General features: G+C 38.5%; 2 protein-coding genes across 10 annotated transcripts; both read left to right on the forward strand.

Moving 5' to 3' along the window:
- The first annotated feature begins 30,392 nt into the window (after positions 1-30,392).
- On the forward strand, positions 30,393-39,199 carry LOC104218500 (uncharacterized). Of its 9 annotated transcripts, none has more exons than XR_011401633.1 (6): positions 30,393-30,509; positions 36,449-36,613; positions 36,770-37,049; positions 37,171-37,258; positions 37,488-38,445; positions 38,590-39,199. XR_011401633.1 is itself a non-coding variant. In XM_009769005.2 (6 exons), exons 2-5 carry the CDS (start codon positions 36,593-36,595, stop codon positions 37,511-37,513), a joined length of 453 nt encoding a protein of 150 aa, XP_009767307.1. In that variant the 5' UTR covers positions 30,393-30,509; positions 36,449-36,592; the 3' UTR covers positions 37,514-37,518; positions 38,201-39,199. The 9 variants fall into 9 exon arrangements, 5 of the variants coding, with proteins under 5 accessions (XP_009767307.1, XP_009767309.1, XP_009767306.1 ...); XR_709011.2 differs by having other exon boundaries at positions 37,488-38,306; XR_709012.2 differs by having other exon boundaries at positions 38,201-38,306.
- On the forward strand, positions 30,519-35,574 carry LOC104218499 (uncharacterized). The gene is made up of 2 exons (XM_009769001.2): positions 30,519-31,944; positions 32,052-35,574. The coding sequence occupies exons 1-2, from the start codon at positions 31,674-31,676 to the stop codon at positions 33,047-33,049; spliced, it is 1,269 nt and encodes a 422-aa protein (XP_009767303.1). The 5' UTR covers positions 30,519-31,673; the 3' UTR covers positions 33,050-35,574.
- Positions 39,200-72,089: the final 32,890 nt, after the last annotated feature.

Here is a 72,089-nt window from a genome sequence, read left to right on the forward strand (position 1 = left end):
CTTAACCTCATAAGATATGAACTTCTTGCTAAGATAGTAGATGGCTTGCTCTTTCCGGCTAGTGATGTCATGGTGACCCAACACACAACCAAATGAATTATCCAAGACTGTCAAATAAAGAATCAAAGGTCTTTCGGGTTCCGGTGGGACCAACACAGGTGGATTCGACAAATACTCCTTGATCTTATCGAAGGCTTCCTGGCATTTGTCGGTCCATTTGACCGCAGCATCCTTTTTTAACAACTTAAAGATGGTCTCACAAGTTGTCGTGAGCTGAGCAATAAACCTGCTGATGTAGTTCAGCCTCCCTAGCAGACTCATCACCTTGGTCTTGTTCTTTGGCAGTGGCAATTCCTGGATAGCCTTGATCTTTGACTGATCAAATTCAATACCCCGCCGACTAACTATGAACCCTAACAATTTCCCTGATGGAACACCAAACACACACTTTGCGGGGTTGAGTTTGAGATTGTACCTGCAGAGCCTCTGCAAAAACTTTCTCAAATCCCTGACGTGGTCAGACTGCTTCCTGGACTTTATTATCACATCATCCACGTAAACCTCGATCTCCTTGTGTATCATGTCATGGAATATGGTTGTCATTGCCCTCATGTAAGTTGCCCCAGCGTTTTTCAAACCAAAAGGCATGACCCTGTAGTAGTATGTCCCCCATGGCGTGATGAATGTCATCTTTTCTGCATCTTCCTCATCCATTAAAATCTGATGATAGCCCGCATAGCAATCCACAAAAGACCCAATCTCATGCTTGGCACAATTATCGATCAAAATGTGGATATTCGGCAGTGGAAAGTTGTCTTTTGGACTTGCCTTGTTGAGATCACGGTAATCAACACACACTCTGGTCTTACCATCCTTCTTTGGCACAGGCACAACATTGTCTAACCACGTGGGATACCGCGTAACCCGAATGACCTTTACATCAAATTGCTTTGTTACCTCTTCTTTAATCATCAGACTCATGTCAGTTTTGAACTTTCTCAACTTCTGCTTAACGGGAGGAAATGTTGGATCAATTGGCAATTTATGGACCACCAAATCGGTACTTAATCCTGGCATGTCATCATACGACCATGCAAAAATATCTTTATACTCAAACAATGCTTTAATTATTTCTTCCCTGATTTGTGGTTTAAGATGGACACTTATATTAGTTTCTCTGACATTATCCGGGTCCCCTAGATTGATTGCTTCCATTTCATTTAGATTAGGTTTGGGTTTTTCTTCAAAATGACTTAGTTCCTTACTAATCTCTTCAAAGGCCTTGTCCTCATCATATTCTGATTCATCATCACACTCTATTTCCTGGATTACTATTTCCAAATTAAATTGACTTTTAAGACTGGGCCGAAGATTCCTCATGTATGTCATGTCATTGAAATCAGCATAAAAAGAACTGTACAGAGAAAAAAAGAAAAACAAAAATAAAACTATCAGGAATGATGAAAAAGGAAAATTGCATTTCACTGAAAATAAAGGATAACAGGGTTTGTACATCAACAAGCGGAAAATAAAAGTCTGGGTCACAACCCTGGAATGGCCTAAATAGAAAGGAAACAAAACAAACTACCAAGACTCCTTCCGAGGAGGGAGAGGAAAAGCCTTCCAATTGTTAAGCTTTACGTTCTGCCCGGCGAACTGCACGTCCGCTTTGCTAGAACCTTCTCCAACTTCCACCATGTTCATATCATCAAACAACCTCTGGAATCTTTCAATTTACTCCTCATCAATGTCAACCACAAAACTTGGAACTGTCGTCACTGGGCATTTCCTGGAATCGGGCTTGACAAAAGACCGAGAGAGACGCGGAACAGGCTTTAGAAGTGCCTACGCCTTCTGTTTCAACTTTTTAGATCTTCTCACATATGCCGTTGTAGGTTTGAATCCAAGACCGAACACACCCAAATTCTTAGGGAGGGACACTAGTTGTATGATACCCTGCAGAGATGCACCCAGACCTTTATTGGGCACAAAGTCATTTTTCAGCATTTCAAAGGCCACCATGACTGATGTGGAGGTTATCTTTGGGGTTGGAACAAATTTCCCTTCTGGAACCTTCTCCACCAGCACTGTTTCAAAAACTTGATAGACCCAAGGCCCTTTGTCATCTTTAACCTCAATGAACGGGACAGAGGCATCACTGTGAGCACACAAGTTATCTTCACCATGCACGACGATCTCCTGTCTATCCCATTCGAACTTGACCATCTGGTGTAGAGTGGATGGGACTGCTTTGGTGACATGAATCCAAGGTCGACCCAACAGCAAATTGTAAGAGACGGCTACATCCAGCACCTGAAACTCCATGGTGAATTCTACCAGTCCTATTGTCAACTCAAGTACTATATCACCAACTGAATCTTTCCCTCCACCGTCAAATCCCCGAAAGCAGATGTTGTTCTTGTGAATCCTCTCATCATCCACTTTCAACTTGTTCAGAGTAGAGAGAGGGCAGATGTTTGCACTGGAACCATTGTCAACTAATACCCTGGTAACCACAGAATCTTCACATTTTACCATAAGATAGAGGGTTCTGTTGTGTTCAGTACCTTCCATGGGCAACTCATCATCAGAGAAGGTGACTCTGTTCACCTCAAATACTTTGTTGGCGATCTTCTCCAGATGGTTCACTGAAATTTTGTCGGGAACGTGAGCCTCGTTCAGAATTTTCATCAGGGCCCAACGATGCTCATAGGAGTGGATTAACAATGACAACAATGAAATCTGAGCATGCGTCTTTCTCAACTGCTCCACGATGGAATAATTTTGTACCTTCATTTTTCTCAGAAACTCTTCCGCCTCTTCTTTAGTCACTACTTTCTTCACTAGAACTGGGTTATCTCTGGATGTCTTAGCTTTTCTTAACTCTTCCAGGGCAAAGCATCTCCCCGAACGAGTTAATCCTTGGGCCTCATTGACTTTTTCTTTCACTTCTTTTCCCTTATAGGTCACTATCACCCATTCATAGTTCCATGGGATGGCTTTGGTACTGATTACCGGCAACTGAGTTACAGGCTTGATGATGACAGGATCCGTACGGGCACCCTTTACAATTATAATAGGCTTGTTTGCCACTCCTGGAACAACTACTTTCGACTTTTCTTTCTTCGTCGCGACATCACTTGGGGGTCCTTCCTTGACTACCATATATGGTTTACCATTTGCCTTGCTCAACTTGTTCACTGATCCGTCAACTGTTGGTTTTTTAACTGGCTTGACCTCACTGGACCAAATCATCATGACGGTCTATGAAGGCTTCATGGGCTCCCCTCCTTTATGTACTATCTCAATCATGTTTGTTTTCTAATGGGTTGGTAATGGATTTTGGTTGATGTTGGGTGCCTCTAGAGTTTGGAATTCAATCTGGTTTGTGTCAATGAGCTCTTGGATGGTATTTTTCAAGTGACAGCACTTCTCCGTATCATGTCCTAGAGTACCAGAACAATATTCACAGCTCACAGAGTAATCAAGATTCTTTGGAGGAGGGTTTGGCAATTTCGACTCAATTGGCCTCAGCATAACCAACTTCCTCAATCTGTGGAACAAACTGGTATAAGACTCCCCCAATAGGGTGAAGGTTTTCTTCCGCTGCAACCTCTCATTTTTGAATGCTGGATTGGGTCGAAAACCCAGACCGGCAGGGTTTCGGTAGGCTCGTGGGGGTGGGTAAGAATTTTGTGGAGCTGGGTAGGTATTTTGTGGAGCTGGGGATGTCATTATGCGTAGGCCGGAGCTTGAGTATATGTTTGGGCGTGGTGGACAAAAATATGACGGTCTGGTAATGGGAAGTAGTGTTGGGGTGGATTATACGGGGTTGGGTTTTGGTTCGGTGATGGGGTCGAGGCTGGGTATATTGGTGTGACAGGCCCCTGGGTCCAAACCATGATCCTGAATCAATTGTTGCCACCTCTTCCTTCTTCTTCTTTCCAATCACTCCCCCAATACCATTCTAAATGGCTTGGGTAGTTTCCTTGGTAGCCGAGTAACTCATGATTTTGCTTGACTTAAGCCCTTCTTCCACCATCCCACCCATATTCACTACCTCGTTGAAAGACTTGCCTATGACCGATATCAAATGGCCAAAATAGGTAGGCTCCAGAGCCTGCAGAAAGTACTCCACCATTTCGCTCTCCTCCATCGGGGGGTTAACTCTTGCCGCCCGTTCTCTCCAGCAAAAACCATATTCTCTGAAACTTTCACTAGGCTTCTTTTCAATCTTAGTCAAAGATAAACGGCCTGGAACAATCTCAATGTTGTACTGGAAATGATGAGTGAATGCTTGGTCTAAATCATCCCAGGTATACCATCTGTTGTGATCCTGACGAGTGTACCACTCCAATGCCGAACCACTCAAACTCTGGCTAAAGTATGCCATCAGTAGCTCGTCTTTCCCACCGGCTCCTCTCATTTTACTACAGAATAACCTCAAGTGGGCCACCGGGTCTCTATGCCCGTCATACAAATCAAACTTAGGCATCTTGAATCCCACCGGCAGTTGAACACCGGGAAATAGACACAAATCCTGGTAGGCTACGCTCACCTGGCCTCCCAATCCCTGCATGTTTCTGAATGACTACTCCAGGCTTCTAACCTTCCTGAACATCTCCTCCTGTTCTAGGTTTTTAGGTTGTTTCTTAGTCTCAACAGGGAGGTCGAAATGAAGAGTGTAGGAGTAAGGTTTCGGGGCCTTGAAATTAGGCTGTGGGGGATATTATTGGTTTATCTTGGATCGGGAATAAAGGCTCACTAGAGGATCGGTGGAGTGTAATGGGTGGGGGTGCCACGAAAACAGGGGTGGCTGATGGAGGAGGGTATGGAACTGGTTTGGGTGGTTGAGCTTGTGGTGTTTGGGAAGTGGTGCCCTAGTAGTGATGGTAAATGGGGAAGCCTGGAGATGAATCAACAATGGGAGGTTCTTGGAATTGAGCCAGCGGCGGGACGAAAGCAGGGTTAGCAGGGTAGGATGGTGGTGGATGCCCTTAAACCCATGACCGGTACATCTCTGCCATCTGGTGTTTTAACTTATACAACTCCTCTTTCAGGTTAACATCAGGCTCTTCCCCATCTCTTGACAGATCAATAACACTTGCATCTAGTTCTTGGTTAGCCATGATCAACTTGTCTTTGGACCTGGTGTTGTACGGATGAGTTGCCAAAATGCCAAACAAACTAACCACCTGCATGAGCTTGATGACAATGACAAACTTGTTAGCGATTAGCACGTTGGGGAAGCAATGCACCTAAGCAGTTAACCATTTCTATTATGCATTTGATCAGTTGCTTGCATCATCCCGGCTTTCCTTAATTTTCATTTTGCAACTTCTCTCTTTTTTCATTCCTGCTTTTCTTTGCTTGATTCTTACTTTTATTTATTCTCTCATCTTCCTCTGTTGTTTTGCCATTATTTCTTTCCCGTTTTTTCTTGTTTTCTCTCTTTTCTTTTGCTTCTTTCTCTTTTTTTTCTATTTCTTCTTTTTTCATGGTTATGATTGAATTCTATGGGGATTGCCTACGTATCATGACGCCGCATGAATCAGACCAAGTGTAGTTCTAGGGGATAAGTGTAAAAATAAATAAATAAAATAAAAAAACATTTTGGGGTTTTCAAATTTTTTCACAAAATAAAAATGTCTGGGTTACAACGACTCGTCCTATCATAAAAACTAACAGACACGAAAAAAAAGGGGGACTAACAGACTCCAACAGAAAGATGAAAATACAGACTCGAAACCAGACTAACAGACTCCAATGAAGAAAAATGAAAATACAGACTCGAATGAAAATCATGAATACATCAATGCCTTAACTGCTCCAGGGGCCAACGGGACATCAGTCAGTCTCGCCACGGGCCTATGCACAAGATCCCCTTGAAGGCGCTCCAGTTCACTCATTATTTTGCGAACAAAGGTCATTACTGCAAAGAAGGTGGTTCTAGTCATGTCTTTACATTCATGGCACTTCATGACGATGTAGTCAGCAATTGATCTAACTCTATCCCTGATGACACCCTTTTCTTAGAGCAAACACCTTATTTGCTGAGACCTAGCTTCTAGCACCTGGGGATCATGAAGGTTTTGACCCTGCAACTGTTGCATATCTTCCTCTAACTGGGCCATTAATGCATAGCAATGTTCCCTTTCTGCTTTAAAGTTCTTAGCTTGTTTGGCCATCTCATTTTCGAGGGTAGTTAGTTGTTTCTTCAACTTGGTATCTTCTCCCTCATATTTCTTTTTTAGTTGCCGGACAAACTCTGCTCTTCCCTCTGCGTTCTTTGTTAACTATGCCCGGGCCCTTGCCAAATTACCCTCGGATTTTTCCAGATCATCCTCACACTCAGCTATTTTCCTTTTGAGACCACTTATGAGTCTCTCACTCTTTCGGCTCCTTTCCTCATTCTCAGTAGCTATTTTCATTTTTTGGATCTATGCTCGAAGGGCCTTGTTTTCTTGAGCCAATTTCTTTTTCTCCTCTTCGTCGGCAGCGACCTATACACGTTTTTCAAATTTAAGATCCCGAATCTGTCTCTCCAATTTGCTTATGGTGGCTCTGTAACTTGCCTCTTTTGCCAACCAATCCAATTGCTCCTACGCTCCATTAGTGAATTGTTGGACATGGGGCCTTTTGCGGGCCGTTCGGACTTTAGATGGGCTTGGGATCTTTTACCATACCAAGTTGTGTAACTAGGCTCCAACTCGCCTCTGGACAGATCTCGTACCTGAGTCTTTGGCTCTAAGAACCTACATTGATGCCAAATCTGACACACCCTTTCTTCCGGGAAAGCAGCTTTTGGTTCCAATTCGATGACCTGCCGACTTAAATCCTCATCATGGGGGATGGTCTGGCATCTGCCTAACTGGTGTAGAACTCTGTGCGGGGCATAAGGCTGAATGCTACGGAGACCCACACACCTCGGCCGACATATAAATGACTTCACTGACCGAGAGCCACCCGAATGTCCATTCAATCTTATTTGCAGTCAGGGAGCTCAAGTGTGCAAACCATGCTTCCGTACCATCTGAAGACTCATAGCCCTCCACCCGTTGTTCATGTTTTTCAACTCATTGAAGACCGGTCATACCGCAGTTCATGTACCTCGGACGGTGGCAAAAATGCTCCACCATCTAGAGTTATAGAAGCATATTGCATCCTTCAAAAAATGTTCCTCCTTCTCGGCAAATAGTTAGAGCTCGGTAAATCTCCGCCAAGATCATCGGTACAATGGTGCCATTTGTCTTTTTAGTCATGATGTCGGCTATCCCCACAAGCCCCAATTTTATGTTTCCATATTTTCTTGGACAAATCAAAACACCCAGGAATGCCACTATGAAAGCCAATCCCCGCCGAGCTTCCCACTTATCTTTGTTCCCCGAATGAGTAAGACCGGTATCTAGCATCTCAAAACTGCAGGGATTCCCGTAACGTCGGTACAAGAAGTAGAATGTGCAAAATCCCTTGGCCAAATTTGTGTCTTGAACCTCCCGACTGATGCTTAGAAGGTCCAGAAATTTATGAGGAGTCACTTTTCTGGGTGTCACCGGGTATTGATTTCTGAGATTCCCACTAAAACCAGCGTAGCCCGCTATTTCCTCAAGCGTAGGGGTTAGCTCAAAATCAGCAAAATGGAATACATTATGTGCTGGATGCCAGAAGGGTATCAAAGCCTCAATTATATCCTTCCTCGGCTTGATCTTCAGAAGCCCAACAAGACCACCCAAAGATTTTATCATAGTTTTTCTGTTGACTTCTCCCAAATCATTCCACCATATATGTAGTTCTAACGGGATTTCCTCGCGGACTGTGAAACATTCATTTTCAATTGTGCTCATCCTGCATAATTATTTAAGGTGATTGATTAAAAGACTGTGGTTTACTTTGACTCAAGATAAAAGCATCAATTTTCACAAAATTTATAAAAAACATTTTTGCGCATACAGGCCCTTCAACACCTCATGAAAAAAAATATTTTTTTAGGACTGTTTTTATTAATCAACCAAAATTTTGAAAAAGGACCGTAGGTGGCTATTCTTGCAAAATAGCCTTTCGATGCCCTTTTAGGCATTTTGGCTATTCTGTACAAGAACGGCGTCACCTAATTTATTTATGACAAAACAGCGACACTTCGTATTTTTGGGTTATTTTTGCAAAAAGGAGTTGGACCCGATGAGGGTTGCCTATGTATCCCACATCCAGTGAGAATAAAACTTGCGTAGTTCGGTCAGATTGGATGCAACAAAAAACACAAACTTTTGAAGTAGCTTTTCTTTTTTTAAAAAAAAAATTCGGCAGAGTTTCGGGGTATTTTGGACACCAGGTTTTTCACAGGCGAGTGATTTCCTCTCTCTCACCTCAATTTGGTTTTTCTCAATTTTTCTCCCTTATTCTAGAAGCCGGTCAACATGCAATCCGAGTCAAATAAATGCCCAAGTAGCAAATAAAATGCATCAGGATGGTCTTTTGATTTTGGGTGCACCTGTCCTAGACGGACCCAACCCCTATGTTGAGTCCCCAAAGTCAAATGCACGTGATGCAAACAAACGTTCCTACCAGGGACCCGGTATGAGTCTATGTTATTCTAGGTTTAAAAACCTGGGTTTATTTGTTCTAGACCTGTCTTACCCGAGCGGACAGCTCGAGCCGGGGGGGGCAGCGTACCGGAAATACAGAAGCTTCACCGGCTTTTCAAATTGTCTGAACCTCGTTCTAAAATTGGGGTATGACCCTAACAGAAAAGAAGTCACACGAAGTGCACACTTCCCAGAAGATTTAGAAGACTCAGAGAGAGGAGGGTTTCGTATCAATTTATATATAGTTCAACAATATCAAAGCGGTAAAAAGCAACATTTAGCACATTAGGCCCAAGCATGTGAATAAAACCAGATAATAAATAAAGCCAAATATAACAATTATTCTAAGCTCGAATTCTTGAACCCTGAACTAGAGATTCTGGGTTCAATCCCCAGCAGAGTCGGCAGAGCTGTCACACCTCCTTTTTACTACCCCCAAAAGGGATATAAGGGAGTTTTTTCCAATTAAAGTGACAATCGAAACGAGATTATTTTTTTTTAGAGTAGCCACTTGGGATAATTTATGGTGTCCCAAGTCACTGATTTTAAATCCCGAACCGAGGAAAGATTGACTCTGTTTTACAGTCCGCGAACACAGAAATTCGGGTAAGGAATTATGTTAACCCGAGAGAAGGTGTTAAGCATTCCCGGGTTCCGTGGTTCTAGCACGGTCGCTCAACTATTATTATTGGCCTATTTATCTGATTTTAAAACACTTTTAAACCTATGTGCCTTTTTAACTTATTAACCGCTTTTTAAATATTTTAAAACGCTTTTAGGAAGGTTCAACGTTATTTAAAACATGCCTTGAATCACGCCACATGAAATGCACCCGCGATTCATGACATCTTCTATTTAACATTGTTAAGAATTGAAATTGAGTCACATGAAATATACACCCGAAATTAGTCATCAAAAGAAAATCCATTTAAAGAACGCGCCTAAAGCAACTACGAAATTTCAAATTAATAACAAGGTTTGAGAGGGCCATGGAAAATTCAATTGATGGCACACCTCGATTTAAAAGAATTAGTATTAATTATATGAGGGCTATGGTGTTACGACCCGAATATTCCACCCTCGGGAGTCGTGATGGCGCCTACTAATGTGAGCTAGGCAAGCCAATCCCTTAAACTAATTACTTCATTAGTCATTTATTTCTTTTAAACAAACATAAAGCGATAACATGTAAACATCGGAAATTTCAATTTAAGCGGAAGAAAATAATAAAATATCTAAAATCTGCATTTATTAGAACTACTTAAGCCTTAATCATCCAAAACATGGTGTCACAGTATCACAAACAGTCTAAGATTGCTACATACAAAGTCTAAAGAAATAACAGTACACTATTTCTGAAGTAAGGAAAATGAAACAGGGAATAAGGGATAGAGGGAGACGTCAGGGCCTGCGGACGCCTACAGGTCTACCTTGGATCTCCGTGTGGACTGAAGGTAGCCTCCAAACTACGGTCTAAGAGATACTCCGGGATCTGCACATAGTGCAGAGTGTAGTATCAGCACAACCGACCCCATGTGCTGGTAAGTGCCTAGCCTAACCTCGACGAAGTAGTGATGAGGCTAGGACCAGACTACCAAATAACCTGTGACTTTCAATATATACAGCGGAAAAGAAGTACATAAATAAACAAGTATGGAGGGGGAGCATGCTGCGGAGGAGATATCAATTCTGAATAGAAAGACATCAAGTAAACGAAAGAAACAATATAACTCGGGTATCAACAAAGAATTAGAAATCAATAAATGCACGGCATCACCCTTCGTGCTTTTACTTTCGTCCTCACCCAAGCAATCATATAATAAAAATGTGCAAGGCATCACCCTTTGTGCTTTTACTCTCTTTCCTCACCATATAATCAATATAATCGGCACGGAATGGTACATCGTGCGGCACAGCATCATCCTTCGTGCTTTACACTCTTTCCTCACAATCATACACGGCATCACCCTTCGTGCTTTACACTCTTTCCTCACAAAAACAATGCACGACATCACCCTTCGTACTTTAACTCTCTTCCTCACCCAAACAACAATCACAAACAATAGGGCAAGGGAAATAAATGAAATTATAATAAGAATTCCGGCAAGAGAACAACAATTCAACAATTTAGTCCTGGCAAGGGAACAACATCAATAATATCAACATCCCGACAAAGGAGATAACAAATAAAGCAACAATAACCCGGCAAGGGTGGCAACATAATGATCTCTTCTCTTCCTCACTTTTACTTCACAATTCACTTCACAACTTGAGCCAATGCTCTAGAGGTTCAATTATCACTTATACCTTCACAGTTCATTTCACAACTCGAGCCAATGCTCTAAATGTTCAATTGTCACTTATACTTTCACAATTCGTTATACAAATAGGACTCGACGTCATACTCAACAATTACCACATAGAAAATAGGACTCGACTCCTAATCCCTCAAGCTAAGGTTAGACTAAACACTTACCTCGATGCCAAGAACACAATTCACGATTCAATTATAGCTTTACCCCTTGATTCCACCACCAATTCGCTCGTATCTAGTCACAAGTTACTTAATTACATCAATAAACGCTAAATGAATCAATTTGAATACATGAAAATGAGTTTCCCAAAGTTTTATCCAAAAAGTCAAAAATTGCCCCCAAGCCCACATGGTCAAAACCCGAGGTTCGAACCAAAACCCGATTACCCATTCCCCCACAAACCCGAATATATAATTTGTTCTGAAATCGGACCTCAAATCGAGGTCCAAATCCCTAATTTTTAAAAAACCTAGGTTCTACACAAAACACCTAATTTCCCCATGAAAATCATTGATTTTGAATTGAAATCGTGTTAGAAGATGTTAATGATTGAAGGAAATGAGTTAAAATTAACTTACAATCGATTTGGAAGAAGAGTTGTTCTTGAAAAATCGCCCTACGGATTTTGTGTTTTGAAAAGATATGAAAATGGGTTAAAATTCGTCTAAGTATAAAATTTGCAGGTCTCAGATGTGGGAATTGTGAACAGGGGTTCGGGGAAATGCGAAGGGGGTATCGCAATTGTGAGATGGAAATTGCGAAGACAGGGTCGCATTTGCGACTCAAGGCTGAACAGGGGAGTTTCGCATTTGCGAAAGGAGCCTCGCATTTGCGAGACTGGAGCTGGCTTGGCTTCCTTCGCAATTGCGATCAGCCACTCGCATTTGCAATATCGCATTTGTGAAGCCTGCAGGTCTGCTATGCACAGTTGAAAATCTGCAATTTTTTCAAGTCCAAAATGCACCTCGTGGCCTATCCAAAACTCACCGAGCCCTCGGGGCTCCCAACCAAACATGTACACTACCTCAAAAACATCCTACGGACTTATTCATGTAATCATATCACCAAAATAACATCATGAACATCGAATTAAACCTCAAGATCAATGAAATTTCTCAAAACTTCTTTAAACATCAAATTTTGCATTTAAGGCCCGAATCACGTAATATGGATTCCGTTTCTTACCAAACTTTACAGAATTATCTTAAATCATATATAAGACTTGTATCGGGCACTGGAACCAAAATACAGGCCCGATACCGTCACATTCTAATCATAATTCATTTCCAAAACTCTTAAATAATTTCAGAAAATAATTTCTTTCAAAAATTCATTTCTCAGGTTTGGGACATCGGAATTCGATTCCGGGCATACGTCCAAGTCCTATATTTTCCTATGGACCCTTCAGGACCGTCAAATCCCGGGTCTGGGTTTGTTTACCCAAAACGTTGACCGAAATCAAATTAATTCATTTTATAGTCAAAAATTATCATTTTTCACAGATTTTCACATATAGGCTTTCCGGCTATGCGCCCGGACTGCGCACGCAAATCGAGGTGATGCTAAAAGAGGTATTAAGGCCTCGAAACACAGAATTCATTTTAAAAACAAGTGATGACCTTTTGGGTCATCACATTCTCCACCTCTAAAATAACTGTTCGTCCTCGAACGGATAGAAGAATGAAGTACCTGAGTCGGGGAAAATATGGGGATAACGGCTCCACATATCAGACTCGGACTCCCAGGTCGATGCCTCAGCAGGCTGACCTCTCCACTGAACACGAACAGAAGGTAAACTCTTCGATCTCAACTGACGAACCTGCCGGTCTAGAATAGCTACCGGCTCCTCCTCATAAGACAAGTCCTTGTCCAACAGGACAGTGTTGAAATCTAACACGTGGGATGGATCGTCATGATATATCCGAAGCATGGACACATGAAACACTGGATGCACGGCTGGCAAGCTTGGCGGCAACGTAAGTCTATAAGCCACCTCTCCCACTCGATCAAGAATCTCAAATGGGCCAATGAACCTAGGGCTAAGCTTGCCCTTCTTCCCAAACCTCATCACGCCCTTCATAGGCGACTCGAAGCAATACCGTCTCACAGACCATGAATGCCAAATCACGAACCTTGCGGTCGGCATAACTCTTTTACTTGGACTGAGTTGTACGAAGCCTATCCTGAATAATCCTGACCTTGTCCAAGGCCTCCCGAACCAGATCCATACCTAACAACCGAGCCTCTCACGGCTCAAACTATCTAACCGGCGATCGACACCGCCTACCATACAACAACTTATACAGAGCCATCTAAATACTCAACTGATAGCTGTTGTTGTTGGCAAACTCTGCTAAAGGCAAAAATTGATCCCACGAGCCTCCAAAGTCAATGACACAAGCTCGGAGCATATCCTCCAAAATCTGAATGGTCCGCTCGGACTGCCCGTCCGTTTGAGGATGAAATGTTGTGCTCAACTCAACCCATGTCCCAACTCTCGCTGAACTACTCTGTAGAAACGTGATGTAAACTGCATACCTCGGTCTGAAATGATAGACACGGGCACACCATGAAGGCGAACAATCTCCTAGATATAGATCTCAGCTAACCTCTCGGAAGAATAGGAGACTGCCATAGGAATGAAATGCGCTGACTTGGTCAACCTATCAACAATAACCCACATTGCATCGAACTTCCTTTGAGTCCGTGGGAGTCAACAACAAAGTCCATAGCGATAAGCTCCCACTTCCACTCGGGAATCTCAATCTGCTGAAATAAACTACCGGGCCTCTGATGCTTGTACTTAACCTGCTGACAATTCAAACACCAAGCCACATATGCAACGATATCCTTCTTCATCCTTATCCACCAATAATGCTGCCGCAAATCTTTATACTTCTTCGCGGTGCCCGGGTGAATAGAGTACCGGGAACTATGGCCCTCCTCTAAAATCAACTCTCGAAGTCCATCCACATTAGGCACACAAACTTGACCATACAATCTCAAAACTCCATCATCACCTAAGGTAACCTACTTGGCACCTCCGTGCTGCACCATGTCTCTAAGGACACACAAATGGGGATCATCATACTGTGGATCACGGATGCGCTCCATTAAAGAAGAACGAGCGACCGTGCAAGCTAACACACGACTGGGCTCAGAAACATCCAACCTCACAAACTGATTGGCCAAAGCCTGAACATCCAAAGCAAGCGGTCTCTCACCGACCGGAATATAAGCAAGACTGTCCATACTGGCTGACTTCCTACTCATAGCATCGACCACCACATTGGCCTTTCCCGAATGATATAAGATGGTGATATCATAATCCTTCAACAACTCCAACCACCTCCTCTGTCTCAAATTCAACTCCTTTTGCTTGAACAAATACTGAACTTGTGATCCGTGAACACCTCACATGCCACGCCATACATATAATGCCTCCAAATCTTCAACGCGTGAACAATGGCTTCCAACTCCAAATCATGAACCAGATTATTCTTCTCATGAATATTCAACTGCCGCGAAGCATAGGAAATGACCTTGTCATCCTCCATCAACACCGCACCAAGTTCAATACAAGATGCATCACAATAAACTGTATAAGGCCCTAAACCTATGGGCAAAACCAACACTGGTGCCGTAGTCAAAGCTGTCTTGAGCTTCTAAAAGCTCGCCTAACACTCATCTGACCATCTGAACTGGGCACTCTTCTAGGTTAATCTGGTCATCGGGGCTGCGATAGATGAAAACCCCTCCACAAACCGACGATAGTAGCCTGCCAATCCCAAGAAACTCTGAATCTCTGTAGCTGATGCTGGTCTAGGACAGTTCTTGATTGCCTCAATCTTCTTCGGATCAACCTAAATACCCTCTACTGATACAACATGACCCATAAATGAAACTGAGCTCAACCAGAACTCACACTTCGAGAACTTAGCATATAACTGACTATCCCTCAAGGTCTGAAGAAACACTCTAAGATGCTACTCGTGCTCCTCCCGGCTGCGGGAATAGATCAAAATATCATCAATGAAGACTATCACAAACGAATCCAAATAAGGCCTAAACACTCGGTTCATCAAATCCATAAAAGTTGATGGGCATTTGTCAACCCGAATGACATCACCAAGAACTCATAATGCCCGTACTGAGTGCGGAAAGCTATCTTAGGGACATCAGATGCCCTAATCATCAACTGATAGTAGCCAGATCTCAAGTCAATATTCGAAAATACCTTGGCACCCTAAAGCTGATCAAACAAATCATCAATCCTCGGCAATGGATACTTATTCTTGACTGTAACCTTGTTCAACTGCCGATAATCAATACACATCCTCGTCGATCCATCCTTCTTATTAACAAACAACACCGGCACACCCCAAAGCGAAACACTAGGTCTAATGAAACCCTTCTCAAGCAAGTCTTACAACTGCTCCTTCAACTCTTTCAACTCAGGCGGGGCCATATGATACGGCGAGATAGAAATGGGCTGAGTTCCGGACCCAAATCAATGCAAAAGTCAATATCCCTGTCGGGGCATACCCGGTAGGTCTGAAGGGAAAACCTTAGGAAACTCATGAACAACGGGCACAGAATCAATAGAAGGAACCTCGGCACTAAAATCGCGAACATAGGACAAACACCCCTTCTCGACCATATGTCGAGCCTTCACATACGAGATAACAATGCGGGTAGAATGAACAGGAGTCCCTCTCCACTCTAAATGAAGTAAACCCGGTAAGGCTAAGGTCACAGTCTTGGTATGATAGTCCAAGATAGCGTGGTAAGGTAATAACCAGCCCATCCCCAATATGACATCAAAATTCACCATATCCAGAAGAAGCAAATCTATACGAGTCTCAAGACCTCCAATCACAACTATACATGAACAATGGACTCAATCTACCAAAATATAATCACCCACCGGTGTAGACACATAAATAGGAGAACTCAAAGAATCGCTAGGCATGACTAGATACGGTGCAAAATAAGATGACACATACGAGTATGTAGACCCTGGATCAAATAACACTGAAGCATCTCTATCACAAACCAGAACCGTACCTATGATAACTGCATCGGAAGCCTCAGCCTCGAGCCTGGATGGAAGAGCATAATATCGGGGCTGGGCCCCACCACCCTGAACTACATCTCTAGGACGATCTGCTGCTGGTTGGCCTCCACCTCTAGCGGCGTGAGCTCCACCTCTAATACCTCTACCTCCACCTTTAGCACCTTTACCCCTACCTCTAGCTAGCTGGGCAGGCTGTGGAACACCTGGTGCCTAAACCATGGGTATGGGACAATCAAATCACGAGTCCAAGTCTGTTTACCCAAAATATTGACCGAAATCAAATTATCATTTTATAGTCAAAATTTATCATTTTTCATAGATTTTCACATATAGGATTTCCAGCTACGCGCCTAGACTATGCACGAAAATCGAGGTGATGCTAAAATAGGTCTTTGAGGTCTCGAAATGCAGAATTCATTTTAAAAACAAGTGATGACCTTTTGGGTCATCACATATGGACTTAGGGGTTAATTTTGGCATGGCATGCCTCAAATCTATTTTCTTCAAATAATGTTCGGACTAATATTTTGAGGTCCATAAATTATATGTTTTGTTGACATGGCACACCTCAACCTAATTAAGGGAGTTACGTTTAATAATAAAAAAGAGTTTGAATTCTAACCAAATTAAACTCTATTTACATTACTCTAAATCAGAATTACACAAGGCAGTATATCTAAAATTAAAATTGGGGGCAAACCCAAACTTGCAATGGGTCTGAAAGCAATAAACGTCCTTTTAAAAGGTCTTGGGCTTGAGGAACAGCCCAGGGCTGGGAACGAAAGACCGAAAGCCTCAAAAGCTTAACTGGGCCAAACTCGAGGCCCAAATAGGAGAAACATTGATGATTCAAAGCAAACTCTATCATCACACTAACCCAAAATCGATCTAAGTTAAATGAAAAAAGAAGAGAGACTACAGGTCGATATTAATTTGGAACAATCCCTCTTGAGGCTGGGTTGACTCGATTCTGGGCCCAAATATTTCCTAGAGCATGTTACCACATTGTTACTTGTTTTAATGGTTCTAATAAACATGCTATTAATTTTTGGCCAACCAAAGATCAATTTCTGAAATGCACCCCATGGATTAATATTAGATCTAACCTATTATCATGTTTAACAATACAAACATTTAAACTTGCATTCGACAAACCTTAACAGAAAAGAAAAAAATCCCAAATAATTACAATTACTAATGTAACAAATGGTTAAAATCACCTATGAATATGTTGTAATAATTAGACATTTGAACCATACAACTATGCTAATCATCAAATAATAGTGTTTAAACTAAACTGAAGCCATATTGAACTCCTAGTGTTGAAGAACAGTAGAAAATGAACATTTAGCCCAATGAATTGGAGAGTTTCATTCCATATCAACAAATTACAAACCCATTCATCACCTCTAGCTCGTAGACATACCCGGAACTATAGGAAATCAACAACAAAACTTCAGTAAATGAATGGAAGTATCAGCAGCATCTAAACAACAGCTAACAACAGTTCATCAACCTGCTTTTCATGCTTGAAACCAGAAGAAAACAGCAATTTTCTAGCCTTTAAAGCCGCAGAAACGTGAAGAATGAGCCACAAAAGACCAGTATTTTCCTAATTTTTGTATTTTCTTACTAATTTCCAAACTTCAACAGTGAATGTAGCCGTTTCCAAGTTTTAGTCTATGTCCTCCTCTGTATTCTACTGAAAGCAAACCTTATATAGATGACCTTAGGGCAGCAGAAATGATTTTACCAATTATCAATTGCCCCCTTTCCCAATTTTCATTTTTTCACTTTTTACCCTGATTTTCTAGCCTTTTTGTTAAACTAAACCCAACCCCACCATCCTGGAAGTTTCCTAGGCAGTTTGTGAAAGATTTCCCTGCCCAATTTTTCTAAACTAACCTTTGAACCCCTCCCAATTACTTTCAACACCAGCTGAGCTCGAAACCCTTTAAACAAACTGAAAATCCCAACCCCCCCCCCTACAACCCCTTGGGCCTTAATGCTGATGGGCCTATCTGCGTGCAAGGCAGGCCCTAAACCAAACGGAGCCAAAATTAAAATCAACTTCTGAAAGAAGAAGAAAGAGAATAGAACAACGGTAATTCTGAATAAATAAATCCAGATATAACAAATCGTTTAGCCCTAAGAAACGTCACAAAACTAAAACAGAGAAGTTAGAACCAATTATTAAAGAGTTATACTGATTAAAAAGGCCTAACAAAACTAAACCCCGGTGAATCGTTTAACAACAAATGATAGACTAAACGACTTTGAAGTCAAGGACAAAGAAAAGAAAACTAAATTTCTTGAAAGAACCAAGAGGGATAGCAATACCTAATACTCTGGACGGCCAAACGACTTAGGCTATTCAAACTCCGATTTTTCCAATTTAAACCAAAATGAGTTTTAATCGACTGTTCTTGTGAGAACAACCGACTAACACTCATTTCAGGCCTAAATTGTCTTCAAATATGGGAGAACATGGACCCAGGCCCTTGCATGATGCGTTAAGGACGGAAACGGATTTAGGGTTTCGTTTTTAGATCTGAAATTAAAGGAGACTGGTAGAGGTTTTGGGGAAATTGACGCCGGCATGGTTTTTGAGGGATTATGGGGAGTGTGTGGTTAAAGTTTGGTGGGATTTGGAGCTTTAACACTACCGGTGGCGAAATCCGGCGGGTGGCAGGCGGTGGTGAGATATGGAGATGAGAGAGAAGCTTGTAACAGATCCTAGGTTATTTTAGAGCTATTCAGACAATTAAAAATAAAAGAGGGGGACTTTCATGGTCGTTGGATAAGATGACACGGAAGGCCAGGATCTAATTAAAACCCTTGAACTCAAAACGACATAGTTTTGTTCTCATACTATGTCGTTTCGAGGTTCTCGTGGGCTGAAGGCTTTGGACCGGGTGGGGATCAATTTTGGGCCTGGATTGGGGAGTTGAGTGGGAAATCCGGATTTGGGCTGTGACAAAATGGCCCAAGATCAACAGCCTTTTTGATTCTCTTTCTTTTCCTTTTGAATTTCAATTTTTTTCTTCATTTTTCTTTTCTTTTCAAATTAATTAACAAACCAAATTAACTCTTAAAAATAAAATTATTTACCAAATTAAGCTACTTACTCATCATAGTATTTACAAAAATTAATTAACTCCTAAATTAAAAGAAGAACTACAAAATTTAAAATTAAAAGGTTAAAAATGCAAAGTGAGTCTTTTTTAAGATTTTTCATTTTTATAAAACAACTAATTTACTAATTAACCTACAAATATAAAAATAAATACTAAATACAAATGCAGAGTATTTTTGTATTTTCAGGATTTAAATAAAAATTTATCATGCACAAAAAATGCAAATAATTAAGAAAATTCTACAAAAATTCCTAAAATGGCAAATAATTAAAAGAAAAATCTATTTCCTTGGGATTCTGTAGGAGTATTTCACATAGGGTAAAAATCACGTGCTCACAGCATATAAATAAAATGAGATAGGAGTAACCAAATATAGCAAGCAAAGAGGCAAGTATTGACCAGTCAAGATGAACAAAAACACATAGAGGTGATATAAGTTAGGCTAAAAACTCAGTAGGAACATATTCGAAGCAAGATAGTCACAGAAACTCAAGCAAGCAACGATCAGTCATGCTAACACACAGAACCAAACGAAGAAGATCTAGAAAATTAGGGCTTTCAACATAGGCGAGTTGAAGAGGTAGTAAAATCACAGAATCAGTCAAAATATGCAAGAAATAGAAGTTTAAACATAAAGAATAAGTTTAAACAAAAATTTTAAAAGAAATTCTGAAACCCTAATTTTAGAAGAAGGCAAAAATACTTGAAATTAACGATTCTGGTAATAGAGTTCCAAGGACAGTTCAAAACATTAAAGAAACAAACTCGAACGTCCTAGATTTGTACAGATCTAAGAGATATAGGAAGAAAATAGGTTTTTTTAGAAGAAATCCATGTAGAGATGAAACAACCTGTCTAGAATCCCAAGGATCGTAACAAATACAACATGATTTTGCTCGAAATTATGCTGGAGTAGCCAAGAACAGACAAGTGACAAACCCTAGATGCAAGTCGGCGTGGTCCTGGGCCCTTGAAGACCTTAGAGAAGGCAAGCAAGGCATTAGAGGAGCCATTGGAGGCTTAGGAATCAATGAGAGATCACCGGAGAAGACCAGAGAAGGGAGGTCGGCGGTTGAAGGGCTAGGGTTTGATGGAGAAGAGAGGAGATGAGAGAATACAAAGGCGGCGGATTTTGGAGAATGAGTTAGGGTTAGGGGTCGTTTAGAGTTTAAAAAGGTAAGGGTTAATATGGACCGTTGATCTCTCAGATCAACGACCACGATTTAATTGGTTCTGGGTCAAGTATTTTAGCCTGAAATTGGGTTAGGTAGTGGGTTCAATTGAGGCTATGATTGAAATACAATCTGGCTATATTTTAAATAACCAATTTATCTCCATATAATTTATAATAAATGACAAATAATTTTTGGAAAATAATTTTGTATACTAAAATGATTTAAAATAGATATTTAACTTTTTAAAATATAGGAGATCAATTTTATGCATATAAATATAATTATACATTAACAAGGCTAATATTGCAATTATATGTAATTTAGCTTTAAAAATGCAAAATGCAATTATAAAAATGCACAAAAATATTTTAACTATATTTTGGTATAAATATAGAATTTAGATGATTAAATTATCCCAAAAATCATTTGAGGGATAATTATTGGAGTTTTTATGAGTAAAAGGGAGGAAATAAATCAATTTAAAATCTTTAAAATTATAGAAAAATTATAAAAACCTTGTGCATGCTTATATATGCACATATGTGCTATTTTAAAAGTATTTATGCATGTTAAAAATATATAGAAAAAAATTGGATATCAACAAGCAATCACCATTGGAACAGCTTGATTCACATTATCATTAGTCATTTCTATAAAAGAATGACACAAACGTTAAAATCACGTAGATTTTAATATCTAATAGAGTACAAAACCACCAAGGTTTTACTCTCCAGAAACAGTGAGTATAAAAACAAAAAATATATTAAATTCCTTAAGCTTGTTAGTTATCTGTATTTGTAGAACAATTTTGGAGAAAATAAAATAATATAAACAAAAATGTAAACGAAATAACAAAAACCAATTTGAGCACACTGAATTCACAGTATTTTCTTAAGGAATTTAATCCCCTCCTAGTACCCAAGGTTATGGATTATTTTCTCCCAGGTTAGAACGAATTACACACTGGTGTAGTGGTACTTCAAACCCCAGCGTTTCAGCGAACACAAAGTTCGATAGCAAATCACACTTACTGTTGCTTTTTTTGAAGTTAAAATATGCAGAAGGAAGGAGAAGAACTCAGAAAATTCGTATGGAAATTCTGAGCAAAATAGTCTTGTATTTATAGCCAAAGTTGGGCTGAAATCTGAAGAGGTGCAACTCTTTAGAATGGTTGTTTAAGCAAAAGGGCCACAACATAAATGCCATAACATAAATGGCTATTTACTCAACAATAAAGAGGGAAAATAAAGAGGAAAAATTAAAAAGGGTAGTTAAATTTTCAGTTACACACCCCTAGGAAGAAGGGTGAATAGTAATTCCGACACTATTCATCGGCCATAATTCTGGAATCCGGTGGTGGATTGTCGCAAATTTGGTTTCAAAAGAACCCCCTTCTATTTGCGAACAATCCCCATTTGGTTTCATCATCAAATCCATAGCCATTTGGGACAGATCTTAAATTTTTCTACACTATTACTGTAGCTCGGAGAATTTCCAGATTTTCAACCGGGCATCTGTCTCCGCGATGTAGTGTAGCAATCTACTGTAATGTAGTTGAAACTGTTGCGTAATAGAGCCCTTCCATGGCAGCAAACGTCTCTCCCCAGCCGTTGGCTGTGGGAGAGCAGAATTCAAACTCTAATGAAGTTATTCCAAACATTAACAACATTCGTACATATGCAGCAAGTTTGAATCACAAACAATCTGCCGCACCTCTCACAAAAACGACTTTGAAACCTTTTGAAATTGTTCATGGAATCCCTACGATTCAGTTTTCATTGGAGGAACGTGAAGAATTTGCAAAGGAGGAAGGATTACACCAAGCTGTGATCACTAAATTGTCCAGCGACGCACTAAATCTACAGGTTTTAAGGAATAATCTGCCGAAAATCATTGGCATCAAAGGTAATTGCTTGTTAGGTACATTGGCCCAACGGCAACTCTTAATTCGTTGTGATCAATATGAATATTATGTGTGTTGTTTAGTGAGAGCTGTGAATTACTTTCAACACAATGGAAAAGAGCATCAATATAGAGTTTTTCCATGGACTGTTGGTTACAATCCTAAGGAAGAAACCTCTAAGGCTGCTGTTTGGATTTCGCTGCCGAACTTGTCGCCAGAACTATTTGCACATAAGGCTTTACTGTCTATTGCAGCAGTAGTGGGAAAACCTATTGCAATTGATATGGCAACTCAAATAAGATCACGTCCTAGCACAGCAAGGGTTAAAGTGATTGTGGATGTACTGGACACACTTCCTGAAAAGGTTAGGCTTCAATATCTTGATGCTAAAACTGGTAAGATTGTCGATAATTACCAGGAAATTATCTATAATAATTTGCCTTCGTATTGTTGCCATTGTAAGCATCAAGGACATGAAGAAAATCAATGTCGACGCTTAAAAGAAAAGGCAGTTCAAGATGCTCGTGTTTGTGATGAAACAGTTGAGAATGAGCATCAAATAGTTGAAAAATTGCAGGGTGATGCAAGAGTGTTTTTGAATGCTAAGAGAGTCGGGCAACAACTTATAGAAGGATCACAAAGTGATAAGAACACTAGGCAGCAGGTGTGTGATGATTTGAGTAAAAGAGCAGATGCTACAGGTGTTCGAGATGCTGTGCAATTAGAAAAAACTGGTGGAAGTAAGGGTCCAGTTGTTCATGATCGAGATATGAATTCCAAGGGTGAAGCACCTCGTGTATCTGTTTGGAGGCTGGGCAACCTGGTAAAGGAAGGGATCAGATTGAGCCTCAGAATACTAATCTTATCACTACAGGTACTGGGCAAAATACTCTAGCGCAAAGGCAGAAAATAGCAGTTGCTTCTAGTGTTGCTACAATTCCAGTTTCTGCAGCTCGTGCTAGGGTATCGACGGAATTTAATCCTGTTACAGTTCCTATATCTGTTCGTGCTTCAGCAGGGGTTACTAAAGGACCAGGGGATAAGCAAAAATCTGATGAAGTTGAGCGTCAAAAAGTTAATGCACATGTGATTCTTTATGCAGGCCAAGCTGGTGCAATTCTAGAAAACAAAACTGATGCTCCTGAGTTGAAGAAAATTGTTGATCGAGTGGTGTCTAAGATTGATAAACCTACTGCTGCAAATACAAAATCAGCAGGTTTACAGGCTGAAACTAATGACGCTTCTAAGGAAGGTGTAAAGAGTGATAACATTCATGGGAAAAAGGCTGAAAACTAGACAATGGTGTCCAGCAAAATAGGATCTCCAAGAAATAAAAAAGTGCAGCAGCTGGCGCAAAAGCAAGGAGTTGAATTTACTAATTCTTTTGATGCCTTAAGCAACGACCAGGAACAAGTGGTGAATAAGGAGAGGAAGAGTATACAGCAGGTTCTGATGCACGAACCTTTTTTGGATGATACTGCGACGACTATGAAATAGTGTGATCGCGAGGCAGCTACAAAATCTGGGATGCATAAATCTCCAGGCAGTCCAGAACAACAGATACGTTCTAATGTAGAGGCACACAACTCCAATGCTCCTACATTACATTTCTCCAATCCACAGGTTGAACAAATCATTAAAGATGTTCAAAAAGAAATGATGATGAACAATCCCATGGTCAAACAACCTTTGGTCACCTTAAACAAATCTATTTTTGAGGTTCCTTCTCAGTCAATGGAATATTGTGGAGAGGTTGAAGGTGAAACTGGGCAACTTATGTTATCAACGGGGAATAACAATGATGCTATACAAGGAAGTTTGAGGCTGATGGCTATCAAGTCTAAACTTTGGCAAGAACAACGGGAGGATGATGATGAAGAGGATTAGGGAGATGGTTTTGCTGGCTATTCATCAGAAGAGGCTGATCGTGAGGCTAATCATGAGAGTGCAGGTGAGGAGTTTGATTCCTTAGCGATGGTAATATCTGAACGAGTGCCAACAGCAAGTCCAACGAGCAATTTGAACTCCAATGCTCCTGCATTCGTTCCCAGAAATCCTTCATCTCCAGCTTTTCAAAATGCAGCAGCTGGAACACCTACAACTACTGTGCAACAGCAGCAAATTAATCCCAACACCTCGAACACAAAGCCTAAGGGTGATCAAACAAAAACAGGAACACCAACATCTGGGCAGTTCCAAACTGTGACAACAAGTGCTACTGCAAGAACATCTACAAGGCAAGGTACGCCAGCTGCAACTCATATAGGTGCAACATCGACCAAACAGGCCATGTCAGGTATCCATACAAGTCCTATTGAACAGCAGCAACAAAATGATCCAAACGCTACAGCTAGGACTCCTACTGGTGATTGCAAAATAGTAACAATTTCACAGGTTGGGCAGCAACAGCTCGTAACCACTGCTCCAGTTATTTTGTTAGACGAAAGACAACTTTTGGATGCATTGGTAAGTTCTGATCCTAAAAAAGCTTTAAATCATGCTATTTCAAGCACTGGTGATGAGAATATGAGCAGGAACAAATCACAACAAAGTAAAGCAAGTCTGGTTACTGCACAAGCTGGCAATACATTGATGACTCAGGGTATTTCTCAAGACATGCCAAATCCACTATTGGTAGGTAGAAATATATATGAAGAAGGGGAGGAAGATGATATCTTAAATCAATGTCGGGCAGAGGCATCAAGAAAAGGTGATCTATCACCTATGCATAGTGGAAAAATAAAGAAGGCACATACAAGGAAAAATAGTTGGGACGATAAGGTCAGCGATTTTTTAAATGTTAGGCGACCTCCAATGAGAGTTGCCAAACAAAAGAAGGCTGCCCCAACTACATCTACAAAGTCCAATCGTTCAAAAAAGAAATCATGATTTTTGAATACATCTTGAAGAATTGGGGTTGTGATGAAAAAGAATTACAACTTGAAGAAATTACAAGTTCGGACAAGAAGGGACAACATTTTAATTCCTTTCATCATTTTATTCTACCATTATATTAGTATACTCATTTGTAATATCATCACAGAGTATGTTATAAACTTTGTGATGATCATTGAATATTTGGTACTTTCTAGTTCTTATTTTTTACATGCATGCTAGTAGGTGAGGTTTTTTATGCCTCAATAGGATTAGTAAGGTAAGGTTTAGCATGGTTTGTGTTTCCTTGGTCCTATGCCTTTGGAAATTATCCACACGGCTATAAGATTATATGCCCTCGTGAGACTTTGCAGGCAACTACACCATGAATCCTCTACATGAGGCTGCCATAGGCAATGTGAGGCGCGGAGGAGTGATTATATAGCCAAGGCATATGGGTAACAATACCGATGTTATTGTCTCCCTTATTTGTACTTTTCCTAATTGTTGTATTTTTCTTTTCTTCTATTAATAAAAAAACTAGCCCTAGGCACTTGCCTAACGGATTGCCAAAAAAAAAAAAGTTACACACCTGAAAAACGGATTGGAGGATTTAATATTAATATTTATTTTAATATTCTGTTATTGAAACAAATATTTAATAACATTTCTGTTAATATTTTACTATTAACAAATAAATTTCGTCCAAAAAATTAATCAATCAATCATTTGACCATATCCGAATCTGAAACCGAAGCCGAAGCCGAGCCGAGCAAGCGAGGACGACGACGCGAAGCTTGCCTTCTTCTCAACTCTTTAAGAGCTAGAAAAAGAGCAATTGCTTATATACCTATAAAAAACCTTTTCCTCTTCCAATATGGGACATTTTTCCTTCATCAAGGGGGAAACTTAAAATTTCACTTAAAAATTCATTTCCCTCTATTTCCCATTCACCCTCTTTTAAGCCTCATTAATGGTTAAAACCCCCAACAATGACTTCCTTTGAATGGTGGAAGGGTGATCTTGATGGTGTTCAACCCTCTTTCACGCTCATCATGGTTGTATCTTGGTTATTGATAACCTTGCCAAGCTTGTTGCCTCATTGTATTTTGAACATGATCTTCTTCTTCTTCAAGATTGATGTGCTCTTCTTGTGGTGGTTGGCAATTTTATGGATTGACCCTCCTTTTTTGCCATTGGGGTTGATTTTCAGGGAATGGAATCCCTCTTTGGGCATAAGTGGCTTGAGCATGGATCCCTTGTTGCATTAGATTAGGATCCAAATGAGTAGAAGGAGTTGATGGGAAGCACTAGTTCCAACACCTCGTTGATGTGGAAGAGTTCCACTCACCAAGTAGTTCACCTTTTCCTCTTGAACTTGCATCCTATTCTCCGTGTTTGTGAACCTTCCATCAATCATATCAAATCTCTTCATCATGGCCTCAAACATTTTTTTTGATGTTGTTGGTAAATCCCTCACCCATATTGAACTTTCTTACAAAATGAACAAACAAGTTAGTGATAAACGTCTTCACCAAGTCGCTCCCTTAGTGTATACACTCAAGTTATATATCACTCAATCACTCAAGTTATATGACACTCAATCACTCGTGTTTCACTCTTGAAAATTGACTTTTAATTCCCTCTTTTAATTTCAACCGCTCTAGCCTTTTTCCACTCAAAAGGTAAAACTCAATGTCGCCTCCAAACTAGTACCCAGGACTTTACAACAAGTCCTTTCCGTCTTCGGGATTTTAAGAAAATTCAGACTTGAGCCCAAAAAATTCACAACGAATAAGAGAGAAAAACACAAAGAAATTAGCACGAATTAAGTAAACGAACACAAGAATTAGATTAACTATTAATATGAACTAATATTAATGTTATCTAATCAAAGAGGTTAAAACAGAAGTAGAAATGAATGAAAGAGATTCAAGTTCAAGGTTGCAATAATTTTCTTTACACTGTTCACTGTTCTTACTTCTTCCCAGCTGCAACTTTCTTTGTCAAACAAATGGTAGCTCAATTTTCAATTAAAAAGAATAACTTAGAAATAATTTCCATCAATAATTTCATCCAATAACAAGCAATCTTAGCATCCAAAGGTATTCAATTTGAAACTGTGGACAGTGAACTAATAGACCAAACAAATGGAGCTCTTTCTTTGTTTTCTTCTTGGGAACGTTTTTCCTTTTCTTTTTTTCTATTTTTTTTTCCTTCTTTTTTTTGATGGTTCAAAATCAGAGAAAAAATTGAGTATTAGAATACTCAATTACCCAAAGCTCTTGATACCAAATGATAACAATCAAAATGCAAAAACAAGAAGTGGGACTTGAAAAGCAAATAAAAAAAAGAGGGAAGCAAAACACAAATATTGATGAGATATTAGTAATAACTAGAATTAAATCTTAATCACCCCTAATACAATCAACAAAAGCACCTACACTAATAGAACCTCAAGAGGAAGCTCTTGCAAATTCTAGGGCTAGTTCAAAGGCAACCACAAGTCTACCTTCAAGCTCACAAAATACATAGCAATATTCAATATAATCAAGGAAATGAAAGGTGACGTAATATTTTCTATTTATACTAAGGTCTAAATAATGATTAAAAAGACCCTTAGATGTTTGGGCTCTCCACTTGTAATTGGGCCTCTTCACATGAAATTGAGCCTCTTCATCCTTGAATATCACTTGAATGAAATTGTAGACTCTATTAGGCTTTTCCAAAAGATCATCTAAATCTTCAATTTCATTAAATGCATCCCAATAATTTGAAGGTCTTTGGCTTGACTCCTAGTGAACGGTCTTGAAGGCATAGGCATAATGTGATCAGGTACTTTTAAAACAAAAATATGTTGCATTTATGTACAGACGATTGAAAAATCTTGATTCTTAGATGATTGAATCTCTCATTATTTTTATAAGTATTTTTTTCCACCATCTTGATAGTTTAATTGAAATAAACTTGATTTGTTAAGAAACATATTTTAGGGGTTGGAAACTACGTTACGAAATTAGCTAGTGGTAGCCAATATTTTTTAATCGTACTTAATAGCCAAATCAAGTGCACAATAATTTGGAAGTTTATTAACTAGTGAACCGAGCAATTTTATTTTCACCATAAAGAGAAATCCTCCACTTTATGTTAATCACACCGATCAACAGAAAGCCATTGCCTGACCATGATACATCTAGAACATCTAATAAAGATATACGACTCAAGCTATCACACTTCAAATATATAAGAAGTATTAAACAGATTTAGGAGGAAAATATTTTATAGTAAACTTTCTAATGAGGTATTTCACTTTTGTCTTCACCATTACTGATAATTTCAAAGAGGAGATTTAGGAAAAAAATGAAAACTAGAACAACTTCTAGCATTATTTCCGCGTATTGAAGTCTTTCAGGGAAAAGAGTTGGTGGAATTTGGCAACCAAGGGTCTTTAATATCTAGGCTAGATTGAAGTCTAATAGTTAGGGGTCAAATTTCACAGTTAGTTATATATTTATATGTATTTTACACTAAAATCATACAACTTTATTTTGTCGCATACAAATTACTAACACTATTCCCATGATCACCAAATGATCACAATAGCCAAAAATGTATACTTTCGGCGGGCTTAAATAATATTTTGTTTTATATTAAATGAATAGTATGCTCTAAATTTTTAGTTCTAGAACTTAGTCACATTTGAATTTGATTTTTTAAATGGAGTTTAAGTTATATACACAAGTAGTGTAATATAAACTTTACATTATCAAATCACCTTGACCTATTATAGGTAGCACGTAATTTATTTAATATTAATGTTACAACTTTTTCATTTTAAGGTGGCTTATTCGTAGTTATTATTTGAACTAGTTTTAGGATACACGCATTGTGCGTGTACCTTATCTCAATGAATATAAAATTATAAAATTATATAAATATTATATTAAATTTGTGTTTGAGTTATAAAATTAAATCATAGAAAATATTAAATTATTATCGCAAAAGGTATTATTCAATCGCTATATATTTTATTAACTCTTTTCCGTTTTGGGGGGAGCTTTCTTTTTCTATACAGGCACATAACCGTGTGTGTGTATATATAGAAGTAAGAGGTTAAGATTGTAATGAAGTTACTTATTATTAATGGATTCTAAAAGGACTATGCCGCTTAGCAAAAAATATGGAGAGTATGTTAAAAAACAATTCCTAAATAATTTGTAGTCTTAGCTACCCTCTGAAGTTGGCTATTGATAATTGATACACTCTGGACGTCGATGTGTTAAAGAGCGTGGATATATACTCTCTCCTTTAGGCGCGTGAAAGTGAAGAATAATTGAAAATCCAACTTCTAAAAATTAGATTTTTCAATCGTTAATTGTTATATAATCATATACAAATGTTATTTGTCAGAATATAATCATATATTTTCCTTGCTTTATCTTAATATACAACACATACTTTTTCCCTCAAGTATTTCTTCAAATCAAGGTTTCAAAAACAGTGTTGTTTTTTTCTTTACAAAATGCAATATCCCTTTTGTGTTTTTGGTTATTAACTAATATGATTATGAATTTTGAAATATTTTTAGCACCAGTGTTAATAACATTTAGAGATTTAAAAGTCGTATATATTTACAAAGCAAAAGACACAAAATTTGCGAACCTAAAATATCATTGAATATAGAAGGAGCACGGACTGATATTATCAATTTTAATAACAAATAGTTCTTACTTATTCTTTGTGGACTTTATCGTTTTTTGTTTACTTGTTTATCATTATATTCAAACTCATTTCTCTCGTTTGAATTGACAATATAGTAATTTTATTTGAACTTATCATTAGAAGTAGAAGAAAATATACCTTGATATTTTGATTAAACCTTAATTCAAAACAAAATTGTCACAATCGGTGTAACTTTGTATGTCCATATACATTATTTAGTTGTTATTAGATCGTGATAAATAGGAATTTGAAATTAAATTTTCGATTTTTCTTCTTTTAACATTTATTAAACTAAGGAGTTATAATTATTTTATGCAATTCAAGGAAATAATAATAATAATAAATATGATTTAAATATTATTCAATTTTGAATTCTAAATATTAAGAGTTCCTATTATAACAAAACTTTCACTTAATTTTGAATTTTAAATAAAAATAATTAATGGCAATGATATTTTACTATATTATAGAAGAGCACGTGGTTTCGACGTGAGTGCTTAGGAGTCTTTTTTGGAAAAGCTTGGGGGCGTTTATGTCATTTCACACCAATGCTACAAATACATAATGTACGTGTCTTAATGTTTCTGCACAACCACTACGTGTATGATTTACAGGCGCATATTAGGTTTTCTCCAATTGCATAAAATATGCTTAAGGTTGTAAAAATTTCAGCTTCTGAACTTCTCGATTCTCTTCCTCTTCCTCGAATTTCTTCTACATCCAGGTACGATTTTAATCAATTTTACCCATAATTTTTGCTACACATCTGATATAAAAAAACAATCCTTTCCTCTTCAACTTCAATTTTGTGGTTTTGTCTTTGTATTTGTTTCTCCTTCTTTTGCCTTTTTAATTAGTTTCAGCCAACATGCAACTTTTTTGGTTGAGATTCCCAGTCCATTGATGATATTAGTATGGGTATTAAACCTAAATTGAAGGAAGAAATTTTTGGGTATAGTTTTATAGATCTTGCTCAAGTTTCACCGGTTCTATTCATACTTCTTGTGTGCCCTCTTCAACTTCAATTTTGTACTTCTGTATTTGTTTCTCCTTCTTCTGCTCTTCCAATTAGTTTTAACCCACATGCACGTTTAGGTATTAAGCCTTATTAAAAGAAAGAAAATTTTAGGTATTTGTTCATGGGTTGATTAAAAGAAAGAAAATTTTAGGTATTCATTGGTTCTGTTGCAATTTTACATTCAGATTTTGAGAGAAACACAGACGAATAGTAACTAAATGGAAAAAATATAGACGGAAACCAAGTGAAGGCCAAGAAGCAGCATAATAGAAATGAATTTCAGCACTTTTTCGAGGGAGGAGTGCTTTTTTGTTTATTTTGAATCCCTTTGGTAAAAATTTTGTTTCTGGTCATTCTAATTTTTTAGTAGCATATATTTAGTAGCTCCTCTTAAGCATGCTGATTGTGGGTGGACGATAAATAAACACCATTAGGATCAATTTTCAAAAGATCCCCTTCTCCGAGCAATTGATGAGCCAAGTTTGTCGTAGCCATTTTGCAATTGAATGAGTGATCCCTTTCTCTCATTTATAACCTCACTTTTTACTACAGTTTTTTAGATTGACATCTTTTGGTTCATTTCTGGTAAAGAAGTGAGTCTTTGAGTGATTGCTTTTTTCCCTTTTCCATTTGCTCTTTGCTTTTTGACCTTTCACCATGTCAATTTATTCTTTCTGTTATTGCGTTCCATTGTGTGGTTGTGGTGTACTTCTGTTATCCAATAGTGTTCCAACCGAAAGGTCGATCTCTCATCAATTACATATAGGTATTGTGAGTTTTTGCCTAGGTTCTTTGAAAATATTACTATAATATATACATATTAGCCATGTTGAACATATATTCACATTCAGGGAATAGTCGCCGACTGAAATGCCGAATAAAAGTCATAAAAATGAAAACTTCGAAAAAATCTATGCCGACAAGAAGGCTAGGCGACGCGAACTGTATAGAATGATGCAATCCGATAAAAAAGAGGTCCTCCTAGCACGAGCGCGAGCAAACAAAGCTCAAACAAGCAGGCGGCAACATGCTGCCTCCTCACTTATTAATAGTTCTGCTAACCCATCATCCTCTATGAGTGCTAATAGTTCAAGCGAGCAGTGTGCTCCTTTCATGGGATATTCAACTCTATACGAAACAGGTTAGATAGCTAGATTATCATTTCTTGGTGGTATGTAATTAGAAATACATGTGTGTATTGATTACCATCAAAATGATATACTTACACCTGTTGTTATTATATGCCAGGATCAACATCTAATACAAATCATGAACAATATAACAAAGTATCAGTAACAACGCAAGTGTCACCTCAATACATTATGTTAAAGACAGTTCCCAAATGTAAATTTTGCGGAGCCAAAAAAATTGAATACGAGCCGCCCGCATTCTGCTGTCGCAATGGCACTGTTAAGCTAAGTTCACACCAAGTACCAACAGAGTTGAGAAATCTATATCTAGGAAATACTGAGGAATCAAAGCATTTCCGAACCTACATAAGAGCATACAGTAATATATTTGCATTCACATCATTGGGAGTAACCTACGACAGAGAATTGGCGAAGAGAAACAAAGGTATTTACACATTTCGAGTTCAAGGACAGATGTATCATTTCATAAATGACTTGATACCAAGTAATGAAAAGGGAAGAAATCTACAATTATATTTCTTTGATAGTGAAAATGAAATGAGAAATCGAATGGCATGTTCCGATAAATTGAACAAGTGTACTGTGAAAAGTTTGATGGAAATATTAGAAATCAATCCTTACTCTATATTTTTAAAATCCTTAATAAATATCCCACAATTATCAAATTTTTATATTGCGCTTAAGTGTGACGCTGGTTTAGATCAACGGATATACAACCTCCTAACTACATCAGAAGTGGCAGGGATATGCGTAGAACAAGATACCAATAATTGTATCCCTACTCCACATATTCGAATTTATACAAAAAGCGATGGAAGCCAGCTGATAAATTATTATTACGGCTGTTATGACCCATTGCAATATCTATTATTGTTCCCGTACGGACAAAATGGTTGGCATTGTGGTATTAAAAAACTTAAACCTCCAACAACTCCTTCTAGAACACAAATGTATTGTAAATACAAACAATTGCCAAATGTAACAAATATGACTTCAATTGATGGATTCCTTGATATGGAAGCTGAAGTGATGCAAAAAGGCAAACGAAAAAGAGAAATTGTTTCTTGTTTGCTACCAACTCTAAATAAGAGATGATGAAAATATAATCTTACACGCAGGAAGATTATTTCAGTAATATGTTGTAGACGAATGGATAAAAGTTGAAACTCAAAGATTAGATTTCGCTTCTTTCAATCAAGATTTATTTAGAATGGATGTGTTAGCGGGACTTTTAGATCTTTTACGTCATGGTGAGAGAGAAGGTTCACATGTAGGCAAGAACAGAATACCTCCACTTAGCTTCACAGGAGGTCCAAGAGATATGCGCCGCGGATACATGGATGCTATAGCATTAGTACAACGTTTTGGAAAACCCGATATATTTCTAACTATGACATGTAACCCTTCTTGGCCAGAAATTGAAGAAAACTTAATATCGACAGTTGAAGTCCAAAATAGACCTGATTTAGTTAGTCGAATATTTCGGAAAAAATTAGAAGAGCTAAAAAAGATATACTAAAAAGACAAATATTTGGTAAAGTTGCAGCATTTATGTATACGGTAGAATTCCAAAAACGAGGACTTCCGCATGCTCATTTCCTTATCATACTAGATGAAAAATACAAACTATTAACTCCTGAGGCATATGACCAATTTGTATGTGCTGAATTGCCAGATCCGAAAAGAAATCCCGATTTATTTAAGCTTGTTACACAACACATGCTGCATGGTCCTTGCGGGCAATTAAATCCGACAAGCCCCTGTATGAAGAAAAAAACGAGTCAATGTACATTCAAATATCCAAAGGAGTTTGCTGAACAGAAAACTAAAGGAAAAAATTCTTATCCTATTTATAGAAGACGAAATACAGGAAAGATTGTAGAAATTAGAGGATAACTTTTTGATAACTCATGAGTTGTTCCTTACAATCCATTCTTACTTTGTAAATTTAATTGTCATATGAATGTGGAGATTTTCTCTGATATTAAAGTTGTTAAGTACATTTATAAATATATTTGCAAAGGGCATGATAAAATTGCATTCCACATACACCCAAATGATACGAATATAGAAATAGATGAAATAAAGGAATACCAATCTGCTAGATGGGTAACACCACCAGAGGCAGCATGACGTATATTTGCTTTTCCTATCAGTGAAATGAATCCAATTGTATACCATCTTCAGCTCCATCTTAATGGCCACCAAATTGTTTCCTTCAAAAGCACCGAGAGTATTACCAGAATTGTAAATAATCCTATTATTAAAAAAATAATGTTAACTGAACTTTTTACAATGAATAGAGAAAACAAAGATGCTATGAATATGAATTTATTATATCGAGAATTTTTAGAATACTTTGTATGGTCAACAACGTACAAAATGTGGTCGCGTGCCAACAAAGATATGCTATTGGCCGAGTTGTAACATGTCATCCAACCAAAGGAGAAAAATACTATCTTAGATTGCTCTTAATGAATGTAAGAGGACTAAAATCGTATGAAGATTTACGAACTATAAACGGAGTAACTTGTGACACATTTAGAGAAGCTGCAGAAAAAAGAGGACTATTACTTTGTGATAATAATTTAATAGAATGCATGTCCGAAGCAGTAAGTTACCAAATGTCATCCAGTTTAAGACACTTATTTGTTGTATTGTTAGTTTATTGCAATCCCGCTAACCCAAGAGTGTTGTGGGAAAAATTTGAAAGTCCAATGTCTGAAGATTTCAAAAAATACCCGAACATGCATACAAGAGAAATTCGTTATAAAGTGTTAAGCTATATTAATGATATTCTTCATTAAATGGGTCGTGATATCAACGAATTTGAACTGACTAAAGACAAAATTCAACCATCTGTAGCAGCCAAAGAGGCTAAAGATGTACATTTTGAAAGAAATATTACCGTCAATGAACAAGATCTATTATTGCCATATAAATTAAACATTGAACAAAAAAAAGCTTACAATATAATCCTTGATAGAATATTTTCAACTAAACCCGGAGCATTCTTCATGGATGGTCCGGGCGGAACTGGAAAAAGCTTTTTATATCGTGCCTTATTAGCTACTGTGAGACATAGAGGATTTATAGCTTTAGCGGCTGCAAGTTCAGGCATTGCTTCTTCACTTCTTCCTGGAGGTCGAACTGCTCATTCTCGATTTAAAATACCTATTGATGTTGATGGGAATTTTAGTTGCAATATTAGTAAACAAAGTTCACTAGCATCATTGATTCGTGATGCGAAACTAATAGTATGGGATGAAATTTCTATGGCAAAAAAGGAAATGATTGAAGCACTAGATTTGCTTCTGAGAGATTTAATGGAAACAAATATGCTATTCGGTGGAAAGGTTGTTGTATTTAGTGGTGATTTTAGACAAACTCTTCCCGTCGTTCGTGTTGAAAAAAAAGAAGATTTTGTTCGCGAAAGCTTACTATGTTCTGAAATTTGGCATCAACTTGAAAAACTACAATTGTCTGAAAATAAGCGTTCAAAAACTGACCCAACTTTCTATGAATATTTTATGAGAATCAGCAATGGAAAAGAAGGAAAGAATGATAAGAGAAAAGTTGAAATTCCCCGTCCTCTGATTATACCTTCACAACTGAAAAAGATTCCTTGAATAATCTATTTAAAGTTATCTTGATTTATATTCAACTCATTCAAATATTTCCTTTATCACTTCTCATGCAATTCTAACTACAAAGAACGACTTTGTTGATGAAATAAATGATTTGCTAATTGCTCAATTCCCAACTAATGAAAAAGTATATTTGGCTACTGATGAAACAATTGATCCAAAAGATTAAAGTAAGTACGAAGACTTTTTGTACACTCTAAATCCTCCTGGTTTACCTCCTTATAAATTGTCCCTAAAAAAAACTGTCCAATCATATTATTAAGAAATTTGAATCCTTGCGAAGGTTTATGCAATGACACGCGATTAATATGTAATGATTTCAAATATCATGTTATCAGTGCTACAATATCCAGTGGTGATTTTAAAATACACATGTATTCATTCCTCGAATACCACTATTAACATTCGAAGATGAAAAACTACCTCTTCAATTTAAACGAACACAATTTCAAGTACGGTTATGTTTCGCCATGACTATAAATAAAGCTCAAGGCCAAACTTTAGACTTTGTTGGCATTTATTTGCGAGAACCTGTATTTTCTCATGGTCAACTGTACGTTGCTTTATCGAGAGCTAAAGGTTTTAACTGTGTCAAGGTATTAATTAGACCACCTACAGCCGATGACGATGATGACCATTCCACATATAATGTAGTCTTATGATGAAATTATCGAAAAAGCTCTTTCTCTAACTTAAATCATCATTCCCAACAGTAAGTCCGGCGTACAACTTGATCATTCGATGTACTCTTCCATTTTGTATTATATCTATTCTGCCGATGTTACATACGCTCACTTGCCAACGTTACATATGCTCACTGTTATATTATGACGTGGTTTGCTTGCAGATTTTATCCAGATGGCAGAAAGACTTAACATCAATGCAATTACTCCAGAATTAGAAGAATGGACCTACAAATTTAAGTAGTTGATAAAGGCAGACCTAGAGACAACAGAGAGAAAACAAAAAAGTATCAACTAAGTATCAACTAATGATTCTGCAGGACGAAGAGGTGCTCTTTTGTGACTCATAACTCTGCCAATAGTAAATGAACTAATATTATTGCTGCTTATATATTTGCTTAACAAGTTACAAGAAAACAGTAAGTACTAGAAAAAGTTAACTAACGCATATTTGGGTATCCTAATTGTGTCTTATTTTGTTATAGGAAAACCAAGTCGAATGCATTATATTCAATGCTGAGATAGCGCATTTTGAAGATTTATTTCGTCCTTTCCACACTTACTTGGTGTCAGTTGCACAAGTCAAAGAATCAAATTATATGTATGGAAATCTAGTTAACAAATTTACTTGGACAATTGATAGGAGCACGATTGTTGAGCCCGTGGAAACTATCAATCCTTCAGAAGATCCACTGCCCCCGCCAACGCGGCTAAATCTTACACCATTTGACAACTTCGAGTATCAACCTGAGGGATCTGAATTTGGTAATTGAACATTTAACTATCTATATTGTTTCTCCATCTAAAATTCATTTATTATTAATATTATTAGATGTAGTAATATTTGTTATCTCTTAACTTATTCACTGTTATTTTAAAATGCAAGATGTCCTTGCTACTGTCCTCAACGGCAGCTCTTCAACATATACTTCAAACGGGAAGAGAATTCAAGATTTTATCATCATGGATGATCAGTAAGTTTGTAGTGCCAGAAACTTTTATTTTCACTGGATTAAAGGTTTATTCCCCATTCCACTTCACAGTTTGGTTTGATTATTTTATTTGGACAGAAATAGTGAAAACACAAAAGAGTTTCAAAGGTCTTTAAGCATTTATTGCATCGACCTTTTTTTCCTCCTTTTTTTAAGTTGGTCCTTTCTGGCAGAAAAGAATTAATATCCTTTTTTCATGTGACTGATCAAGAATTTGCGAAAGAGTATCGGGAATGAACAAGGTCCGACTTCTTCATTCTTTTGCCTTTTATGTTCTCCTGGCAATATTGTTTGTGGTACACATTCTCTGCAACATATCAATTTGGCATTAGAATATTATTCAAACTTAAACCTTTGTAGTGAAAGGAAAATAGTAAATCTGTACAACTGAAAACGTTCCGTTATCTGAGTGATGAACTGAAAACATTCTCTGCAACATATGAGTAATGAATTGAAAACATTCTGCTACACTTTGTGTATAAACTCCGGCAATGTAGCTATATCTTTTTTTTTATGGTCAGTTTTCTTAGTTTAGCCTTAGTTTTTTGTTTCATATTATCGAAATTGCTACACATTAAAAAACTATATGTGTTCATTTCTTTTAATCATCTCTAGCCCTTTAATGTTCGAATTGTTACTCATGATTTGTACTGCTCAAGCATTACGATTCCCGTGATGATTTAATATAGGTATTAAACATTTTGTTACCATTTTATACCGGAAAAAACCAACCAAATTCACACTTTGGGAAGATTTTATTGATCATGATGGAAACAAACTATTCAAACTATTCAAACAACTTAGAGAGTACCCAGTTATTCTTGCTAGAAAAATTGGAAGACCAAAGTCGTATACGCATGGCTATATTTTACCCTTTCGTATAGCATACGATCAAATTGAAACTGAACATTCAAATACATGCAGGATTGACCAACAGATTCAGCACAACACACAGAGGATTGACTAACAGATTCAGTACAACAATCGAAATCAATCCTTCATGCCCGCATGCAAATGCGCCGAGAACATAGTATTGCAGATATGCTTCTCTATGAATAAATTTTTTGATCATGCATATGCGTAACATATAAAAGAACTAATGTTGAGATGTCAACATATTTGAAGGGCCAGAGGAAATGAGCAAATGCTTATTGCATACACAATAAAAAGTACAAGTCCAACATGCTCTCTTTTATTTCTTCCTTTTGAGGAAGAGATAGTGTCAATTGCAGATATCTGATTAAATAAAATTTGATGTATAAATTAAGTTGTTATTTAATTTTTAGATACTAATATTTTAATTTTCTTTGCAGGAAATATCATAATTTAATAAGAAAATTCATAGTTCATCAATGAAGGAGATATCAGACAAGAAAAGTTCAAGTACTGAATTATCCAGAGAAAGATTGTATAAATATGATCTACCATGACAAAGGATAACCGGCTCACAACCGGCTACAACAAACTATAACCGATCCATAACCAAAAAAGCTAATAACCAAGGCCACAACCAGCCTTGACAAGTCATATCCAGAAGATAATTTAAAACCTTGTCATGGCTTGCCTATAAAGAGGCATTGTCCGTGAAGGAGCGAAGAAGAAAGGGGAGAAGTGTAATATTGAGCAGAAAGTTTTTTTCTTTCTCTTTGTTCTTTAGTTTTGCTTCTATTTCTTCTTTTAGCCATTACACTGGTTTCATTTCTAGTTCCGAATAAATTGTAGTATTGGAAATTACTCTAGTTCCTGTTTTTAATTAAATAGGGAGAATTATTCTCTTGAATATTTCTTTCTATTTTCTTATTTAATGGGCAAGATTATTTCCGTTGTCGGTATTGGATCCAATATGGAGTAACTTTTCTTGTGTTGGGAAAATGACGGATCTTAATATTTTTATATAATAGTAGATATTATTCATTAATTTCACATGCTTGAGCTAAAGCTTTTTATTTAAATTTTATCTGCTTTATAGTTGGGTGTTATTTAATTTTTTTAACATCTATCTATTTCGTACTACATATTAACTTCTCACTAATTCTGTAATCAAAAGAGGCAGAAGAAGTAATAATCAATTTTGGTATTGATAGATGTTAACTTGTATTTAGTGACATCTAGCTTTTATATGTTAAAATTGATTCTACACTTATTTGTAATCGAAAGAGGTGAATATTGTAGTAATCAGTTATAACAAGTAGAGTAAACGAAAGGGACTTACTAAAAAGAGCATGTTTTAGTTCAAGTATATATTTCTGGTTCTTTAATATTACCATTTTAACGATTAATTTGTATAACCGAGAGGAGTGCATTTAATTGTTCAACTATAGTAATAATATATAAATGTAATCGTGAGAGGCATTTATACATTTCTGAGAAATAGAAGTTGAAGGATAAATGTATCTACTATATAATAAAAATATTAAGTGAAGTCAGGATCCCAACACCTTTTTATTATATTTGTGAAAAACAAAATATTTTCTATTGGTTTATTCGTGCATTTTTAGTTAGTTAATTCACAACTCAACTCTTTCTGATTTTCTCAAATAGTAATTAAAACAAGAAACGTTTGTAGAATAGATAAACCAATCTCTGTGAGTTCGACATCTTTCTATACTACTATTTGACAGAGTACGAGTTTAAATCAAATACACCACACTCGTCAAATTTTTGGCGCCGGTGCCGGGGATTGGAAAAATCTACTACAAATTAATTGTTTTACTACTAATTTGAGATTTATTTTAATTATTTTGACTTTTATGTAAAAATTTCAGAAAGTGTATGACCCGTTCCTCCTCGAGAGAACTAGTTGAATACGATCCTGAAATTGAAAAATCCTTGCGGTTGTTGCGAAAAGAACAGGTTTCGCGATCTCAAATTTCTTCACAAGAAAAAATGGAGAACGAAGAACTTAACAACAACAACAACCAACTCCCCCCACATCAAGTAGAAGAACAGTTTGATGAAGTGGTACCACGACGTGATAGAATACTAAGAGATTATGCAAGACCAGATCATTTTGAAGGAGAATCAAGTGTAAGGAGACCACCAAATGCAGCAAATAACTTTGAAATTCGCACATGCTTGATTCAAACTATTCAGATGTCATGCCAATTTACTGGTGATGCGAGTGAAGATCCTCACTATCTAATTGATTTTCTTGAATTAGTTGAAACATGCAGGTATAATGGAGTCACAACAGACATTATCAGGTTGCGACTTTTTCCTTTTTCTTTAAAAGGTAAAGCCAAAATATGGTTGCGAAGTTTGCTAGAGGTTCAATCACTACATGGACCAAATCACTCAGAAATTTCTTAATAGATATTTTTCACGTGCAAAAACATTTAAAATGAAGCAAGAAACCAATAATTTTATGCAGACAGATTCTAAATCTTTATACCAAGCATGTGAACGATTAAAAGCAATGTTAAGAAAATTCCCACACCACGGTATCCAAGATCCTGATATCTTATATTTTTTTTATCATGGTCTTTAACCCTCTGCTAGAAATGTTATTGATGCAGCATCAGGAGGATCCATAATGAGCAAAACCACTCCAGAAACCATGAAATTGCTCAATGAAATTTTTGTAAATGATGTTCCATGGCCCTCTGACAGAATTGTTATCAAGAAAATAGCAGGAGTAAATCAAGTTGAAGCTTTGAATTCATTAGCACAACAAATTGCAACCTTAACACAAAAAGTCGAAACTTTTCAGGTAAGTGCTCAATCATCATCCCAACTTGAGAATTGTAATATTTGTCAAGGTAATCACCCGAATCATGAATGTCAAGCTTTAACGCAAAATGAGGAACAGGTAAATGTGATTGGTTATAGAAATAATTACTCATTTGGTAGTCCCATGGTACAAAAACATCCAAGATTTCAGTGGAGTAATCCTTTTAATCAGATGCAACATGTACAAGGACCATCTGGTTTTCAAAATCAAAATAAAAGGCAACAGAATTTTCAACAATATCAGCAGCAGCCTGAAAGAGCTCATCAACAAAGCCTTGAATACCTGATGTACAAATTCATTAAGGCAACTGACGAGAAGGTTGAAAGTCAACATTCAGCTATCAAGAATTTGGAAATGCAGGTAAGCCAATTAGCGACCCTCATGTCTGGACAAATTCAAGGTGCTCTACCAAGCAACACTGAGAAAAACCCAAAAGAACACCTCAAAGCCATCTCTCTACGATCAGGTAAATCTCTTGATGATCCATGCAGATAGAGAAGGAACGCTACAAGAAGTCGAAAAGGTAAATGAAGGTGAGAATAAAATAGAATCAAAGTTTCCAAAAGAACAAAAAGATAAAAGGAAAAATGTACAAGAAAATGAATTGATAACAAATTCTCACTTTGTACCTCTCCCTTTTTCCCCAAAAGATGAAAAGAGAAAAGCTTGACAAACAGTTTTCAAAGTTTCTAGATATTTTGAAGCAATTGTACATTAACATGCCTTTCACAGATGCTTTGACACAAATACCTTCATATGCTAAATTTCTTAAAGAAATTTTTTCAAGTAAAAGAAAATTGGAAGAAGTTTCAGTAGTTAAGCTTACAGAAAATATAGTGTTATACTTCAAAATAAGCTTCCACAGAAACTTGGTGATCCGGGAAGTTTTAAAATTTCTTGTACCGTGGAAGGTGCTCACTTTGAAAAGGCGTTATGTGATTCAGGTGCTTCGATAAATCTAATGCCTTTTTCAAATTTCAGAAAATTAGAACTTGGTGAAATGAAAGGTACTGGAGTGTCTCTTCAATTAGCTGATCAAAGTACTAAAAGGCCGAAAGGAATAATTGAAAATGTCCTTGTTAGAGTAGATAAATCCCCTTTGTTTTTATTCTCTCATTTCTCTCTCTTATTTTGCCATTGTTTCCTTCTCACGGTTTCTTATTTTCTTTCTCTTTTCCTTTCTCTCCTTTTTTCTATGTTTTCCACTCTTTTTCTTTTCTTTTCTCTTTTTTTTTCTTTCTTTTGGTTATGGTCGAATCCTATGGAGATTGCCTAAGTATCATGACCCCGCATGAATCAGTCCAAGCGTAGTTCTGGAGGTAAATGTAAAAATAAATAATAAAATATTTTGGGATTTTTAAATTTTCATAAAATGTTTGATTACAACGACTCATCCTACCAAATTATAACAACCAATAGACTCGAAAAGAGAAATTAACAGACTTCGACAGACTCAAAATAGACTAACAGACTCTAACAGAAAGATGAAAACACAGACTCGAAAACAGACTAGCAGACTCCAATGAAAATCACGAATACATCAATGCCTCAACTACTCCTGGGTCCCGTGGGACATCATTCGGTCTCTCCACGGGCCTATGCGCTAAATCCCCTTGGAGGTGGTAGAGATCTTCCATTATTCGGCGGACAAAGGTCATTACAATGGCAAAGAACATGGATCTAGTCATGCCCTCACAACTACTGCACTTCATCGCGATGTAGTCGGCAATCCATCTGACTCTCTCTCTTATGACATCCTTTTCTTGCAACAAACGCCCAATCTGCTGGGCCCTAGCTTCCAAAGTTTGTTCGGCTACTTGATTCTATTCTTGAAGTTGTTGAAAATCTCTTTCTAACTATGCCATTGCTATATAACAGTGTTCTCTCTCAGCCTTAAAGTCTTTCGCCTGCTTGATCATTTTGTTCTCAATGGTTATGACCTTTTTCTTCAACCCCACAACCTCATTGTCGTATTTCTCTTTTAACTGTTTAAATAGGCGCGCTCGTTCTTCTGCATTCTTAGCCAATTTTGTTCGAGCCCTAGCTAGTTCACCTTCTACTTTGTTCAAATCAAAACCATACTCATCCACCTTCTGCCTAAGGTTCTTAATAAGCTTTTCATCCTTTGCACTCCTGGCGGGATTTTTGGCTGCTGTTTTCATTTCTCGAATCTGGGCTCGAAGGGACTCATTTTCTTGGGCTAGCTTTTTTTTCACCTTCATCCGCCGCGGTTTGCAAACCATTATCAAACTGAAGATCCCTGACTTGTTTTTCTAGCTTTCCTATTGTGTCCCCGTACTCATTCTCCTTGGCCAACCAAGCCCACTATTCTTGCGACGCCTCAACGAATTCCTGAATGTGAGGCTTTTTGGCTGGTCTTTTAGGTTCAGCCCTTGTGGTGTTCTTCTTTCTATACTAGGCAAGATATGTGGGTGAGACCTCGCCTTTAGATAGGTCACGCACTCGAGTGTTCGCTATCAAATATTGGCACTCGTTCCAAATAGAAAAAAAAATTCTTCATGAAATTGGCCGTCAGAGCTAACCTCGACTGCATAAACACTAAGATCTTCATCTAGGTGCATCACCTGACACCTTCCCAACTGTCTCATCACCCGGTATAGAGCGTAAGGCTGAATGCCTCGAAGACCCATTAGGAGGAAGTAAGGATTAGTGGCGGGCATATACACAATTTCTTCAACAGGAAGCCAACCCAGTGTCCATTCTATTTGCCCCGCAGTGATGGAGCGCAGGCAGGATACCCAATCTCTAAACCCTTCTGGTAACTTGAACCCTGAAATCCTTGTGTAGAACTCTTCAATGCAACTTTTCTCTGCAGACCCATAACTCATATACTGAGGGCGGTGACACAGGTGTTCGATCATCCACATCTGTAATAGCAAATTGTATCCCTCGAAGAAATCTGCCCCAGCTTTATAAGCTGTGAGAGCTCGGTATATCTCAGATATTATCATAGGGGTATGTGTGCTCTTGGCGTTGGTAATCAAGACTTTGACGACTCCAGCCACCCGTAGATCGATATTCCCATCTTTCCGGGGAAACACCACGAGGCCTAAGAAAGCTACCATGAAAGCGAAATGCCTATGCCCATCCCATTTTGCTCGGTTTCCTTTGCTACAAACCCTAATTTCCGGGTTGTTGAATCCTCCTACATGCCCGTACCTCTGGAATATAAAACATAGAGTGGAAAAATCGTCCTCCAAATCGGAGTACGAGACTCCCTTGCTTATTTTTAGCAAATCCATGAATTTGTGAGAGTTAACGGCTCTTGGAGCGATCAGATACTTATGCCTCAGACCTTCAGTACTTCCCATATAACCTGCTATCTCTTCCAAGGTGGGTGTGAGTTCAAAATTCGAGAAATGCAAGACATTGTAAGCTGGTTCCCAAAATGTAACCAACGGCTTTATGATGTCTCCTCTAGGCCATATCTTCAACAAACCTGGTGAGACCTCCCAAATGTAGATTGACCTTATCTTGCTTTGATTTTCCCAGTTCCTCCCACCACATATGCAACTCCAAAGGGATCTTGTTCATGACTGTTATTAGCAAACCTTGACTCGTGCTCATTCTGCACATTTATTAGGGTGATTAAGCAAAATCAAGACTCATTTGACTCAAAAACAAAGTTAACACTGTTTTTCTCTCTTTTCTTTTCAAATTTTCATTTCAAAATAAAAACCTGGCTTTGCAAATACGACCTTTCAGCAATTCCAGGGAGAAGATTTTAAGGTTGTGCTTGCCAACCAGCCAAAATGTCAAAAAAGAGACTAAAGGTAACGTTCTTGCAAAAACAGCCTTTTGGCGTCCTTTTGGGAACATTCGGATATTTTCGACAAGAATGGCTTCACCTTACTTATTTCTAATAATTTAAGAAACTTTTGATGCCTTTTGGGCTATTTTTGCAAAAAGAAAGTTTGAACCGATGAGGATTGCCTACGTACACATCCGGTGAGAATAAAACTGGCGTAGTTCGGGCAATTTTACAAAACAAAAACCAACCCTTTTTTTCTTCTCTGTTTTTTCAAAACAAAACAAAAATTTATCTTTTTTTTAAAGAAAATTTCGACAGAGTTTTGGTATGTCTTGGACATCAGTTTTTCAAAAAAAAAAAGCAATTATCTTTCTTAACCCTCACATTGACCTTCCTTCTCTCAACCTTTCCCCTATAAACCGGTCAACATGCAAATCTGAAGCAAATGAATGCACAAGTAGCAAGTAGGATGCATCAGGATGGTTTTTTTCATTTCGGGTACACCTGTCCTAGACAGACCCAACCCATGTGTTGAGCCTCCAAAGTCAAATGCACATGATGCAGATAAGCGTTCCTACCAGGGATCCGACACGAGGTCTTGTTATACTAGGTTTAAAAACTTGGGTTTATTATTCTAGACCTGTCTTACCCGAGCGGACAACTCGAGCCGAGGTGGGGCTGTGTACCGGTAACCAAAAGATCAACCGGCTTTGTAACTTGTCCGAGCCTAGTTCTATTTGGGATATGACACTAACAGAAAGAAGTCACGCCAGCGTGCACTCCTCAAGAGAGAGAAGAGAGGGGTTTCGTAGCAGTTTATATATACAGTTCAAATTGTATCAAAGCGGTAAAAAGCAACATTTAGTACATTAGGCCCAAACATGTAATAAAATCAGATAATAAACAAAGCCAATTATAACAATTATTCTAAGCTCGAATTCTTGAACCCTGAACCAGAGATTCTGGGTTCGTTCCCCAGCAGTGTTGCCAGAGCTGTCACACTTTCCTTTTTTACCTTCACCCCGGAAGGGTATAAAGGGAGTTTTTTCCAACTTAAAGTGACAACCGAAACGGGATCATTTTTATTAAAATTCAGAGTCGCCACTTGGGATAATTATGGTGTCCCAAGTCACCGGTTCAAATCCCAAAATAAGGAAAAGATTGACTCTGTATTACAATCCGCGAACACGGAAATCCGGGTAAGGAATTCTGTTAACTTGGGAGAAGGTATTAGGCATTCCCGAGTTTCGTGGTTCTAGCACGGTCGCTCAACTGTTATAATTGGCATATTATGTGATTTTAATACATGTTTTAACCTATGGTTCAATTTTAACTTTATAACTGCTTTAATTAATTATTTTTTAGGAGAAAGATTCAACGTCATCTAAAACACGTCTTGAACCACGTCACATAAAAGTACCCGCAGTCCGCAACACATTTTATATAACATTGTTGAGATTTGAATTTGGGTCATAGAAATGTGCACCCGAGTTTAGGAAGGTAAATTATTAACATAACACGCCTAAAGCAACTACGAGTTTGCAATTTTGCGAGGGCCATGAAAATTCGCTAAATGGCCCGCCCCGAATTCTAAGGATAAACTAGATTAATTAAACTAGGGCCATGCAATTGTCATTTTTGTTTGGCATGGCACACCTTGATTCAAATTTTAGGAAGAATTCAAATTAAACTTGGAGGGCCATAAGCTATTTGTGTTGTCTAACATGGCTCGTCTCCCAACTATTTAAAGGAACTTAATAATCCAAACACTAATGGACGAGGATTTTACTAACATGATACATTTTTTTAGAAAGAAAAAAATAAAAAAAACTGATGGTTCAAAATTAATGCTTATGCCTAACATGAGGCCCAGTAGCCTACCAATGCAAGGCTATTCCAAATGACTAGTAGTACCAATCCGTGCCAGGCCCAGGAGAGAGTCCAAACTGAAAAGGACCAGCTTCATCCAACGAGGGGACTCCATTTTGAATCCTCACACGGCACAAAACATCTAGATGGGCGTTCAAATTTACAGACCAAATTGGTTTAAGAAATTCCAACAATTAATAATTGAAGATCCACAATTAAATCATTTTTTGATGTTGCTACATTAGCGTTCAAGTTACATGCCAACATTAATTGATTTAGATTAAAAGCAAAGCGAGATTAAACTAACACTTATTTCTAAACCTTAACTAATTAACACAAATTGCATAATTAAACTTCTGTCTCTATTTTAGCACCTACTAGCCAAGCCTGTTTATGAAGAGAATAAAGAATTACTGGGCCTGAGAAACAGGCCCAAGCAGCAATGACAAGCCACTTTTCTGCAAAAGAATTCACCTCCAAAGCTTAAATAGCTCAGATCATTTAAAGAGCAGAACTGAGGACCCTAGCCTCAATATCGAACTTAGGGTGGTGCAAAACAACCACAATTGACAAATAAAGATGTATTACTGAATACCATCACTATCCAGTAACTAACACACCCCAAAGCTTTGAATACCACTAACAACTCATGTCCAAAAGTGACTCATAAGGGAAAAAATAAAACCAACTAACAAAAAATAGTCTTAACACAGTCCCTTTTGACCTAAATTACATGATGAAGTGTAAGATGCAAACACTGATTCACTCAACACATTCTATATAAGGTCTGACATGTTCAGAGTCATATTACTTCAACAAAATCATGCTCAAATCCTAGAATAAATATGCAGCACTTAAGAAGAACATGAAACAGGGGAAATTCGTAAAGAAAAGGAAAATAAACTAAGCTATGAACCAATATTCTAATGTTCAATCATCAGGAAACTATTTTCATTTCTCAATCTCCAATTCAGGCATCACATTGTATGGGTTTCAGGAACATGTACCTGGTGATGAACAAAGGCAAAATCAAGAGAAGATAAGGATCAGCAAAGCAGTAGCAAGAAACAGCACCAGCAAAACCCAGAAAATAACTTGAAACACTCCAAAAACATAATCTCAATCGAGCAGTAACCACAGCAGGCTTCAAAAACCGAACTCTTTTTTACACAAAAAAAAAACCAAACTCAATCCATTTTTCAATCCCTAATGAACTAGAAATTGTTCTTGCAAATTGGAAACTTTAAAAATCAGAGAAGGAATTCAATAAAATAGTAAAAATTGCAGCCGTGGGTATTTTTGTAAAATTCTATCTCTAAACTCTGACTTGAGAGTCAAGTTAGGATGTCTGCCTTTATAGGCAAGGCATTAGGGCAGCCCCCTAAGAATCAGTTTTGCATTTTGCCCCCTTTTTAATTTCCATTTTAGCTTAAGTATCCCTATTTAAAATCCAGAAATTCACTTTAATCCCTACCCCCAGCTTCCTATAAGCTTCCCATTCAGTTACACTCAAGATTCCTCACCCCAATTTCCTAAATTACCCTTAACAGCCCTGTTATTTACCCCTAAAACCAACCCGGGTCAAGTTGACCCAGGACCTAAACCCTGGCCTGCTAATTGGGCTAACCCTTCTTCTTTGGGCCTCTGAACTTTCAGAACCCAATCAAATTAAAGATAAGCAAACAAAGGAAATATTTGCGTGATTTCAAACTCAGAACTAAACTAACAAATGATGATTTTTTCCTTAAGCTAAAATACCAAATTGAAAGTAACACTAATTTACCAGTTTATTAACAATCTAATCCTAAACTATTTATCAAAAAAATTAACATAAAATCAAGAAGAAAACAAAGGACATTGGCTAAGATTGAAAAGAAGAAATGGAGAAATGGGAACAAATACGCAAACACACACGGAACAAACTGTCCCCAAAGGGGAAACTAAACTTGACATTGATTTTACTCAAAGCATGCTAGAGCAAGAAGAAAAAGCAAAGGCGGTGCAGAAAGACAAACAAAAAGCGAAGAAAGAAAGAACAAACTTACCGATTTAAACTTGAAAACACCGGGCAATTCTGATTTAGTCTCGAAATAGTATAAATCGTCTGTTCTTTGTCAAGAACACACGAAGAACATCATTCTGAGATGAACCAGGCTTGGAACACTCGGGGGAACTGGAGGGATGAGCTTGCATAGATGACCCTGACTTTGACATCTAGAACTCGAATCCTAGATTTAAGATTCGGAAGGTTGGAGGTATTTGAAAGAAACTGAATGGGGATTTGAGATGAGGGAAGTGAGGTGGTTATAGGGTGTAATTTTGGGAGGGATTGGAGGAGGCGCTGCTACCCTAAGGCGGTGGGGAAATGGTGGCGGCTTTAGGGTTCTAAGGGGTCTCTGAGGGGGGGTTCTGAGAGAGACGAGAGATGAGGGGTGGGTGAGAGTTCAGACATATATGTATTAAACCTACCCCACTTCCCAATCATTAGATTAGAAAACCTCGACGGCCCAGATCAGAGGATAACCAAACGAGGTTGTTTTGGTTTAATGGGGAGACGGATCGGGTATTGGGCGGGTCTGTGCCAATTTGGACGGGTATGGGAGGAATGACTTGGGCCTGGGTAATCTACTTAAATTTGGCCCAAATCTGTCTTTACACTCTTTGTTTCTCTTTTTTTTCTTCTTTTTCTAATTTCTTTTAATTTAAAACTAAGAAAAGTAAACCTAAATTAATTCCTAATCACATTATGCTATCACATTAAATTAATTAACTCTAATTAACAAATAACACAATTAATTAAAAACCAAATAAAAGGAAAACTACCAAAGTTCAATAATTAAAATTAAAAATGCAAAAATAAACTATTTTTGTGATTTTTCCCATTTTTATAAAACAAATAATTTGTTGATTAATCCTAAAATGTAGAATTAAATCCTTAATGCAAATGCAACATATTTTTTTTGAATTTTTCATTAATTAAATAAAGAAACATGCACAAATAAGTGCAAACAATTGACAGAAAATGCCACAAAAATCCACAAAATGGCAAACAATGGAAAAAATTATTTTGTTTTGAACTTATGGGAGTAATTCATATAGGGCGAAAATCACGTGCTCACATGTCTCTTTTGGAAATCCTCCTACTGAGATAGAAGATATCCAAGAGGGATTTCCCGATGAACATATATTTTCAGCCACAACCGTTATAAATCGACCACTTTGCTTTGCTGATATTGCCAACTATTTGGCTGGAGGATGGATTCCAAAAGATTTTTCTTATGAACAAAAGAAAAAACTTAAAAAAGAAGCAAAACATTATTACTGGGAAGATCCTTACTTGTTTAAATTTTTTGCAGATGACATAATCAGGAGATGTGCACCGGAGACAGAAATGAATAACATCTTAAGTCACTGCCATGATGGGGCTACAGGAGGACACTACGGAGGAAGAAAGACAGTAGCTAAATGTGACGACCCGGCCAGTTGTCTCATGCGTTACCACTCTGTTTTCCCCATTTCTGCCTCTATATGCTTTTTTATCCGTGTTATGTGGTATCGGGTTGGTCGGATCGAATCCGGAATGATTTTGGTAAGGTTTGAGACACTTAGTCTCTTTTGAGGAAGCTTAAGTTGGAAAAGTCAATCGGATGTTGACTTATATGTTAGAGGGCTCATATGTGAGTTCTAATGATTCGGTTAACTTCGAGAGGCGATTTGTGACTTAGGAGCGCGATCAGAATGAGTTTTGGAGGTTTGGAGTAAGTTTAGGCTTGAATTGGCGAAGTTGATATTTTGGCGATTTCTGGTTGGTAGGCGAGATTTTGACATAGGGGTCGGAATGGAATTCCAAGAATTTCAATAGTTCTGTTTTGTCATTTGGTATGTGTGTGCAAAATTTAAGGTCATTTGGATGTGGTTTGGTTGGGTTTTTAATCAAAAGCGAAATTTGGAAGATTTTAGAAAGTTTGGCTTGAATCCGATGTGTTTTGGGTGATTTGATGTTGTTTGAGGTGTTTTGATGATTGGAACAAGTTTGAATAAGGTATTAGGATACGTTTGTGCTTTTGGTTGAGGTCCCGGGGGCCTCGGGGTGATTTCGGATGGTTGACGGAAAGGTTTGAGACTTGTGAAATTGCAGAATCTCAGCTGCTTCTGGTATTTCCGCACCTGCGGATTGGGGACCGCAGGTGCGACGCCCCACATGCGGAAGATAGGCCGCAAAAGCGAAAACGGGCTAGAGGATCAAGAACCGCAGAAGCGGCTAATGGGACCGCATCTGCGAAGCCACAGATGCGGATAAGGGATCACAGAAGCGGGAGTGGTCCATAAAGTGATTTCCACAGAAGCGAAAAAAGAATCGCATATGCGGTACCGCAGAAGCGGGTATTGTGTCGCAGATGCGAAAATCACTGGGCAGAAGGTATAAATTGTAGCCTTCGCAAATTTTGAGCTATTTTACAATTTTTATCTCGGCTTGGGAGCTTTTTGGGCGATTTGAAAGATGGATTTCAAGAGAACTTCATTGAGGTAAGGGATTTGGACCTAAAACTCATTCCTATGCTATTATTTCATGGATTAGAGCTAGAAATTATGGAAATTAAAGGTTAAAATTGGGGAAACTAGGGCTTGGAAACTTAGGCTTTTAATGGTAGATTTGAAGGGCCATATGGGGTCGAATTTCTGAACTTTTGATATGTATGGACTCGTGGGGAGATAAGGAGTCTATTGATGTAAAAATTATCGAATTCTAAGACGTGAGGTCGGGGGTCGGGTTTTGGTAATATCGGAATTTGTGCCATTTATTGATTGTTTTCGCTTGGGCTTTGTTCCCTTAGCATATTTTGACGTCTTCGTTCTGATTTTGGATAGATTCGACGCGAGTGGAGGACGATTCGAGGAGCAAAGGCGTCGCGAGCTAGAGATTTGACCAGTTCGAGGTGAGTAATGATTGTAAATGATTTTCTGAGGGTTTGAAACCCCGGATTGCACATTGTAGTGCTATATTGAGGTATGGCACACATTTGATGACGAGTGTGGGGTTGTGCACTATTAGGGATTGTGACTTGGTGCATCCCGACTGATGATTTTACCGCGTATTTGACTAAAATCTATTTGTTATCATCATTATTTGGGCTGAATGCCATATTTGGGCCTTGTGCCAACTATTTGAACCCTTCGGGGATTTTACTGGTATTTCATTACTGTTTTGACCTTATACTTGAACTCAGTCAGGTTATATTTCACTGTTTTTGTACTCAGCCATGCTTACTATGTTTTAAACACTTACATGATCTTTTAAACGATATTTTTGGGCTGAGAAACATGTTTTACTACTGCCCAAGTGGCTTGTGAGGATTTTTGACTGAGTAAGACTGAGGGCCTATGTTGTGAGGAAACATTTGATACTGATTATGAGGTCGAGGGCCTGAGATATGTACGCCACGAGGTGGCTTGATTGATATGAGGCCGAGGGCCTAGTGATGATGCCACGAGGTGGCTTGATATTACACTTGTGTCGTAAGAGGCACCTCCAGGAGTCTGTACAACCCCAGTGAGCGCGATTACCCATTATGATGTGAGATTGAGCCCGAGGGGCTTGTATTATTCTATGTGATTGCCCGAGGGGCTGGTACTATTCTGAGAAGTTACCCGAGGGGCGGAATTGTTAATATTGTGCCCGAGGGGTGAACCTTTATGTGCTTACTTTTCATAATTGACTATCAATTACCTGCTTAATCATTGAAAAAGGCTTTTCATGAAACTACATTTGACTTAAAGAATTTTACCTATTTTTCATTGATTTACGGATTTTAAATGGTTTTACTGCTTCATTATGGAATGCTTTGTGCCTTAAGTGATTTCTTGCTTTCAGTCTTTATTTACCTTTATTACTTACTGATTTGGAGTACTCACATTACTCTCCGCACCCCTGTGTGCAGATTTAGGCATCGCTCTCGAGTGCTGATCATTCCAGTTTCAGGCGGATTCGAGGAGTCTTTAGGTCGTTGTTGGAGTTCGCAGCTCGGAGCTCCTCCCTATCTCTTTTCCTTTATGTCCTTAGTTGAATACTAAACTCAGTAGTTGCTTTTGGGTATTCAATGTTATTAGATGCTCGTGACTTGTGACACCCCGGTTAGGGCTGTGTTGGGTTGTACTTCCGCATTTTATTTATATTACCTGCTGCTTAGTATTATTAAATCATGTTTTAAACTGTTTTCCTGCTATTTAACTGTTTAACATCGAATTGGGAATTGTTGGCTGGCCTTATCTTCACGAGAGGCGCCATCACGATCGGGTCCGGATTTAGGGTCGTGACAAGTTGGTATCAGAGCCTAGGTTACATAGGTCGCACGAGTCATGAGCAGGTTTAGTAGAGTCTCGCGGATCGGTATAGAGACATCTGTATTTATCCTCGAGAGGCTGCAGAACCTTTAGGAAAAACTTCATATTCTTGAAATTCTTATCGTGCTAATTTGTTGACCCGAGTACTAAACTTCTGTTGTTCTATTCTCTCACTAATGGTGAGGACACGTGCTACCGGTCAGGATGGACGACCACCAGTACCACCAGCCGTGGACACTAAAGGCCAAGGACACGGTCGTGGTCGTGGTAGGGGCAAAGCAGATAGGGCAGCACCTGCAAATCCACCAACTGCCCTAGTTCTGGATCAGGTCCCAGTTATGGACACTCCAGCAGCACCAGCTCAGGCACCAACTGTGCCCATTGTGATTCCGGGTCTTCAGGAGGCCTTGGCTCAGATCTTATCAGTTTGCACTAGCCTAGATCAGGCAGTTTTGGCCACTACAGCCGCAGATACTTCTCAGGCCGGGGGAGGCAATCAGACTCCTGCCACTTGCACACCTGAGCAGGTCGTGCAGGGACTCCATACGCCGAGGGCACATCCAGCCTAGCCAGTTGCAGCTGCTCAGGACTATGTAGTTCCTGTTATACCGGAGGATGAGCAGCGTAGGTTGGAGAGGTTTGGTAGACTTCAGCCTCCGACCTTTAGTGATGCAGAAGGCGAGGATGCCTAGGGTTTTCATAGATAAGTGTTAGAGAATGCTTCGTACAGTGGGTATTCTAGAGACCAGCGGGGTCACTTTCACTACTTATCAGTTCTCTAGAGCTGCCTTCACTTGGTGGGAGGCTTTTGAGAGGTGTAGGCCTGTTGGTGTAGCACCCCTTACCTGGCAGCAGTTCTCCATTCTCTTTCTGGAGAAGTATGTGCCGCAGTCCCGCAGAAAGGAGCTGCGTAGGGAGTTTGAGTGGTTGTGTCAGGGAGAGATGATGGTGATGCAGTACGAGATGAGGTTCTCCGAGTTAGCTCGTCATGCTATTTGTATGGTTCCGACAAATAGAGAGAGAATTAGGAGGTTTGTTGATGGCCTCACTCATCAACTTCATATTCTCATGACCAAGGAGAGGGTGCTTGGTGCTACTTTCGAGGAGGTTCTGGATATTACCCGTGAGATTGAGTCTGTTCGTCGCCAGGAATGAGAGGAGAGGGAGGCCAAGAGGCCTCGAGGATCTAGTAGTTATAGTGGTACTCCTTCGAGGGGTCAGTTTCGGCACGGCAGAGGCCATCCATTCAGACAAGCTCAGCCAGCTCACCCAAGTTATCGTGGGGCGTCATCGGGTCATGGTTCTCACAGTTCTCATCAGGCCCAGTCATAACTTAGTGCCCTTCCAGCTCAGAGTTCGTCCCTTGCTCAATTAGTTCAGGGCTCTTCTATGCCAGGTGCATCTGCTAGTCACTCTAGTGCGAGGGGTTCCCTTCAATCCCCTTCTCCAGCACCTGGGAGTTGTTATGAGTGTGGTAAGATAGGTCATATGTAGAGGCAATGCCCTCGTCGTCTTGTGAGTTCATCTCAGCAGAGGGGTTAGTCATCGGCTTTAGTGCCAGTTGCTTCACCACCACCCGCCCAGCCAGCTAGGGGTGGAGGTCAGTCAGCTAGGGGTCACCCTAGAGGGAGAGGTCGATCAGGTGGAGGTCAGGCCTATTTCTATGCACTTCCAGGCAGGCCCGATGATATTGCTTCAGATGTTGTTATTACAGGTATTATTTCAGTCTGCCACAGAGATGCCTCTGTATTATTTGATCTTGGTTCCACCTTTTCTTATGTGTCATCATACTTTGCTTGTTATTTGGGTACACCCCGTGAGTTTCTTGCTTCACATGTTCATGTATCTACCCCGGTGGGCGATACTATTGTTGTAGACCGTTTGTACCGGTTGTTTGTGGTGATTATTGGGGTTCTGGAGACTCGTATGGATCTTTTATTATTATGTATGGTGGATTTCGATGTCATCTTGGGTATGGATTGGCTATCTCCGTGTCGTGCTATCCTGGACTATCATGCTAAGACAGTCACATTGGCTATATCGGGTGTGCCACGGATTTAGTGGTGAGGTTCCCAATAGAGTGATCTCATTCTTGAAAACCCAACATATGGTTGGGAAGGGTTGTCTTTCGTATCTAGCCTTTGGGAGGGATGTCGGTGCTGAGACTCCCAGTATTGATTATGTTCCAGTTGTGAGGGATTTTCCCAATGTGTTTCTTGCAGACCTGTCGGGCATGCCACCGAACAGGAATATTGATTTTGGTATTGACCTGGTGCCGGGCACTCAACCCATTTCTATTCTGCCGTATCGTATGGCACCAGCAGAGTTGAAGGAATTAAAGGAGCAGCTTCAGGAACTCCTTGATAAAGGGTTCATTCGGCCTAGTGTGTCACCTTGGGGTGCGCCGATTCTATTTGTGAAGAAGAAGAGGCAATTGAACAAAGAAACAATTAAGAACAAGTATCCTTTGCCTCGCATAGATGATTTATTCGACCAGCTTCAGGGAGCGAGAGTGTTCTCTAAGATTGATCTCCGTGCAGGTTATCACCAGTTGAAGATCAGGGACTGGGATATTCTCAAGACGGATTTCAGGACCAGATATGGTCATTATGAGTTCTTGGTGATGTCCTTTGGGCTGACCAATGCACCAGAAGCGTTCATGTATTTGATAAACAGTGTGTTGCGGCCTTATCTCGACTCATTTGTCATAGTCTTCATTGATGATATTCTGGTGTATTCGCGTAGTCAGGAGGAGCACACGGAGCATTTGAGAGTTGTATTAAAGAGATTGAGAGAGGAGAAGCTTCATGCAAAATTCTCCAAGTGTGAGTTTTGGCTCAGTTCAGTGGCTTTCTTAGGGCACGTGGTGTCCAGCGAGGGTATTCAGGTTGATCCGAAGATAGAGGCGGTACAGAGTTGACCTAGATCGTCCTCGGCAACAGAGATTTGCAGCTTTCTTGGTTTGGCAGGCTATTATCTCCGGTTTGTTCAGGGATTCTCAACTATCGCATTGCCCTTGACCAAGTTAACTCAGAAGGGTGCTTCATTTGTATGGTCGGACGAGTGTGAGGAGAGCTTTCAGAAGCTTAAGATATCTTTGACCACAACTCCAGTATTATTTTTGCCATTAGCTTCAGGTTCATATACCGTGTATTGTGATGCTTTGAGAGTTGGCATTGGTTGTGTGTTGATGCAGGAGGGTAGAGTGATTGCTTATGCTTCTCGTCAGTTGAAGCCCCATGAAAACAACTACCCTGTTCATGATTTGGAGTTGGCTGCCATAGTTCACGCGTTGAAGATTTGGAGGCACTACTTGTATGGTGTGTCTTGTGAGGTGTTTATTGATCATCGCAGCCTCCAGCACTTGTTCAAACAGAAGGATCTCAATTTGAGGCAGCGGAGGTGGTTGGAGTTGCTTAAGGATTATGATATCACTATATTGTACCATCCGAAAAAGGCCAATGTGGTGGCCGATGCCTTGAGCCAAAAGACGGTAAGTATGGGGAGTTTGGCATATATTACAGTTGGGGAGAGACCTCTCGCAGTTGATGTTCAGGCTTTGGCCAATTGGTTTGTGAGATTAGATATTTCGAAGCCCAGTCAGGTATTGGCTTGTGTGGTTTCTCGGTCTTCCTTATATGATCGTATCAGAGAGCGCCATTATGATGATCCATATTTGCTTGTCCTTAAGTACAGAGTTCAGTATGATAAGGCCAGAGATGTGACCGTTGGTGATGATGGGGTGTTGAGGATGCAGGACCGAATTTGTGTGCCCAATGTGGATAAGCTTCAGGAGTTGATTCTAGAGGAGGCCCATAGCTCGCGGTATTCCATTCATCCGGGTGCTACAAAGATGTATCAGGATCTGAGGCAGCACTATTTGTGGCGGAGAATGAAGAAAGACATTGTGGGATTTGTAGCTCGGTGTCTCAATTGTCAGCAGGTGAAATACGAGCATGAGAGATTGGGTGGCTTGCTTCAGCGGATGGATATTGCCGAGTGGAAGTGGGAGAGGATCACTATGGACTTTGTAGTTAGACTTCCACGAACTTTGAGGAAGTTCAATGCTATTTGGGTGATTGTGGATTGGCTGACCAAGTCCGCGCACTTCATTCCTGTGTGTACTACCTGTTCTTCAGAGCGGTTGGCAGAGATCTATATCCGGGAGATTGTTTGGTTGCATGGTGTCCCAGTTTCCATCATTTCATATAGGGGCACTCAGTTTACTTTGCAGTTTTGGAGGTTTGTGCAGCGAGAGTTAGGTACTCAGGTCGAGTTGAGCACAGTTTTTCATCCTCAAATGGACGGACAGTCCGAGCGCACTATCCAGATATTGGAGGACATGTTGTGTGCTTGTGTCATTGATTTTGGAGGGTCATGGGATCCGTTTCTACCACTTGTAGAGTTTGCTTATAACAACAGCTATCAGTCGATATTCAGATGGCTCCATATGAGGCTTTGTATAGGAGGCGGTGTAGATCTCCAGTTGGTTGGTTCGAGCCCGGTGAGTCTAGGCTATTAGGGACATACTTGGTGCAGAATGCCTTAGAGATGGTGAAGGTGATTCAGGAGAGGCTTCATACAGTGCAGTCAAGGTAAAAGAGCTATACTGATATGAAGGTTCGGGATATGTCCTACATGGTTGGCGAGAAGGTTCTATTGAAGGTTTCACGCATGAAGGGTGTTATGAGATTTAGGAAGAAAGGGAAATTGAGTCCGAGGTTCATTCGGCCTTTTGAGGTGCTTCGGAGGATTGGGGAGGTGGCTTATAAGCTTGCTTTGCCACCCAGCTTGTCTAGTGTGCATCAGGTATTTCATGTTTTTATGCTCCGGAAGTATATTGGGGATCCATCTCATGTTTTGGATTTCAGCACGGTTCAGTTGGATGATGATTTAACCTATGATGTGGAGCCAATAGCTATTTTGGGTCGTCAGGTTTGAAAGTTGAGGTCAAAGTATATAGCTTCAGTGAAAGTGCAGTGGAGAGATCGGCCCGTGGAAGAGGCTACCTGGGAGACCGAGCGGGAGATGAAGAGCAGATATCCTCACCTATTTGAGGCTTCAGGTATGTTTCTTGATTCATTTGCGGACGAACGTTTGTTTAAATTTGGGAGGATGTGACGACCCAGGCAGTCGTCTCATTAGTTACCACTCTGTTTTCCCCATTTCTGCTTCTGTATGCTTTGTTTATCCGTGTTATGTGGTATCGGGTTGGTCGGATCAAATCCGGAATAATTTTGTTAAGGCTTGAGACACTTAGTCTCTTTTGAGGAAGCTTAAGTTGGAGAAGTCAACTGGATGTTGACTTATGTGTTAGAGGGCTCGGATGTGAGTTCTGATGGTTTGGTTAACTTCGGGAGGCGATTTATGACTTAGGAGCGTGATCGGAATGAGTTTTGGAGGTTCGGAGTAGATTTAGACTTGAGTTGGCGAAGTTGATATTTTGGCAATTTCCGGTTGGTAGGCTAGATTTTGATATATAGGTCGGAATGGAATTCTGAGAGTTTCAATAGTTCCATTGTGTCATTTGGGATGTGTGTGCAAAATTTTGGGTCATTCGGACGTGGTTTGGTTGGGTTTTTGATCAAAAGCAAAATTTGGAAGATTTTAGAAAGTTTGGCTTGAATCCGATGTGTTTTGGGTGATTTGATGTTGTTTGAGGTGTTTTCATGATTGGAACAAGTTTGAATAAGGTAATAGGATACGTTTGTGCTTTTGGTTGAGGTCCCAGGGGCCTCGGGGTGATTTCGGATGGTTGACGGAAAGGTTTGAGACTTGTGAAATTGCAGAATCTCAGTTGTTTCTAGTATTTCCGCACCTGCGGATTGGGGACCGCAGGTGCGACGCCGTACGTGCGGAAGATAGGCCGCAGAAGCGAAAAAAGAACTGCATATGCGGTACCGCAGAAGCAGGTATTGTGCCGCAGATGTGAAAATGACTGGGCAGAAGGTATAAATTGTAGCCTTCGCGAATTTTAAGCTATTTCACCATTTTTATCTCGGCTTGGGAGCTTTTTGGGCGATTTGAAAGAGGGATTTCACGATAACTTCATTGATGTAAGGGATTTGGACCTAAAACTCATTCCTATGCTATTATTTCATGGATTAGAGCTAGAAATTATGGAAATTAAAGGTTAAAATTGGAAAAACTAGGGCTTGGAAACTTAGGCCTTTAATGCTGGATTTGAAGGGCCATTTGGTGTCCGATTTCTGAACTTTTGATATGTATGGACTCGTGGGGAGATAAGGAATCTATTGATGTAAAAATTATCGAATTCCGAGATATGGGCCCGGGGGTCGCGTTTTGGTAATTTCGAGATTTGTGCCATTTATTGATTGTTTTCGCTTGGGCTTCGTTCCATTGGCATATTTTGACGTTCTCATTCTGATTTTGGATAGATTTGACGCGAGTGGAGGCCGATTCGAGGGGCAAAGGCATCGCGAGCTAGAGATTTGATCGGTTCGAGGTGAGTAATGATTGTAAATTATGTTCTGAGGGTTTGAAACCCTAGATTGCATATCGTAGTGCTATATTGAGGTGAGGCACACGCTTGATGACGAGCGTGGGATCGTGCACTATTGGGGATTGTGACTTGGTCCGTCCCGACTGATGATTTTACCGCGTATTTGACTGAAATCTATTTGTTATCATCATTATTTGGGTTGAATGTCATATTTGGGACTTGTGCCAACTATTTGAACCATTCGGGGATTTTTACTGGTATTTCCTTACTGTTTTAACCTTATACTTGAACTCAGTCATGTTATATTTTACTGTTTTTGTACTCAGCCATGTTTACTCTGTTTTAAACACTTACATGATATTTTAAACGATATTTTTGGGCTGAGAAACATGTTTTACTACTGCTCGAGTGGCTTGTGAGGATTTTTGAATGAGTAAGGCCGAGGGCCTATGTTGTGAGGAAACATTTGATACTGATTATGAGGCTGAGGGTTTGAGATATGTACGCCACGAGGTGGCTTGATTGATATGAGGCCGAGGGCCTAATGATGATGCCACGAGGTGGCTTGATATTGCGTTTGGGCCGTAAGGGGCCCCTCCAGGAGTCTGTACACCCCGAGTGACCGCGGGTACCCATTGTGATCCGAGATTGAGCCTGAGGGGCTGGTATTGTTCTATGTGATTTCCTGAGGGGCTAGTACTATTCTGAGATGTTGCCCGAGGGGCAGAATTGTTGATAATGTGCCCGAGGGGCGAACCTTTGTGTGCTTACTTTTCATAATTGACTGTCAATTACCTGCTTAATCATTGAAAAAGGCTTTTCATGAAACTACATTTGACTTAAAGAGTTTTACCTATCTTTCACTGATTTACGGATTTTAAATGGTTTACTACTTCATTATGGAATCCTTTGTGCCTTACGTGATTTCTTGCTTTCAGTCTTTATTTACCTTTGTTACTCACTGAGTTGGAGTACTCACATTACTCCCTGCACCCCTGTGTGCAGATTCAGGTGTAGCTGGTCGCGCTCCCGAGTGCTGATCATTCCAGTTTCAGGCGGATTCGAGGAGTCTTTAGGTAGTTGTTGGCGTTCGCAGCCTGCAGCTCGTCCCTATCTCTTTTCCTTTATATCCTTAGTTCAGTACTAAACTCTGTAGTTGCTTTTGGGTATTCAGTGTTGTTAGATGCTCGTGACTTATGACACCCCTGTTAGGGTTGTGTTGGGTTGTACTTCCGCATTTTATTGATATTACCTGCTACTTAGTATTATTAAATCATGTTTTAGACTGTTTTCTTGTTGTTTAACGTCGAATTGGAAATAGTTGGCTGGCCTTGTGTTCACGAGAGGTGTCATCATGACCGGGTTCGGATTTAGGGTTGTGACACTAAAGTACTTGAAGTAGGATTTTTCTGGCCTACTCTATTCAAAGATGCAAGGAATTATGTTGTCACTTGCGATAAATGCCATAGAATCGGTAACATTTCAAAAAGAAACGAAATGCCTTTTAACTCTATTTTCGTGTGTGAAATCTTTGATGTTTGGGCATTGATTTTATGGGTCCTTTTCCTCCTTCAAATGGATATGAATATATTTTAGTAGTTGTTGACTATGTTTCAAAATGGGTAGAAGCAATTGCTACTAGAAAAAATGATGCTCATATTATTTGTGTTTTTCTCAAGAAAAATATTTTTTCTAGATTTGGAACTCCACGAGTTATAATAAGTGATCAAGGAACTCATTTTATAAATAGAAAGTTTTGCTAGTTTATTGGTAAAATATGGAGTAACTCACAAAACGGGAACTCCATATCATGCTCAAACAATCGGGCAATTAGAAGTTTTCAACAGAGAATTAATTTTTTTTTTAGAAAAAACAGTTGGTTCTTCTCGAAAAGATTGGTCTTTAAAATTGGATGATGCGTTATGGGCATATAGAACTGCTTATAAAACTCTCATCGGCACATCTCCTTATAGACTAGTTTTTGGGAAAGCTTGTCATTTACCTGTGGAATTAGAACATAAAGCATATTGGGCTATAAAATTGTTGAATCTAAACTTACCAGATGCAAGTAAAAATCATCTATTGCAACTTGATGAGTTGGAAGAGTTTAGACTTACAGCATATGAAATGCTAAATTGTACAAGGAAAAGACAAAAAAGTGGCATGACAAGATCATCCGCCATAAAGATTTTAAAATTAGAGATCATGTTCTGTTGTACAATAGCTGATTGAGATTATTCCCAGGAAAGTTTAAGTCACGCTGGACAGGACCATATATAGTAACAGAAGTGACCCCCTATGGTGCCATTGAAGTACAACATACAGATGGGGGAAACAAATTCAAAGTAAACGGTCATCGTTTGAAGCCTTATATCAGCAGATTCTTCGACAAACAGGCTTCAACAATCCTTTTTGCCTAATTTTTAAAATAAGTCGAGTTGGCGACATTAAACTCAGAACTATTTTCTTCCCCTCTCTTTAATATTTAAAGTAAGTATTAGTAATATTTCCGTTTTAGTAAATATATATAATAAAATTAGTTTTTTTATTATATAAAAAAAGTAAATAATAATAATAATAATAATAATAATTGCATGTTTTTATTATATATATATGTGTATGTGTGTGTAGTATGGATTAATATATTTTACCATGATAAAGAAGCACTCTCATGATTGAGACAATGAAAGTTTTCTCCTATCATGAAAAAGAACATTTACTTTACCATAATCTTGTCTTTATTATATAAAAAAAAACTTGAAAAGCCAAGAAAAAGGAAATGAGGTCAGATTCGAAAAAATCAGGGAAGCTCCTTTATCTTCTTTTACTTTTAATTTATTTGTCATGAGGATATGACATTATTTAAGCTTGGGGGTAGATGAATATGTTTGTTATATGTGTGTTTCTTTTAAAAAAAGAATTCGGTTAAATATAAAAAAAATGTATATTTTACAACTGAAAAATGTGTTTTTAGTAAAGTTATAAAATTTAAAAAATAAAAATAAAAATAAAAATAAAAACTGAAAAAAAATATAGTTGCCTTATTCTTAAGGCAACTTATTTCATATACTTTCATGGATTTCTTGTTCAGTTCTTTGCCATGGTCGTAATATTTTGAACTGAACATTTTTTTAGGACTTTTAGTTGTTTTAACTTGTTTTGGTAAAATAAGTTGGCTAAACTTAATTTGACTTGAAAAGCATGAGATTTAGAAAAGATGAATTTGATTAAGTACCATTCACAGGTTTTATGATCACTTTTCTAAGCTCATACTTACTTATTGGTGATTGAAATCATAGTTTTCGTTAGCCCAAGTGTATTATGTTGTTAGCTTATATTGTCTAGTTCTCTTGCTTATCTGGAAATCTAGAACTTGCCTTGAATGTGGATTGAGGCGAAATTCTAGGTAGATCTTTCAGTTAAGAAATGAACGCAGGCCTTCGTTGTTGAGTCATAACCTAAATTGACCTACCTTAATGATTTTTATCCTTAGTTAGCCCAGTTGAGCCTAAATAAATTATCTCTTATTTTGTTGATCACCAAGCTTTAACCCTTAGCCTGATTATTGTTATGACTTGTTCTTTGTTCACCCAATTTTTTTTGGGCACTTTAAGAGGTGATTTGAATGTAAAAATTTGGGCGTGAGATGTAATTGTAGAAATAATTGGTGAAAGAATAATTGTTTGAAGTTGTCAATCTTTTGAGATGTTGCCATGAGAACTGAAATAGATAGTTGCTTTTGAAATCCTTAAAAAAAAAAAGAAGAAGAAGAATAGAGAAAATAGCAACAAAGAAATGCCGGCATCTCCGTCAAAAAAATGTGAAGGGGATGAAACAAATAGAGGTTATTGTTTAAATCAGAGCAAAGACAAATGTGCTTAAGCGATGAAATAAAGTATAGTGCCCATAGGGAATTTAAGTTACTATTATCCATATGCATTATACCTATTCCTAAGTCTACATGACAACCTTGTAAAAGTCCTACATGATCTTGATTCAAAGACTCCAACATTAATGGAGAACCACATGATAGTCAAACATATGGCAATTTCCAGTAGCTTGAGGTACTTCTTTGTTGAGAGTGAGTGAATTTTTCTATATATACCCTTCTTTGTTCTACATCTATATATTGTGTGATATATGGGCATCTCTCTTCATTTGGTGAGACACACTAGAGATTAGGAAATATTATGATTTCAGTTCCCAATAGGTGAATATGAGTACGGTTAAAAGTTGTATGAGCTTGTGAATTGGTCTTAGTTACTTTTTCTTTGGCAAAAGTTCTCATGATTTTGGTTAAATTGTTTAGCTGTTATGTTTAGCTATTTTATTTGCTCGAGGACGAGCAAATATTTAAGTGTGGGGGAATTTGATAAAATAAAATTTCATGTATAAATTAAGTTGTTATTTAATTTTTAGATACTAATATTTTAATTTTCTTTGCAGGAAATATCATAATTTAATAAGAAAATTCATAGTTCATCAATGAAGGAGATATCAGACAAGAAAAGTTCAAGTACTGAATTATCCAGAGAAAGATTGTATAAATGTGATCTACCATGACAAAGGATAACCGACTCACAACCGGCTACAACAAACTATAACCGATCCATAACCAAAGAAGCTAATAACCAGGGCACAACCAGCCATGACAAGTTCATATCCAGAAGATAATTTAAAACCTTGTCATGTCTTGCCTATAAAGAGGCATTGTTCGTGAAAGAGCGAAGAAGAAATGGGAGAAGTGTAATATTGAGCAGAAAGTTTTTTTCTTTCTCTTTGTTCTTTAGTTTTGCTCCTGTTTCTTCTTTTAGCCATTACACTGGCTTCATTTCTAGTCCGAATAAATTGTAGTATTGAAAATTTCTCTAGTTCCTGTTTTTAATTAAATAGGGAGAATTGTTCTCTTGAATATTTCTTTCTATTTTCTTATTTAATGGGCAAGATTATTTTCGTTGTCGGTATTGGATCCAATATGGAGTAACTTTTTTTGTGTTGGGAAAATGACGGATCTTAATATTTTTATATAATAGTAGATATTATTCCTCAATTTCATATGCTTGAGCTGAAGCTTTTTATTTAAATTTTATCTGCTTTATAGTTGAGTGTTATTTAATATTTTTAACATCTATCTATTTCGTACTACATATTAACTTCTCACTAATTCTGTAATCGAAAGACGCAGAAGAAGTAATAGTTAATTTTGGTATTGATAGATGTTAACTTGTATTTAGTGACATCTAGCTTTTATATGTTAAAATTGATTCTACACTTATTTGTAATCGAAAGAGGCGAATATTGTAGTAATCGGTTATAACAAGTAGGGTAACCGAAAGGGACTTACTAAAAAGAGCATGTTTTAGTTCAAGTATATATTTCTGGTTCTTTAATATTTCCATTTTAACGATTAATTTGTATAACCGAGAGGAGTGTATTTAATTGTTTAACTATAGTAATAATATATAAATGTAATCGTGAGAGGCATTTATACATTTATGAGAAATAGAAGTTGCAGGATAAATGTATCTACTATATAATAAAAATATTAAGTGAAGTCAGGATCCCAACACCTTTTCATTATATTTGTGAAAAATAAAATATTTTCTATTGGTTTATTCGTGCATTTTTAGTTAGTTAATTCACAACTCAACTCTTTCTGATTTTCTCAAATAGTAATTAAAACAAGAAACGTCTGTAGAATAGATAAACCAATCTCTGTGAGTTCGACATCTTTTTATGCTACTATTTTACAGAATACGAGTTTAAATCATATACATCAGGCACTCGTCAATATCCAACAACAATCTCCGGTAAGAACATTAAATGTTCATACGTACTGTTTCAAATATTTACTTTCTTTTCTAATAGCGAAAAATACATATGTGCCATCCTTACATTTTTAGGGCTAAATATACTCCATACAAGCTGAAGTCGCACTACAAAATGAGAAGCAATGATTCTGTATCCTAGCTTGTTCAGACTGCAAACAACACTTCACAAGAACTGTTTCGCGAAGAAAATTTTACTGCACTAATTGCCGCCGATCTACCTAGCTTGTTCCCAGGTAAAAATCGAAGAACATTCTTCTACATAACTATTTACATTTTTAATATTATAAGTTATCCATCAATTTAACTAAGAATTTATTCTATTTTACAATAGATGCCAATTCGAGGTCACTGTCACAGACCAAAGTGGTTCTACAACAGCAACTATTTCTGATGAGCTTGCAGAAAACATGTTACTTCTCACTTCAGAAGAGCTCTATAATATCTGCAATGTAAGGTACATTGTCAACCTAAAAAAGTTACAAACAACTATGTTCTGCAATTTGAGCCTCCTCTCACACATAAATAACCAATCTTATTTTTCTAGAAAGAACTGCCACCTCTTGTGAATGCGCAAAAGCAACTGACCGGAAAAATATTTAACCTTCAAATGAAAAAGTTGTTTACAAAAAACCATGATGCAGTGCCAAGTTGTTTATTTTGTCTTTCATGGCCAAAGGTAATCCGGCTTCACAAACGCCATCCACCATCAAAGACGTTGCAGAAGGAAGCAAACGAAAAATTGAGCATGTTAGTACAGGAGAACAAGAGCACCCACAGACAACCAACAAAGGAAATACTTCCTACAACAAATATAAGGTGGAAATGAAAATTCCTGTTTCGAAAAGGTGTTGAAAGGTAATTGAAATTTCTTTTCCTCTTAGATTAAATAAGAAGTTTTACTAGGCGGAAAAGCCAAAAAACTTAAACAAATGTCATTTGTTAGTGCTTTTGTGTCACGACCCAATTCCCGAACCTGATCGTGATGGCGCCTCTCATGAAGACAAGGCCAGTCATTCAACCCAATTCATCCTTTTAAGACAATTAATTAACACAATTATAGTATAAACATGGTTTAATAATATCCAATAGCGGAAAGTATAGATAAAATACGGAAATCCAACCCAACTCAGCCCTAACCGGGGTGTCACAAGTCATGAGCTACTACAGAGTTTACTAAAATTCTACAAAGTATGGAATTAGGAACAAAGTCTGAAGATATCATAAATAACAGAAGATAAGGGAGAAAACGGGTCTGCGAACGCCATGCAGCTACCTCGATAACTCCGATGAAAACTGAACAGCAGAAAACTCGCTCTATGCCTCAGGAATACCTGTACCTGCACACATGGTGCAGGGAGTAATGTGAGTACTCCGACCCAGTGAGTAATAAATATAAATAATGACTGAAGGTAAGAAAACACATAAAGGCACACAACATTCTATACAGAAGCAGTGAAATCATTTAAAATAACAATTCACTGAAACATCATGTGAAATTTCTTTTAAACCAGTAAAACAGGTAATTTGGCAATAAAATGACGAGTAGAAATCTGCCCCTTGGGGTAAATATCAAAACAACAAGTAGAAATCTGCCCCTCGGGCTCAGTATCAAAATAACAAGTAGAAATCTTCCCCTCGGGCTCAGTATCAAAATAATAATTAGAAATCTGCCCCTCGGGCTCAGTATCAAAATAATAAGTAGAAATTTGCCCCTCGGGCTCAGTATCAAAATAATAATTAGAAATCTGCCCCTCGGGCTCAGTATCAAAATAATAAGTAGAAATCTACCCTTCGGGCTCAGTATCTCAGAATAGTATTAGCCCCTCAGGCTCAGAACAGTATGAAGCAACCAGTCAATGAAATAAGAGCACATAATTATTATGGCAGATAATGCAGATAAGGAATAAATGCATGAGTGCAATGCAATGCATATGATGGTACCCAATGCGGCGTGCAGCCCGAGCCATCCATATTTATTTATCGTCGACGGCGCTCACTGGGGGTGTGTACAGACTCCGGAGGGGCTCCTACAGCCCAAGCGCAATATCAAGCCATCCCGTGGCATCAAATCTCGGCCCTCGGCCTCATATAATCAGTATAATCACTCAGGCTCTCGGCCTCAATATCAATGTAACACTGTTGCGGCGCGCAGCCCGATCCATGCTCAGTTCAGAAATCATCATAAGTCCCTTGGGCATTTGTAAAAGAATAGTTCTCAGCCCGAAATATCATTTAGAAATATCATTTAAGTTTTCAAATCTTAGAAAGATGGCTGAGTTTGCAAAACAGTATTTAAAATCTTGGACTGAGATCAAATGATATGCAAAATATGTGAAAACAGTGACATCAATCCCTGAAGGATTCAAATAATTGGCAAGAAGCCCAAATGTAACAATCAAATCTAAGTAAGGATGATTCTTAATTTAGTTCAAGTAGAAAACACGGTAAAAACATCTCTCGCGACGGACCAAGTCACAATCCCCAATGGTGCTCTACCCCACGCCCGTTATCCGGTGTGCAAGTCACCTCAATATAGCGTTACGATGTGAAATTCCGGGGTTTCAAACCCTCAGGACATCATTTACATCAATTACTCACCTCAAAACGGCCAAAAGTCTAGCTCGCTATGCCCTTGCCTCTCGAATTGGCCTCTTCGTGCGTTGAATCTATCCAAAATCAGAACGAATATGTCACATTATGCTGTAGGAACAATACCCAATCGAAAATAACTAAAAAACATCAAAATCCCGAAAGTCTCGAATTCAAATTTCAATCTCTAGAACTAAAAATGGACCTTTGGATCATTACGTGCTTATGCTCAAAACGGCAAAAATCTTCCAAAAACTCTTCCAAAACTTATCCGAGCCTCATGTGACCCCGACAAAACATGCCAACACACCCCATAACATCATTCAAACTTTTTCCAATCAACAAAACACCTCAAACAACATCAAAACCATCAATTCACATTGAATTCAAGCCTAAGTTTTCCAAAAATTTCCGAAACACGCATTTGATCAAAAACCCGACCAAATCACCTCTGAATGACATGAAATTTTGCACACACATCCCAAATCACATAATGAAGCTACAGAAACTTTCGAAATTCCATTCCGACCCTTGGATCAAAATCTCACCTACCAACAGGAATTCGCTAAAATACTACTTTCGCCAATTCAAGCCAAATTCCACACCGGACCTCCAAAACCAATTCCGATCGCGCTCCTAAGTCATAAATCACCTAATGGATCTAGACAAATCATAAAAATTCTTATCCGAGATCATTTACACATAAGTCAACTCTTGGTCAAACCTTTCAAATTCAAAGCTTTCAACTGAGACTATTCTTTCAAATTCATTCCGATTTTTCCTGAAAACCAAAACCAACGATCTACATCAGTCATAATACATAACACGGGGCAATTCATGCCCGAGAACTGGCAATCAAAGCGCAAAAGCTCAAAACGACCGGTCGGGTCGTTACATCCTCCCCCACTTAAACACACGTTTGTCCTCGAACATTCCAGAGTTTTTCTAGAAGCTAACCAATAGCTGAATAACCTTACCAAACACATACCTGGGGGTGATCTTACATCACCTTGTCTCATATAGTTCCGATAGCACAATATAACTGAAATTTCACAACACAATCTAGCCCATAACCTTAGAACCACATTTCCATTTCCGAAATCATACACAAGGTCAGGACCTCACATCTATATTCAGAATAAGCCCGAACCAGCTGTAATAACCGATACCTGCAACCTCAGGTGAAATTACATGATAGACCACATAACTCAAACGCTTGTAGTGATAACTTCTAATCACAGCAGTTGCACACAACACCTGAATACCGATAGAAATACTCTTATCAACTAAAGTGTCATATCAACACTTTTACATACTGCCAATGCTAACTAAATCACGCGGTAATCCATAACCATTTTCCATATCAACCATTCATGAAGCCACTTCTCCTATGGCAAATGCTACAGCAAATTTCTGAGCCGAAGCTCGATATTATCCTTCCAACATGCTGAAATCAAATCCGTTCGTATTCGTTAATGATCCCAGTGATCTCTTCTAATCCAACACATTATTCTGGTGACATGACACATCAGTACAGGCCTAAGCGACCACTCGCACAATACGCGCGCCAATAAGAAACAGTTCGAGCATACTCAATTCATGAAAATGACTCAAATGAAAGATTTGTACCTCAAGCTCACCAGTACCACCACAACACAAGGCTGAGAATCTGTCTCACATCATAGAAATATAACACACAAATCTAACCTGGAAGGTCATATCTCCACATAGCTTCGCTGCCATGCGCGACCCTATCCAGACACTAGTTCACATGAGACGCCCCAAGTCACCATGCTCAAAATCATCAACCAAGTGCAATTTGATATCTAGTACTACCAGTGAATCACCATATCCACAGAGAAGTACATAATACAATGCCATACCGGAAAACCTCACTATTGCGCCATCCGGTTACCCCAAAAAGGGAGAATACCTTAAAGAAAAGAGCCGCTTTGCAAGTTCCACAAGTACCACCCCAACGATATGCTATGGGCTCGTCAATCACAGTGGAACCAAGATATATAAATAGAATAATAATAATCGGTTCTTCTATAGCTCACATTGACATCAACCTCACTAGCAACTTAGTTGCCAATAACATAATCCACCTGGCACGATCACAGACCTCCAGTCCAAGCATATCATATAGAAGCAATCCAACAAGTACACATGTATATGCTAACTGAAACAAGATTCTCATTCTCCTTGACTAGAATAAATAACACTCTATATCCTAGGCATGAGCAAACTGCGCTGCCATAGCTCAAATTAGCAAGTTAACACAGAATTAGTAATTACCAAGTTTGTTCTGGAATTTAGCATCTTGGAAATCTCAAGTATAGTCCAGATAGTTCTTAACAGAGTTACGAATACGAGAAACATTATACCTTAGCCCAATATCCCACTCTAGGTATATCATAGCCTACGTATCTTCCGAGCATGAATATTAGCTCGGTGCTTGCACACAGGTTCAACCCTCACATATATTCTCGCTCACAGCGCATAGTTATAACCATCAATTAGCTCAACTAGTGCATCTAAAGAGTTTAGATAAGACACTCACCTCAAACATGCCACAATCCCGAAATAGTATATTTTTGAGAATTCCCCGTCTCCAAATTCCTAGATTATATAAATCACCGTAACTGATCACAACCCCAACACTCAATGACTAACACATCCCTCAAGTACGATCATTTCATGATAATTATTCTCAAAATTTTCCTACAATACATAGCAAGATCGAAATATTGGCAGTCGATCAACCAAATGGGTGTTGAAATACCAATAGACATTTGTTGGTTAAAATATAGTGTGCACCCTTCTAAGGTCTTACCGAGCAGTTATAACATTCATCTAAATACCTAAAACAGACTATTCCATCCAGAACTCGTGACCTTCCCTATAAGAATGAACTGCCACATTGCATATGAAAATATTAATCATGTACCACACACCACGTCTATCATGCCATCTTGTTGCAAACACAAATCTCATTAGAAATTTCTGGGCTATAGAAACATTACATTCCGGCAGTTAGAAATCTTCTATTTGCTCCCATTTAGGAGGAGTTCGTAATATACAATATGTTCTGCGCACCGGTAGAAGATATCTGACTCGAACTATGGTAAAAACCATCAAGAAAACTTTCAAATCTGCTCACACATACCCAAGTTATCAAAATGGAATTCCTCTGGCTTGACCAGGCCATGTAGGTCACCAACCCAAAAATATTGCCATAAAACATCTGTAAAGCATCACAATATACGATATATGAATCTGAAGCTGATGGCAAAACCAACACTGGAGTTGTGGTCAAAGCTGTATTGAGCTTCTGAAAGCTCTTCTCACATTCGTCCGACCATACAAACGGTGTACCCTTTTGAGTCAACTTGGTCAAGGGTGATGCAATGGATGAAAAATCCCTCACAAGTGGGATAGAATCAATACTAGGAGTCTCAGCTCCAACATCTAACACAAACGCTAGATATGACAGACAACCCTTCCCAACTATACGTTGGGCTTTCAAGAAAGTAATTACTCTGCTAGGAACATAATCATTCATACCACGCCACTCGATCCGCGGTACACCCGGCATAGCCAAAGTAACTGTCTTAGCATGACAGTCTAGAATAACATGACACGGAAATAACCAATCCATGCCCAATATAACATCAAAGTTCACCATGCTCAATAGAAATAGATCAACTCGGGTCTCCAGACCCTCAATAGTCACAACACATGACCGGTACACACGGTCCACAACAACAGTATCGCCCACCGGGGTAGATACATGAACAGGTAAAGAAGGAAACTCTCGGGGCGTACCCAAATTATGAGCAAAATATGAGGACACATAAAAATAGGTGGAACCGGGATCGAATAATACAGAGGCATCTCTGTGGCAGACTGGACAATTCCTGTAATGACATCATCTAAAGCAATAGTATAAAAAAATAGGCCCGTCCACCGCCTGATCGACCTTAATCCCCGTAAGCAATTACCGACTCACCAACACACCTCAAACTGGAACCAATATAGCACATAATCGCGCAATCAACTTATTTAATAGCAAACTCCCCAACTTGGCTCAAAGACATAGATCAAAACGCACTCAATAAATCATAACGCACATACTCTATTATTGTCGTAATACCATAGTGAGATTGAACTCACTCCTTCATAAGCTTGTGGAAACACAAATCATCTAGAATTTT

The sequence above is a fragment of the Nicotiana sylvestris genome, chromosome 8 (genome assembly GCF_000393655.2).
Source record: "Nicotiana sylvestris chromosome 8, ASM39365v2, whole genome shotgun sequence".
Taxonomy (NCBI): domain Eukaryota; kingdom Viridiplantae; phylum Streptophyta; class Magnoliopsida; order Solanales; family Solanaceae; genus Nicotiana; species Nicotiana sylvestris.

Bases quoted from the DNA above. Each gene is read 5' to 3' on its own strand.
- LOC104218499 (XM_009769001.2), top strand. From the start codon at position 31,674: ATGCCGAATAAAAGTCATAAAAATGAAAACTTCGAAAAAATCTATGCC. The intron at 31,945-32,051 runs GTTAGATAGCTA...ATTATATGCCAG, and splicing joins TTCAACTCTATACGAAACAG to GATCAACATCTAATACAAAT.
- LOC104218500 (XM_009769003.2), top strand. From the start codon at position 36,593: ATGATTCTGCAGGACGAAGAG. The intron at 37,050-37,170 runs GTAATTGAACAT...TTAAAATGCAAG, and splicing joins ACCTGAGGGATCTGAATTTG to ATGTCCTTGCTACTGTCCTC. The intron at 37,259-37,487 runs GTAAGTTTGTAG...TGACTGATCAAG, and splicing joins TTTATCATCATGGATGATCA to AATTTGCGAAAGAGTATCGG.